This window comes from Larus michahellis, chromosome 3, assembly GCF_964199755.1.
Source record: "Larus michahellis chromosome 3, bLarMic1.1, whole genome shotgun sequence".
Lineage (NCBI taxonomy): Eukaryota > Metazoa > Chordata > Aves > Charadriiformes > Laridae > Larus > Larus michahellis.
The window spans coordinates 70,185,502-70,246,541 of record NC_133898.1 but is presented as its reverse complement, the minus strand read 5'-3'; the positions used below and the strand labels follow the sequence as shown (position 1 = coordinate 70,246,541).

At 41.6% G+C, this 61,040-nt stretch overlaps 2 protein-coding genes across 2 annotated transcripts; both read right to left on the bottom strand.

The window, feature by feature from the left end:
- Nucleotides 1-14,852: 14,852 nt before the first annotated feature.
- On the bottom strand, nt 14,853-50,432 carry STX7 (syntaxin 7). The gene is made up of 10 exons (XM_074580698.1): nt 50,287-50,432; nt 42,656-42,809; nt 26,807-26,876; nt 24,828-24,918; nt 22,904-23,041; nt 22,185-22,237; nt 21,327-21,417; nt 19,994-20,066; nt 18,920-19,002; nt 14,853-16,269 (listed from the first exon to the last, which is right to left on the bottom strand). Exons 2-10 carry the CDS (start codon nt 42,735-42,737, stop codon nt 16,177-16,179), a joined length of 774 nt encoding a protein of 257 aa, XP_074436799.1. The 5' UTR covers nt 42,738-42,809; nt 50,287-50,432; the 3' UTR covers nt 14,853-16,176.
- A 7,607-nt stretch (nt 50,433-58,039) lies between these two features.
- LOC141740539 (trace amine-associated receptor 5-like) lies at nt 58,040-59,071 on the bottom strand. Its single transcript, XM_074579364.1, has one exon. It carries the CDS (start codon nt 59,069-59,071, stop codon nt 58,040-58,042), a length of 1,032 nt encoding a protein of 343 aa, XP_074435465.1.
- Between the last annotated feature and the right edge of the window lie 1,969 nt (nt 59,072-61,040).

The following is a 61,040-nucleotide window of genomic DNA, read 5'->3' as shown; positions in this document are numbered from 1 at the left end:
ACAAAACAGAAGGAGAGCAGGAGGTGGGACTCGGTGCCTTTCGGGGAATGTGTTGTTTTGCAGAAGTTGCGAGCATCCCCATGCCCTACCCTCTGTGCTAACAGTTTGCATAGCCAGCCAAAGCTATAAATACACACAAGAAAGAAAAATGTAGCAGAAGGAGGGTGCCAAATGTACTGCATCCTTTGGACAACAACGGTAGCATCTGTCTTCCCAAGGAGTTATGAAGATTAGCTCGCATCACAGAAAAGTTTCCAGAATTTTTCAGCAGAGCAAACTATTGAGCCCAATCCTGTTTCCACTGAAGTCAGTGGTAAATTCCCAATGCAAACAGGAGAAGTATCCTTGCTTTTGAGAGGGAAAACATTCCTTGGTGGAAAAAAAACCACCCACCTCTCAGACTTTCAAGCTGAGTTTTTTTTACTCAGAACTGATGCAATGCATTTTACTGCTATCGATATATAACACACACACACCAAACACTTAACAAACACACAAGATGGCTTGTATTTAAGCAAAGAAAAAGGTTTTGTTGAAATGTGGAGTTTATATATGAAGTGTATGTGTATAAAGTGTACACAGGTTGAGGAACAAGATTGTTGCCTTCTGATTTGAAGGTAAGTTTACTCTAAGATTTCCAAAATATGATGTTTAATGTGGTCATCCTTAAAATGTCTGTATTTTTCTCCAGGATTTGTTGAGTTGCTTATCATGGTCATAGACACTTTCCAACCTAGAATAACAAGCACTATGAAGTCAAAAGGAATATGACAAAAAGCAAGGAAGTTAATATCCTTAGTATTAAGAAATGACATAATCTCTTGACATCAGTGATGTTAGCAACTTCAGGGGACACAAAGCAGACCTGAAGAAGGAACACAAAAATGCAAGACCATAACATCAAGCGTAGAAAAAAATAAAGCCACGGGTACGTGATAGAAAAAGTACCCTGGAAGCAGTGATGCTGAAAGAGACCGAGGCATCACACTTAATAATCTACTGAGCAGGAGCTCCCAGTGTGAAACGATGAGAGAGAGGAGAGCTGGCTGTGCCTCCAGGGAAGGAGGCAAGCATTGCTGGGCTCTTCCCCCTGTTCCAGGATCCACACACTGAAAATATAGTTAAGAAACTGAAAATGTACAGAAAATGACTGAAAGACTCATGGGAGGCTTCAAAAACCTGCTTCCGTTTCTTACTTCCAGGTCAAAGGTAAAAGATGAGTTGATCATGGCCTGTAAGCACCAAGAGATAAAATTAGAGTAAAAAAAGATAATCTGTAAATGAAGATATTGCCCAACTGCAACACTGAAAACAAAAGCTGTTCAAATTCAAAAGAAGAAGGACAATCATAATGAAAAGTTAAATGGGGACCATAAATGCCTGACCAGCTTCCCAAAAGATGTGGTGGGTACTCAGGCCCTGCAGTTTTCCAGGCGGGACCCGTGGTCCTATACCCAGGTATGTGCGAGCTCAACACAGAGCTGTGAATTGGGGTCAGAAATTTGTGGGCAATACTCTATGGTGATCAGATATCAGAGTCACAGTAGCGGTTCTGGCCTTCACATCTGCAGGGAATAGCAGAACACAGATTTTAAATAAAAAAAAAATCTTCATGGGAAAGCTAAATTCCAATGCTAATGGCAAGTTATCATCGTAAGAGATTTTAAATGGCTTAATACGATCTGAAGCATGGTCAGGCTGCCGCAGGTGTCCTGTTCTTGCTGTATCTGAACTGGGTAAAAAGCTTGCTCTCCCAGCCAAGTCCCAGATATTCACCATCATTTTCCTAGTCGGGAGTTACCACTTTTCCTTCTTCCTTCCCTACACTGCTTCTGCTCCTCGGTTTACCGCCCTAACCACTCCCTAACCCAGTGCTTTCCAAATGAGTGGACCCAAAATTGTGCTTTTAAAGCTTTTAAACTAGCTTAGCTCATTATAGTTTTGACAAGAAATCACTTCCCTCCCCCTCCCCCCGCCGAGGTGTGTTATACAGCCCTGCCCTGCATTTGTACGAGCAAGTCTTGTAATCTCTTTGCACCAACGCCATTCACCTTCTCAGTAACTGGCCGTGTGGAGAGGGGTCTGCATGGATGGTTTATGGCTATATGAGAATGCCATATCTGGTAAAATATTATCCCATGTTCATTTTGGTTATTTAAGAGTTACTCTAGTAGAATTATTCATACTTTTGCATTCTTGTTCTTTTATAATACGGCCACGTTGAGGTTACAGTGTCATCATTACATATTATTTTATGAATCACTGACATTTTTTCAAAGACGTTTGCAAGTTTTGCAGAAGAAACAATAAGTATGATGGAGAGTTTTCTAGACTACTTGAGAAAGTCCAGACCACAGCAGATTGCAGAGGTTTCTTCTAAAATCAGGAGAAAACCAGCTGTCAGCTGCTCCCATATGAGCACTACTGTACAGATTTGCAGCTGCCTAACACTCATAGGCACAAACATTTTCAAATTAGGACTCGCTTCACCAAAACTGCAGTCTTCCAAACAAAACTAAACAAATCATTGCTTGGAGCGCACAATACCAATCCAAAGCATGAATACATGTTATTTCAATTTTCAGCGATGACAGGTTTGTTAATATACCCATGAGACTGAAGCCCGAAACCCATACTTGTATAAGCAGCCTCTCTACATGAGAGTCTACCAGCTGAGCTCCATATCCATGAACTATTTGCAGGGACTCCTGGGTGGACCTGTATTTAACACCTGCTGATACAAATTTGGGTCCTTTTTTTCTTTATAATCCATCAGATGACTCCAGGCGTGCTAAGATGCATGGGCGTGAGGAGAGTACAAAGATCATGGAGAAGCGACTGCCTGTTTGCTGGCTTTTGTTTTAACCGAGGTTTTAATGCCTTTTGGATTAGTCACAAGTCATGGTATTAACAAAACACATAGATAATCCCATTTTGACAAAACATCGCTGGGCTGCGGGAAAAAGAAACTACCTCTTCCTGTAACCGAGTTTGCTTTGAACTTTCAGGAGCCGCAGTTCTTTAATACGAAAAGCTGACAAGTAAAAAATAATATCTTAAATATTTATTTTATTTTAGGAAAACATTTACTTTTAAATAAGGGGATCGAGACTGATTCCTGAATTTACTTTAGGTCAGGTTGTGTGGTCACCTCATGGTTGGGGTGGAGGAAAGCAGGGAAGAGGTTGCACAAGAAGACAGGGAGACCCCCCCCAGCCCTGCTGTTACTCTCCTACAGAAGCGCCAAAGCAGGGGTTGTCCTTTCCCCGCTGCCAAAGAGAAAAAGTCATAAAGATAGGAAAACCGCCCTGATCCCCATTCCTGCATGCTTGGGGGTTAGATCCGGCCAGCCTACAAGCTGTAAATCAAGAGGAGTGCCCCTTTTGCAAAGCCGGGGGGCTCCGGGGGTGCTGCAAGGCTGCTGCAGCAATCGCACGAGCAAACTATTATCAGTGCGAATAGAAGAGCGGCGGCTTCTGTGGAGTCTGGGAATATGCGTGGACAAAACAGTCGGTTCAAACCTCTCTCCCAATGCGGGGAAGGTCAGAGGCATCCCCAGACTGTATTTTTTCAAAGGATTGGTTTTGGGCTTAAATACCAGACTCTGGTTCAGAGATTTCAAGCCTGATACGGCCTGGGAAGCACCTTACAAACAGAAAATTCTTCCACAGTCCATGATTTCTTTATGATACACCATTTTGAAGACAGTGATGTTTTCATGCATCACTCTTGCTCAGAGCAGGAAAAGAAGCTTTTTTCCTCCCTTTTCTTTTGCTTCCTCTTATAGGAGAAAAATAGCCCTACTGAGATCAACGGGATACAGAAATTGCTGAGGAAGGAAAACTACAGGGAATTACATTCTCTGCTGGGAGGGGCAATTCCATTAGAGAGGTTCTCCACTTCTACTTTGGGAAGCGATCTATGATAACACAAGACAGGCCACCGAGACGGCAGTGCTGGGGAATCATTCTGGGCGCAGAGAAGCTTTTCTTCTTCAGGGACCGGTCTCAGCAGCTCTGGCAGAGGAACTCGCGCTTCCACCACCGCATTGCAGACTTCCCGTCTCTGAAGCTAAGCCCTTTAAAGACACCAATTCCCAACACCGCGCCTTCCTTTCCCAGCCAACACAGTACTAGCACTTATCAGCAAAACTTATTACCAACAGCATTTGCTTTCTGGTGGCCCCTTGCCCTGTTAGTGTTTTACAGCTCTCCTTTAAAAAAACAATACTGCCGGCAGACAATGATTTTCTCTGTCAGTATCACGCTCTGGAGCTCACGTATCTGGGCCCATAATAGTTCTGCTTTTGAAGCAGAGCTCCTGAAGGAAGCAGTGAATTCAGTACTGTCTCCCCCAAGTCCTCTGTGAAAGCTGGAGAAGGCAGTCAGGGTACACATCCATCTGTGGTCGCAACCTCAGAAGACTCATGTGATCCCAATGCTGTTGTCGACCGCTTCTTTCCAACCTCGTTGCACAGTATGTCATTTTCAGTAAGTAGTGTCATTTAATGGACTTTAAATCATAATGTCTTCCTTTTTTTTTTTTTTTGTTGAACTTCATTCATCTCTCTCTATTCCTATAAGCCTGACGTTGCAACAGCCAAACTCTCAGTTTTCCGTTAAATAGATGGTCTACGAGTAATGAACTTCGGTTCGTTGGCGCTGTACTGTAATTTCACAATGCTAAGTATAGATCAGAGTCTGACTCCTCAGCATTTTTCAGGACCTCCTGTATTATTTTAACACCATGCTCTTGTTATCCCTGGTAGGATGAGAGGTTACAGTCCAAACCCAGACTTCCCTGCAAATTGCTAGTTTGCATGCTTGCAGCCTTTTGTCAGATTTCTCTGTGAAGCACATCATCGCTACCTCGAGACATCCACAGTCACCTGTTTACTATTCTAGCACATCTTCATCTGGCCTAATGATCTAAAAAACACCCTCAAGGGTTTTCCAGGTGACACCTGCAGATCTTGGGCTGCATGTCATGAGCCTTTTTTTCGCTGCATATCACCAAACTGCGCTCTTACAGCTGGTGGAAAAATGTCATCAATAGCGTGACTGATGTGCAGGTTGTCCAGGTTGCCCTGACCCTATTTGAGGGAAAAGGCAGCCTAGGTAGGAGTGCCACAGCATCTCAGTCTTCAGACTCTACCAACAGGCTGTTGCCTGAGTTTCAAGCAGATGGTTAGGGTTTGTTGGTTTGGTTTGTTAGTTGTTTTTGGGTTTTTTTTAATAAATTATTTCCCCATCACTACCTTGGAAGCAGCACAGTTCTGAGGTGCAGTTGTGGTCTTGTCTTGGTCTTGTCTGAGATGACACTCAGGCACCAGCCCAGACTAGCCCCAGTCTTGTGCCATCCTCTTAAGTCTACTTCATCCCCTTGCCCACAGTGTCTTTAACAAAGTAAACACTCAAGGTACTTTGGCACCCATTAAAAGAAAATCAGTACTATTAGCACTGAAATGACTAATAGTCATTAAGCGCTACTCATCACAGTGGGAAGTATTCTGTAATGCATATCCACAGAAAATTTTACAACCCTGGATAAGTAGAAAAAACCAGAACTGTTTGTTAACAGCTCCTAGAAAGAGCTTGTGTTAGAGGCCGTGTCAAACCATGTTAAATTTGCATTCTTCTTTCTCATTTTGATTTACAAATCCCTTATGTTTTTGTCTGTAACGCTGAGGACTTTTTGATCAGACAAATGGTTTTCTGATAAAGCATTTGATAATGTTGAACTTTTTGCCTTCCTTAAATTTTTCTGGGCTGATTTTGTTATGGACCTCATCAGAAGATCCTCGGTGTCTCTGCATGGCAAAGCCTAACCAGGAAAGGCTGAGGACCAAGCTGAAGAAACTCCTCCCTTCTGCCTTTAGGAATGATTGCTGAAAGCCATCCCAAATTTGGGGCTCCAAAAAAAAAAAAATTTAGTTGCCAGATGAAAATACCCAAAGCGTCCTTGGCATCAAAGAGAAGCATGTCAGATAAGCATAAGATTTTACAAATCTTCAGTACCTGCAGTGGTATTTTGAACACACCTTTCAAAAAAATCAGTCTTGATCAATCTCGCCCATGTGTTCCTTTAGGATTGGAGCTGCTGCATCCAAGTGGAGAACACAGCTTGGGGCAGGGCTCTTGCTAAAAACATCCCAACAGAATAGCACAGGAGTACTGCAGATATGATTTTGGTGCAGGGGAATTGTGGTGAAAAGCACAAATGAAGAAATATGCATTGGGAACAGCCCATTTCCTTCACCAGCACCTTCCCAATAGCACAGCAGAGATGAGGAAGCACAAAAGTAATTAAGAACCAAAAATAATTAAAATGCCAATACTCTTGGACCCTTTGCAACCTTAAGGATGCTGTCAAGGCAAATATATTTATGCCTTCCTGAAATTTTGAATATGATTTAATAAAATATCTGACCTGTTAAGTGTCTTAGTTTTTGAGATTGCTATATATTTTGTCTTATAACAACTCATGCATAGCCAAGCTGAGTTATGCTCGTTTATCTCAATTTGTTGGTATTACTACGATGCCATTACTTTGGTCTTCTTGATCCTTTTACAAGCCTTCCTAATACATCCTGCCTCTGCTCCAGTCCTCCTTATGGTTTTTTTTTTTTGCTTTGCACACACCCCTCCCAGTAAACAAGAACATAACCGGGAAGTCAGGAAAAGTTCAGGGATCTGAGCACTTCCCTAGACTCATAACAAAAATGACTCCAGCAGACTACATGCAGAAAAGCTCCTGTTTTTTTCCCTCCCAACGCTGTAAAACAACAACAGCAAAGATGGTTTTTCTGGCTGTAGAGAAGGCCAGCATTAGAAGGCTATTCATAGAAGAGAAATTTCCAAAATTTGAGTCATCTGAACTGGGTGACAGTCAGCCACCATTTATTGGCCAGAACAATGTTGCATAGTGTTACTGAGTACAACCCTCTGCAGTCATGTCCAGTTTCTCAGACCTACAGTTGTTATATTTGTTTCTGCCCTTCTCTATAGCATGAACTATAGAAAGACCCTTTTCTGTCTCCCCTACCTCATCCTCTCCCCTCAAATATTTTTCTTACTTTCATTTAGTCCTGTGGTCTTTATGCAATATTTCTGGGTTTTCAGAGTTCTTCTAGTCTATGGGCATGGTTTACAAAATATCCCTTTAGCCTTTTTATGCAGAGACATGTTTGCAAATGGATGAATCACAAACCTCATACTTTTTTTTTTTTTTTGAGAAATAATTTCTGCTGAAAATGCAGACGAGTTGCAGTTTAGCTAGAGAGTTTATGGATAGCTTATGTTTGGGGGGAAGGAGAAACTTGAGGTCAAACTTCCACTGTCCCGGCAATGTTCAGAAGTAAATCCTGAGGGGAGGAGGGGAAGCAGAGGAGATGACAGGAGGGTTGACTTGCAAGGAAATGGTTGGTTCACTGGGGACTTGCCTGTTTTCAGGTGCAGATCCATCATAAAATTAGAACTGTAGGGATTAAAAAAATAAATAACATTCCCTCCAGTGTCTGCCAGAAGAAACAGAATTTTTCCCTTCACTGGGAAGGACTACGCCGAGATCAAGGGTATGACTGGTTGAGAAGTTCATGGAAGTTACTGAATCGATGATGTCAAATTGCTCCATCACTGAACCCCTTTGAAACCGGGTGAATAAAATGTTTGTTCCCAGCCTAGAACTACTGACTTGCACAGCAATCATGTAGCCAACCTAAATGACCTTATTTGCAGAAAGAAAGTCGGCACAATGGGGTAGGCAGAACCTTGAAGCAGAGCTGGTTCTGCCTGTACGGGCTGCCAGCCGAAGGCTGGAGCAAGGGAAAAGCTGCCTGTAGGAAAGGCAAGACCAGGATGAATTGTGCAAAGAGCTGCTTTTAAAAATAAAAAAATTGCCTCCTGTCTGGGTAAGTTGGCATGGGGAGCGTAGTTAGGGAAGATGTTGAAGGAGGAGAGTCCGAGCCCTGGAGAGGGACCTCAGTTTCTGAGGGCACCACTCCAAGGGTGGCAAAGCCCAGGAGGTGGACTGTAGTGCTGGTTGCCTTCTCACAGAATCACAGAATGGTAGGGTTGGAAGGGACTTCTGGAGATCATCTAGTCCAACCCCCCTGCCAGAGCAGGGTCACCTAGAGCAGGTTGCACAGGAACGCGTCCAGGCGGGTTTTGAATGTCTCCAGAGACGGAGACTCCACCACCTCTCTGGGCAGCCTGTTCCAGTGCTCTGACACCCTCAAAGTAAAGAAGTTCCTCATCATGTTTAGGTGGAACTTCCTATGCTCAAGTTTGTGCCCATTACCTCTTGTCCTGTCATAGGGCACCACTGAAAAGAGACTGGCCCCATCCTCCTGACACCCACCTTTTAAGTATTTGTAAGCATTGATAAGGTCCCCCCTCAGTCGTCTTTTTTCCAGACTGAAGAGACCCAAATCCCTCAGCCTTTCTTCATAAGAGAGGTGTTCCAGCCCCCTAATCATCTTCATAGCCCTTTGCTGTCCCCTCTCCAGCAGTTCCCTGTCCTTGAACCGGGGAGCCCAGAACTGGACACGGTACTTGTCTGTGCTGCTTTGTGCACCTCCTGAACTCTGGTTGAGAATCAGACAAAAAGCCCCTTGCAAGAAACAGTGTTTGCTTCTCCTGTCAGTCTTCTGCAGGGACAAACTGTCAGCAGTGCTTCACAGAGCCAGTTTCAAAGGGACAGGGACACTACGTGGTTAAGCAGAACGACCCAGCAGCAGCTGGCAGGGCCTCAGTCCTGGCAGACAGTCACAATCTGCCCCCAAACCAAGGCTTATGGAAATCCCATTGAAACAGCCCATCTGTAGCTGCTCGTTTAGTTTAGCGTAATGACCAACCAAGAAAATACCTTACGCATCTTACAAAATAGTATTGATTTTTTTTCCTGAATAAATCTCAAAGATCATATAATCCACTACCCTCAGTTTACCCAGCACTGAAAGCAAATCCGTATATTTCAAAATATATTTTTTGTTCCAAAATATATTTTTAACAAAACCCATACTCCTCAAAACAGATTAGGAGAAGGTGGATTTCACCCTTCATTGAAACATCCAGATACCAAAAATGTGAAAGAAACTTCCACAAAAGGAATAACAAAGAAATTCTTCACTCATCTCACGGCACCACAGACTTTAACAAGAGCCAGCCCAACGCTCATCTGCAAAGCAACTGGTAAGAGATACTCAAGTGTCTCTTGCCGGTAACCCAGCTACATTTCCTTATGGTAATTTCAGATTCTTCAGGTGTTGAAACACCTGACAATATTCCTATTTGCAACCAGACAAGCTTAAATAGCTTCCACATCCCGCCCCAGCACGCAACGGCTGACCGAGCTGCAGCAGAGCTGTTCCTCCCGCTCTGAAGCTCAGGCATCAGAGAGGGGCACGCATCTCTTCCTCTTGCAGTGGCTGGTGTTTGAGAGTATTTCATCCATTAAATGAAAAACCTGCTTTTGCCTTAAGAGTTGAAATGTAATGATGCCCCGTGCTTTTGTCTGGCCGCTCAGGTGCCAGGCTGCCCTTTGCCAGGGAAGCCACAGTGCGTCTGCAGTGGAAGAAGGATGGTGCAGAGACAGCCCCTCTCCCCCTAGAGCTTCAAGGTTTGCAATTCCCTGCTTGGGAATTTAAAAACTAGTTTATAAACTAATACAGACAAGGCAGATCAGGGACAAGTGCTCTAGTTTCCTCCTCCACTTAAAGTTCTCTTTTTATTATTTTAAATAATGATTGGCTGAAGACATCAAAACCAACGCTGACATAGGTTAAGAAAGCCTCAATGTGTTTCTGTCATCTTACAAAGACAGTTTAAATCTACTTTTTAACAGGCATTTCTAATCCTCCAAGCTTCTTCCGCCTGATTCTCCCTGCCAACACAGTGTCTAGTCGCCAAGATGGTATTTATTCTTTATCTGGCTGAAGAGGAGCGGTCAGGGAACGGCCTATCAGACAATGAGGCTTCTCGCTATTTCAGTGATGCTTTGCAGAGGAAAAGTTCTCAAACTTTTCTGAACAAAGTCTAATTCTTCCCTTGTGCTGGGCTCTGGGAACCCAATTTTGGGTTTTCAGTTCCCTCTGCAGAGAGAACATCCAGGCGTATGTGAGTGTGGGTGGGAGGGAGCAAACACGGCACAGATGGCAGGGAATATATTTATCTACCCTCTCCCTAAGTTGCTGGCTGATGTTCTCCTTTAGAGGAGAAAAGATCCTCCCCTCTTCCCCACTTACCCCCCTCAGATAAAGGTCCATCCAGTGGGCAGGGCTGGGCAGCAGCTGAAGCTCTCGCTGAGGAACTGGCTGTGGGTCTTGAGCGTGGTGAAGCTCTCCCTCCTCAGCTGCAAGCCTGGCGGTTACAGCAACAGCTCCAGTAGCTTTTCCTTCTTTGAGTAAATGCAGGAAGGTATTTTAGCATTTATACTGCCTGGATTATGCAGTTTGCCTGCTCCTTCCCACTCTTTAGTACCTCTTCAGACTTCAATCTGCATTGCCACAGACCAAACATCTTCTGCTTCAACATTAAATAAAGGGAAAACATGATCATAACTTTGTCCAGGATAAATGTTGAAGAACTTGGTTGGGGGGGTGGGGGGTAGGGGGGGTGGGTGTTAACAATGCTGCCAGCAACCTCCAGTTCCATCTTTTTTCATTTTTGCTTTTTACTCCACCTCTTGCAAGATGTATTTTAAAATACGTGACATTAATAAAAACAAAGCTGCAAACTGATTAATTTTCTTGTGCTAACAAGCCTTATAATCAAGGTTATTTTTTTTTTCTTGAATAAAAAAACCCTATTTTATCAGCAGTAGCAGAAAAGTGCTGTGTTGTGGACCGAGGCATGACTACTAACGAGCAGACACTTAGAGTGACTATTTCTTCTTCGGAACATCCCTGCAAATATCAACAAGTGTGATGAATTCCCTTACCCCAAATATCTTTCTGATATTTGGAATAGGAACAAAAAGAATCACTGCAGCTGTGTTCAAGCCTAGACATCCAAAACAGCCAATAGGAAAAGCAGAGAACCAGTTGTATAAATAGCAAATTACAACATCTTGTGGTGCTCTCATGATGTTCTGCTTGAGGGAATACAACATGCCTTTCGAAAATGAACATTTTGTTACTTTTTCTCGTTATTTCTGGGTTTGTAGAGTTCCTTACTGTTGTGCAAACACTTGGCTTCCTTTATCATTCAGTATGTTCAGGACGCACGAAGAACTAAATAAATGCCTTGTTACCTGCATTCTTAAGCTACAGAAACTTCTGCAGCTCCACGGGCACCATCAGAGACACCTAGGAGGACAAAGCTGATCGCTTTCGGATATTTATGCTTGTAACTCTATGTTGCAGTAGCATCTAGACGGGCTCTGCAGGTGGGCACCTCATCAGGGACTAATTACTTCTCACTGCACAACAGCTTTGGGTGAGAGGCTTGGACTTAATTGCACACTGAAAAGGAAAGCTGCATGCTACGCGCTTAAGCACCACTTTGCACCGTAGGTATCAGAAGAAACAGAAAGTCATCAGATGTTGATATGCAGCAGGAAGGAGATCTCTGTTCTTTCCTCTCTCACTAACCTTCTACTCCTGAAAACACCAAGTAGCTTCAACCAGAACTAAACAAAAACAAAGCAAGTCACCTCTTCTAAACGTGACACCCCGCAACAACGAACGGTCCTTGAAACATCCCAAACCAGTGATCAGCCGCAAGCGGTTTGTGATCTTTCAAACTTTACTAACAGATTATGTCATTATCTCCCTCCCCCCACCTTTTGACCCCTTACTTCCCCAGATTCAATTTTTTTTTTTCATGGTTTCAAACTACTTTTGATGCCCAAAATCTAGCCCGTACCTCCGACATCAAACATATTTGCCGACTGTATGTACACAGCGTGCGTGTGGGTGACTTAAGAAGGCTCTTTGGTATGAAGTTAGTTTGGGGATGGATATTGTATACCCTGCTGATTACCAAGAACAATTTCCAAGGGGGGAGCTGCAGGGGGACAAAAATAAATAAATAAAAAAAGCCTTTAAAAAGCTGTCTGCCCCTGTGATTTTCATCTCTTTGACAAAACAAGAAAGAAGAGAAAAGCACCCCTGGTGTGTGGTTAAGATAACTACAAAGGAACTATTCTAACCAGGTTCCTTCAGTAAAATGAAGGGTGCTTTGATTGCATTTTTTGGCCTTGCTAATCTGACAGATACTGATGGATAATTTGGAACAGCCAAAATCTTTGTTCTAAAAACATTGACTCATACATGTTACATCCAGATGTTTTACTGGGTTCTTAATAAATATCAAAGCTTTCTTTAAATACTTGGAAATTGCATTTTATACAGTTAAGAGTGTATGCATGTAGGGGAGGGAAAAGATAGAGAGGACCTCCATTTAGAGAAGCTTAAAAAGGAGTATTTATGCCCCCCAACATGGAGACTCTAAATACAATCCCCGCCCCCAACACTTTGTTTCTGCCTAATCAAGTTTGAAAATTAACAGCACCAAGATTCTTAATGAGCAATTAGGGCCTTGCAGGCTGGTCTCTCCAACAGGTACAGGAGCTCGTGTGTAAACGCTCCAGTGCTGACTCCCCCACCACCTCCTGCCTCGTGGCCGACCGGCAGCATCAGCCCAGCCTGCTGGAACCAGCCAGCCCCCATCTGGTTGCCCAGGTGGAGACACCCCCATGACTCCTGACAGCTGACCCTTCATCTCGCACAGAGGTAAAGGGCTCCAGTGTCCCCCACCTCCACTGGGATTCAAGAAAGGAAGAAATCTTCCGTCTGAGAGTGCATGGGGGAGGCACCTCCACCCCACAAGCAGTTTTTATGAGTAGATCATGACTGAAAGGAAGCAACGCACACACCGTGGCTCTTTGCCCTGGCGGTGCCCGAACCACTACCACTGGAGAGCAGCTGAACAGATAAGGCCCCTGACTCTGAAAACAGAGCGCCAACTCCATGTGGGAAATAGAGACACAGACAAATCGGACACAAAAGAGCAAGAAGAGAGGCAGCAGGTTGCAGCGGGAGTTTGGGGAACGCAATGCTGTGCAACTCGCAGAATTTCTAAGTCAATTCGACACTGTTGCCCCAGTCTGATCCTCACCAGCTCCTGAGGGATGAAGCTTTGTGTACAGGCTCTTCTGCTTTGCAGCCACTGCTGGATAAACTCAGTAAGGAGGGTATTCATTCCTTTATAAGGTAAATAGCCAATCGGTAAATATACCATTTCATCTCAAGATGAGCAATATGAGCAACTTGATAAGCCTTTTAGTAGAGGACTCTCCTAGCAGAAAAACAGACAGACAAATTGCAATGCATACCGAATGTGACAAGTATCAGGCACAGACAGAATTTCTCATCTGCCAGGAGCCAGAGCTGAAGATCTGCTGCTGAAGGGTCTGGTGAGGCAACTCCTTGAGTACTGTGTTCAGTTTTGGGCACCTCACTGCAAGAAAAACATTGGAGGAGATGGAGCATGTCCAGAGAAGGGCAATGACTCTGGTGAAGGGCCTGGAGAACAAATCTTACGAGGAGCGGCTGAGGGAGCTGGGGTTGTTTAGCCTGGAGAAAAGGAGGCTGAGGGGAGACCTTACCACTCTCTACAACTACCTGAAAGGAGGCTGTAGCAAGGTGGGGACTGGTCTCTTCTCCCAAGTAACAGGCAATAGGACAAGAGGAAATGGCCTCAAGTTGCGCCAGGGGAGGATTAGATTGGATATTTGGAAAAATTTCTTCACCAAAAGGGTTGTCAAGCATTGGAACAGGCTGCCCAGGGAAGTGATGGAGTCACCATCCCTGGAAGTATTTAAAAGACGTGTAGGTGTGGTGCTTAAGGACACAGTTTAGTGGTGGACTTGGCAGTGCTACCTTAATGGTTGGGACTCGATGATCTTAAAGGTCTTTTCCAACCTAAACAATTCTATGATTCTATGCTGCTTTTACTTCCCCAGCATGTCAGTGGAATCAGTCAATCACTGACAGAAGCAGGTATTAGGTATTGCAACAGAGAAAAGGATCTCCTGGGCAAGCAGGATTGAGCCATTCCTCTGCACTGATTTGCAATAGCGTAAAGACTTTGCTAAACATAGAGGTCAGGAAACTTCCATAGTCCATTTTAGACAGTTCACTGGTGAGAAAGCTACTCAACCAAAATGCCAACTGCTCTTCTAGTTCAGACTAGTGTAGTCTGGAAACAAAAAAAAAAGGCACAAGCATTACATGCCAGACTTACAATGGCTAGTAGTGGCCCAAAGCATATCTAATGGTTATTGGGTAAGGGTAATGGAGTCCCACAAAGGCAGCCACAGGAACACAGTAGCTGGGATCTCATCACACAAGAATCCATACTGCAACTTACATGAAAATTAAATTCCCATTTCAATCTCAGAGATGTTTTCCACATCACATAGAACATAACCATGCAGTTTCACAGGATTTATTTTTCCTTTGTTGCTTTTGGTAATTGCAAATACAGCAGCACAAGCCTCCTTTCTCACACCATGGATTCGCATCCCTCAAAAGTTTCATGCTATGCCAAAAGAGAACTGGTCTGCCCTCAGCACCCACTGTCAGCAGCCACACAGCGCTTTAAAGCAGCTTTTCCTCCTCAGATTGGGCATGCAGAATCCAGGAGTGTTTTCATCAACTATGTGAAGGGCAGCACAGGAACAGAGGTCCCTCTGGGCTGATGAGCCAGCAGAGCCAAAGTTCTCTGGAGTTGTTCAGAGAAGTTTCAATCATTTACATAAGAGCAGAGATGACAGCTGTGCTTGTAAAGACAGATTCTGAAAAAAAGGAACTACTAAAACTACTACTGCTAGGAACTACTAGAAGAACGTACTCTTTAAAAAGACCTTTATTTTGGTTGCATGGTTACAATTTTGAAGTCTATTTATGCTTACAGTTAGATTGTTCCCAAAGAATACTTCATAGCTTATGATGTAAACGGTGCATTCTCTAGCAGTCTAGTGTACAAGAACTTTATAAAATACAGATTGACTTTTTCATCTGTACACCTTTCAGATTAGTTCATCAAGATCAATTAAAAAGGCAAATAGATTAATTGGCAAAAAAGTGCTGTTACATTTTTAATATATTAGTACAAAATGGCACAAAAGGAAAAAGGTCATTTTAAAGGCTATAAGCATCAAACGTCTTAGCTTGAATCAGTTCAACCGATTTCAAGTTGATTTCAAATACCACTGTTGAACTTGGAGTTTAACTTGTAATCTTCTTTTCTTCAGCTGTATGAAACATACAACTTTGGATCTGTTCATGGAAACCGAATCACAGCAGTTTCAGAACAGTGACATTCAAGTGCAGTTAGGAGGTTGGGAATTTTTACTCTTCCCAGTAAATCTAAGAATTCACAGACTGGAGCTTATTTTCATCTAGCCAAGCTCATCAATGCACATTTCAGATGCAAAGATACCAGACGTGTGCACATAAAACACAGTATTTCTTAATGCAAGAACTGAAACAAAAAAAAAATCCACGTAATTACATCATCCACCCTACATGCCTTTAGCAGGAGGCTTCCAGGCAGAACCATACTCAACGCCAGATACAGAGATATATGAAGTATTAAAAGATTTCAGGCAAACTGAAGGCTTAATTCAAAGGCTTCAGTTTTAAAAGAGAGATCACACCAACTTCAGCAACCTACATTTCATTTTTGAATGACCCATATCAAATGGGCAGGTGGGTGGGATGGAAGGGAAAGAGACAGAAAAACATTTCTAACTTAAAAATAAATTCTGAGATGTGAATTTGTTACCTCAAGCAACAATTCAGGAGTTTGTTTTGGCAGCAACATTTAGCAATATCCCAAAATATAATTACCCACCCCTTCAAAACACATTATCAGGATTTGATTAGCCCCCCTAAACCTTAACTTAAACATAAAACCTCTTAATGGAACAGTTTACGTTGTCAACTGTTTATCTTCTGGTAAGACAGCACTCACATCCAAGAGGGCAGGCAGTTATACTGATGGTAGTATTGAGAATGTTACTTCTCAGGTTAAAACAAAAAAGTCTTATAAAAAAAACAAGCGTGATGAAGTACAGAACCATTATTTTACTCAGCTTCACAACGAGCAAACCATGACTAGGAATTTCTTTCATAATTTAAGTACCAATTACAACACTTTCTCCAGAGACTTATCTTGCAGATAACCATATGATGAGTCCAAGAAGCAATAATCCAACAGCAAGTATAATAATGAGGATGCACATCTTCTTTCGGGACTTTTGCTGCCAATAGAGAAAAAAAAAAAACAAGTTGATTGAAAACTGCACCACCAGATCAGAAGACTACTCAAATGCTTTTATGGTCCTACTGCTTGTACAATCCAACTACATTGAGTCCTTACTAACAACAGGTCATATAAAGTTGTTCAAGAAAAGAAAAAAAAAAAAGAGCTAATTTATCCGCAATTTACTTTTACAGCTATATTATTCAACAGAATTATTTCTGTGTATTTTCAGACATATATAATAAACTAATGAAAGAGAATACAGTATCGTAATGAATGGATGTAATTAGAACGCTGTGGGAAAGAAAATGTGAGAGAGTAGGTGACCACGTACAGAGGAAAATGGACAATCAATTTGCACAGTAAAGGAGATGGAAATGATTTGTTAGAAAAGATAATATTTAAAGACTATTAATGTATATACAGAAAGGGACAAAGGACTGCAATGTTAGACTTCTGGAAGACTGACTTTGGATCTATTCACAGAGTTGTTTTTGTGAAGTTTCTTAGGTACAACTTCCTCAAAAAGAAAAGAGAAAAAAGAGAAAAAAGAAAAAAAGAGAGACCTGACTAGAGATGCAGTTATATAAATGTCACTACAACAAAGTTAAGAGCATGTCCAGAACTTTCACATCTCCAATACAGTTCTGTGCCTTGCGACACCAGAGCACACAAGACTAGCAGCAGTCTGTCATCCTTTATCTGACGGTTTCCTTCACAGCAGGAAAGGAAATTACCAGTGGGTTTCACAGGCATTTGCTGATAGCCAAGGGATAACAACACTCAAATCTTGGGATTCTAGGCCACAGGTCCAGAAGCAAAGCCAGGCTTTGCTCTATTTGGCAGAGGTTCTTCAGCCTGGGTGTTTTTGTTGTTTTTATTTTCCCCCAAAAAACTACATCTCTGTCATTTCTTCATTGGAGCTGCTAGTTGTCTGCCCAGCACCACCCAGGCTACCAAATTTCTTAACTATTCTCTTCTTCTAGTTTTACTATCTCACTGCCACTTCTCCCACGGTCAGGCTAAAACTTCTTCATTTCATCATTTTAGTCGCTAGAACTCAATCTGGTTGCTAGAGGACCTTCCTTTTTTAAAATCTGTAGGCAGTTCTCTCCTTACACTCCTAGTCTCTTCCTTTTTCGTCCTGGAGGCCACCTCTTGCCAAGACTGCACTGAAGTCAAACATTTTCCCTGTAACACTACTTAAGCAAGGTAATGGACTAAAGACACGGAGATCTTATTTCCTCATACACTTGATCATCATTTCTACAAGTGCTGAAGCACCAGTGGTAAACTGGGAAAGAAAGGAGAGGAGCCTGGCTTTGCCCGAACAGTTCTGCTGCATGTATGTACCCCATGTGGCAGATAAGTGTTGCATCCCTCCTCCAACCACACACAGGAGTTGTGAGGGTACCAACCATGTGCAGTCTCATCCCTGCCGGCAGGCCTGGGCCTCTAACGCTTCCTTGAGAGGGGTCAGGGCATACAGATATAACAGTTGCCAAAACTAAAATAAGCCTGCTGAAAGTGGAAATGGTTTTTCAGCATCTTGGAACAAGGATGAGTCTTCAAACAAAAGAAGGTTCAACTCCGAAGCAAGCTACACAATCCTTTCAAACAGGCCAACTCTGCCGAGTGTCTGATCTCTGCTGCAAGACCCACTGAGCAGAAGCTTGTCAAAAGTCTCGGTAACCTTTTTTTGAAATCAGAAGATATTAAACCTTTACTCCTCAAGACAAAGCACAAAATTTTTCATTTTCAATTTCAACCAGAAAACTAACACCTTCCACAGAAAATTTTGCCTGCCTCTATTTTTTTTTTCTCTGAACTTTGTCAGTATCAAAATAGGAGCCATCAACCATATTTAACGTGCCAATTAGTGCTACCTAGAATACAGTTCAAGGATGCATCCACCCCTTTCCCTCTTCCACTTTTGAAATCAGCAGGCAATCCTTCAGACATTTTGTCATTGATTTACTGTCCTGGCTACTACTAACACACATAAGGGGATTAACAAAAAAAAAAAAAAAGGTAAAAAAAAGTTTAAGGACTAACTCTCTAACTCTGACTTAAGAGGGAAGATTTACTACTAATAAGATTATTTCTAGTAAGTTCCAAAATGTTACAAAGAAGTGGCATTTAAAGGTATTTAAACGGCTTTTCAAAACAAATTTGAGAGTTTGAAATATGTTTTTAGCATCAGGGTAGCAATTAACAGAAGCTAGATATATTCAGAAGACAGCAAAAATTTGTGCTAACTGGCAGCATCTTCAGAAGACTTCCCTACTGCTCTAGTGACCTTTAGAGGCTTGGTCTCCACACACAGGAACCTTTTATTTCTTGAGCTGCCAAAGGAGGGGTTGGTTTGTTTGGGATTATGTTTTTGTTTTCTGTTTTTAAATAAATTTATAACTCCAGGTGCTCTGAAACAGCCTGGCTAATTTTACAAGAAACCCCAAGCTTTCGGGGTCACTGACTTTTGTTTCATAGGGACCTAGAAATACCATCATAGTCTAACATAAACCTTTAAGTAAGTCTCCAAGCTTTGAGGAAACTGATAAGCAAAATCTGAACTGCTTAAGAACGCAGAAGTTAAGACTACTGGGAAAGGAGAGTTACAGGCAACTGACAGTTGGCATTGACATTACCTGGTAGTTTGCTGCTCTTGACAGCTGCTGGTTTGCTTGCTGCACATGTACATCTGCATTTTCCACATTGGCTTCTATGCTGTCTTTTTTTTAGAAGGAAAGATTTCATATTTTGGTTAGTCATATGTAGTAGCTGACCCCCAATAGCTAGCATCTTCATCAATACCCAAAGTTTTATACCTTGCATTATGGAAGCTTGATCCATCCTATACTTATTCCTGAATTCATTTCTGAACCACCAAGGCAACGAGTGGATGAATTCATGTCAGTAACAGCTCCCCTGTTACTAGAAGCAGGGCTGAACCTTTGGTACCAACTGGGGTAGAAACTTTCAGTACTTCAACTTTTTTTTTTTTTTTTAAAAAAAAAAAAACACACCCAAAAAACTTTTACTTGTCCTCCAACTTGCTACTGACTACCCTCTGCTCAGATTAAAAAATTGCTAAGGCCTATGAAGTCAGAGGAAACAGACACACAAAACACCCCAAGAGGCACGACTCTAGTGTGGTACTCTATTATACTGACACAGATTTTTATTTTTTTTTTTTCCCCTGAAAAAATATGAACAGATTATGGGCTAAGGTGATAGAAAAAGCCCTGAAAATGTATGCTGGACATAGACAACAGCATGGCTTAGCAGCAGAATCTGGAAACGTATTTTGCAATCACATTTCATTAAAAGAATAAAGCTGTCTGCATGTAGGGCAAAGCAGGAACCTTTGCTGAATCTGCACAATTATGGCATTAGTCATTACCTTAAAAATCCCCACATGAACTCCAATTTTATGTAAAAACAGTTCAAAAAACCTACTTTTAAAGACATTTTATACACATTAAAAATTACATAATGTTTTAAGCTACATTTTACATAATGTTTTAAGCTACATTTTAAACACACTTCCTTAATGTACTCCCAGTCACCTTAGCCAGTCTACCCATTATTAGGTCGCACCTGATTTGCTTTAGCATTGATACTCTCATTAGAGAAAGTTTTCCAGCAAAAGAAAGTTTACATTGCTGCTCTCCAGAGAAACAGAATAAAAAATTTTCAGGGAATATCTGAATTGGACTTACCTATCACATCACCTTGTTCATGGATCATCATTCCTAGATCTTTAAAAATTTCATTGATGTCCATAATATCTGCCTGCAAGGAAACAATCATCGCATTAATTGACATAACATATTCTAGCATCTCCGTATATTTAGATATAAATACTGCTCCTTCTCCTCCCAAGTACGTGTCCATGACTTTTTACACTATGAGATAAAAAAACACCTTAATATGTTTATTTGGAAGGATTTTTTTGGTACTGTGAGACCAAATTCATCATAATGAAACTAACTGAAGGTATGTGCACAAAGTACACTTCACATCACAAAAAGAATCCTTTATTGCTGAGAGGTTGTTTTAAAACATACTTGTATTAGTTTAACTGAAGGGAAAGGCTCATGCCAACTTCGCTTAAAAGCTATCTGTTTAAGCCAAATTAATAAAAGTGTGTGCAGAAAGTCTTTTGCTTGAGTTTGAGTACACAAATTTCATAAGTACCACCGTTTACAGAAACTACCTCTATAATGTGTCTAGGCAATTGCACCTATACTACATAATCCTATTCCCATCTGGTTATAATGAAGTGATGGATGCCATGTTACCACTGTGCATATGATCTCTTCTTAACTAATGACTGCTACATGTTTAGTTCAATTCACTGTATGTTAATGTATGGGTGGCAAGGGAGAGATTATTGAAAAAACTTATACATAGAATGGGTTTTGCCACATGCATCAGCAAGACCTCCTGACAAACTCCAGTTCCAGCATCTTTCTTGTTGATGGTAGAGATGTAGATTCCAAACCAGCTGGGAAAATGAACTTCATCTTTACAGATGTCTATTGATGTCAGTATTTCATCATATGTGATATTTTTTGTGTAGTTTACGTGTTTTTAAAGGTTTTTAGCTTAATTACAGAAGTTTGAATGAAACGGAGCATCTCCGTATTTCCAGAAATGTTCAAAAAAGCCACTTAGAAAATGAAAATGTTGAATAATACATTGGGAATACCTGGGAGAAAAGGTATAATTTTGCTTCATTTATAGTCACTGTTAAAAAAAGGTTATGTTGGAAAAAAAATGACATGTATTTTTTCTTGCAATCACACGAGCACCTTCTTATTCCATAACCGAACCACTGAAGTTAAACACAGTATCAAAACATGGCTTTCACATAGCAGATTTCTAATATATATAAAGGCAATATTTGTAGTTTTGAAGGAAAAAACCAAACCCACAAACAAAACCTAACTCCTCAAGATTAATATCTGCAGTTAATGCTCATGCCGCTATAAAATGTTTTTCTTTGAAAGCATTAAAAGCATATTCTGCTGTAAAACCACTTGTGCTTACCTCAAGCTGCCTAATGGAAGATTCCCTCTCCTCAATAAGACGGAGGTCATCTTCTGTAATTTCTTCATCCTGCAGTTGTGCTTGCGGTTGACTATCAAACAAAAAAACCCAAAACACCCAGAATTGAACAGGCACGACAGGAAATAACTCAGAAGAATAAAACGACAGTTAAGCACATAGCACATACTTTACATTCCCAGTTAACGAAACGCACGTTTTTTACCCTTACCTGTCTAGCTAACAGGGAAGTTCTAGTGCTCACACCTTTTTGGTATAGGAAACTGCTGCTGTAGCAACATTGCACATTGAGCTAGCTGATTGGAAATTCTAAGAATGAATACAATGGCAAAGTTTCTTCTGAATGATAAACTGCAGGGTTTATATCCATCTGAGGCAAAAGCAAGCTAGCCAACAAAACAGAATCTGAGACTGAGAAGCAGTTCTTGGAGAGTATGGAAGCAGTGAGAGATCACAGTAAACATTGGGCCCTTGTCACAACTTAACAGTTTTACTCTATTCACAGGTTGGACACTGCTTACCTAAGTTTGGGTCTCAGGAAGCCCAAACACAGACTTAAGGAAGCTTAACGAGATGACTAAAGCTGAAGCACCGAGAAAAAACAGGGAAATTATGTGAACTGCTCCTTTTTCTTCCCACCTATCCCGCCAAAGCCTCTTCTCTACATTTGCCTTACAGAAGAAAGCCTAACTGAACAACCTATCCCAACTCCCTCCAGAAAAAGGCAACTGATGAGAAAAAAAATTATTTTTAAAAAATTTAAATAATTGGCAGCTGGCTTCCCTGCATGCCATTTATTATTCTGAACTAGGTTAAGACTTATTAACAAATTCAGCCTACCTGTCCCACGAGACAAGCGTTCCTTCTTTGTAGCCATCTTCAGGAGCACCACCCTACGTGATCAGTGTTTAAAAATATAAATAAAACATTATGGCCCTGAAAAGAGCACTGTTAGCATTTCTATAATGAGTCAATATTACAAGGTAAGTCAACTTCAAACTGAAACATGATTTAATGTGTTCTCATCCTGATTTTGCTTTATGCATGCATAAAGCTGAAATACAAGCAAAACCATTCAGCTCAGTAACTGTCTCCTAAAATTTACAAGTACAGCAACGTGTATTTGGCACAGATTGAAAAGGCAAAATTGATACACTGACAAGGAAAAGCTCGACACCTCAAGCTTCTCAGCACTTCTGCGCTGTAATACTGCATAGAAATCTGGCAAGTGATTCTTCCCTGTAGGAAAAATCTGTTGATATCTAAAGGTCCAGCAAAAGCATTTCAAAATCTACTAAAAATTGCTTTTGCAAGATTACGGCATGAACCCAGGGGCCGTTCATACCTTTGTGTGACAAAGGCAAGGGAAAAAGTAACAGTTCTCAGGGGGGTTATCACAACTTAATTCAGCCTTTACTATAAAATAATTTAGCACACGTTCTGCAGTATTTGGAGTCAGATATGAGCCTCTGTAAATAGCACTGTGGAGACAAGTTTGACATCCAACACCACCAACATGACTGTAAACAGAGTATAATGGCACATTTTCCGATACTTACAGATACCCTTGAGCTGGCTCTTACTCTGGCTACAAAGTCTTTTTCTTTCTCAGCAGCTTGCCTTTGGAGTCTTTGAAAATTTGTTAGTGCTGTGGTGAACTCCCCCACAAGACGGTCTTTCTGTATTTTTCTTTGACGCTAAAGGAGAAAAAGTTTTACCAAGTCAAATGAGCTCTGGCTTTTCAAGGCTCTGGCATTTCCAGGCTGCTCAATACTAAGGCATATACTCTTTTTTTTATTGTTCTAAATAGATGTAAGAGAAGGCTGTCTACAAAACCATTTGCAACTGCATGAACAAACCTTCCTTCCTTCTGGGATCACGTAACTCTGTATAATTTAAGGCATTTAAAGAGGAAACCAGTGTATTTATTTTCATTTAACAGCTGGAAACAAGAACGGGGCAGGGACAAGAAATCTTCTACTTTCCTTACTATATGTTGATTATAAAACACACTATGTAAGTGTGAAATATTTTGATACCATGGATGCTAAAACCATAGTACGGTTAGTTATGCAAAGTTCAGTGAATGGGGAGGGGGAAGGGTGCAGAAAAGAAAGAACAGGGCACTTTGCATGTATTTTACATAAATGCTGGAAATACATATTGAGCTGCATCCAGAAGTGGGTTCACATCCTCCCTTAAGTGCTTAAGAACAGGTACAAAAATACCTGTTTAGTATTTTTGGTTTGGTATTTTGGGTTGGTTTTTTTTTTAAGGATGTAGGGGTGGGAAGAGGAATACTGGGCACACATGTCCTGGTTTGGGGTGGAGCACAGCCAGCTTTCTGTTCAGTGAGAGCGCCTCCACCATATTTCCCTAAATGTATACATTACATCAACCCTTCCTTTCAAATTTCTGAGAGGCTATAAATGCCATTCATCAATCTGTTATTTATACATTTCATTGGGAAGTAGCTTTGATGAAGATGTTCATGATAAAAAGGAGTAAAATGAAACAGTAAAACATCTCACCACCACCTTTTCAGCTACAAGATAAAGAAACAGAAAAAACATAAAAAAACACCCCAAACATACATTGCCTGGACTACAGGTTATATACCAAGACCAAGTTTTAACACCTCTATTAGAAGTTTACAACTTGACAGGATAAGAACACGTGGATCATGGCCTGCCATTTGAATTCAGTGTTTCAGGAGAATTCATTTTTCCTAAAGGCTTCTTGGTAACCAGCCACAGACCAGGCAAGTTGTTTGAGTGACAATAACCTGAGTTCATTTTTTCTGGGATCCTGTTGCTCTTCGTTATCTAAGCAACAGATTTTGCTAGGATAAGAAACCATAGGATGGCAGATAGGAGTGTGCTAATGGCAACAGCCATTTCACATGTTACATCCTGAGGAGATTTTACACAGACCCGGGAAAGAAGCAGTTTAAAGACTGTACAAGTTGCTTTAGTAACAGCTCCTGTACACGCCTCTTAAAGGAAAAGCCTGTGGACGAGACATAGCACATATGCTGATCTGAGTGATGTAGAACAGACCTACTGTGTACAATCAAATTATTCGGACAGTCTGGCCATTTGCCCTGCATGCGGTTTTGGCATACAATTCCTTGACCCCAGAAGCAGTCAGAGCGCCTGCGGAGTCAGACTTGGCATCACTGCAATGGATTACAAAGTCCCCAGCTACCTGAAATCACAGACACAGCTCACTGCCTTGATTCCTACAATTTCGGTCAAGCTACCTCATTCCTGATACATAAAACCAACTTTGGAACAAGTCTGGACTGCAACGAAATATTCTTATGTTGTAAGTGTCCCTGTTGTGCAAATATGTTGACTAACTAAACAGCGCTTTGAAAGCCTGGTGAGGAGCACAAAAATAGGCAAGCAGAACTGAAGTCACTCAAATCCTCTACCTGAGCCAACATGATAATCAAACAAGCCATGCTCTTTGGTTTTATACCTGTTCACTTGTTGCAGGCAGAGATCCAAACTCTTTAATGTATTTGTCAGTTTCTTTGGCAAGCTGGTTGGTGTATTGCTGCTTCTGTTGCCTAAAACCAAATGCAGAATTTAATTAGAGACCATTGGGTTATTTCGTTAGAATTTCACCGATTCTCCGAAAAGGTACAGTACTAAATGCTTCTCTAGAGTGCACGAAGCCATTTTTATTCTGTTCTTCACTGTAAAGGCATAACATCATGGATTCCAGGTGGGACAGATGCTAAAGAAGGTACGTTCCTCAGTGCGACAGCATCATTACTCACTTTTTTTTTTTTAAGGTTTCTTCTGTTTTCCCAACGTGCAGCAATAAGTTTCCTGTTATTATGAATATCTAAATATGCTTTTCATAGTCCTTTTGAGGCTATCATAGTTGGAAACACCCGGTCATTTCTGAGTTCAGAATAACTGTAGAAAAGACCAAGTTTTTTCTGTGTGGAAGAATATACCGTAGCTTGAATATAATTCTGATACCACAGCCCATGAAAGATCATTTCCTGACAGTTACTGGGAAGCTTATCCAGAGATCTACATTCTCCCACAATACAATAGCTGCTGAAGTTAGCTGAAAACTTTATTATTTACTAATAGCTTTATCAGTGCTTAAAAAACCCCAACACACCTTGTTTTCAACAGCATTGCTATTTTTGGTATTTTCTCTCTTTGCTTCGGATACTATCACATACTACTTTACCAATCGTCATATTTTTTTCCTGAAGCAACTCAAATTCTTTACCTGCTTTTGCATACTCCTCCCCAGTGTATATAAAAAGGTTTTACCTAGAAAGCTATTAGTAAGCAACCAACATCAATATTTAAAATAATCAAATAACTCTTCAGATATATACCAACGTGAAAGGAAAGGCCAAGTGTTCAGACAAGTGAAAAAAGGACAGATGAAAACTCAAGGAAGCTTACCGTATATATTACCTCCACAAAGGGACTGGAACGTGTCCTTCACAACAGTTTCTATCCTGTTTAGTTTTGTATTTATGCCTAGATCCTGCCTGGTTATTGCATAAACTGTATGTTGATCTTCGCCTATTTAGTCTCCAGTAGGATATCTTTTGCGGATTGTACCTGGCTAATGTTATAGGCCCTGAACTCGGGTTATTATAAAGCAATCTGTCTGTTCACACAAAATGAATGTGATGCCTTTGGTCCAATACACACCTCCTCCTCCTATTCAATGGTCACAGTGCGGCATTAACCGCACTGAAGCCTGGAAACTTTTTCACCCACAGGGTTAGCACAACACGTCACTTACACGCAGTTACTATGCTGAGATTAATGCGGTAATGGAAAAAATCATCCTGGTGCATTAGACTGTGCAGAAAAGTGGAGAGCAGCTGACCGTCTCTGCTAGTGGCATATTAATGGAAGTCACCTTCAGGTGACTGAACTACAGCACAGCATCTGCCCTGGAGCCTTATTTCACTTCTGCTGTGTTAGTATTTCTGGTACACCTCTACTCTATGATGTCACCCCTCACTGTAGCTTTCATCACTAAATAGACGTTCCCCTCTCTCCCTCAGTATCACATGTCCCAAAATCCCCAATATATTCATTATCTTGTGAAACTTATACAGACAGATTTGAAGAGCTGATTGGGGTGGCAGGATGCCGTGTTTGTTTTTTAAACAGTGATATTGCTTTCTGGTCCTGCCACTTTCCCTTTGCTGACATACAGCATAGGTCTCATAGATGTATTGATACTGCAGGCAACATACATGGGCAAACCAGCTGACTCTAGTTTACAGACTATCCAAGATTAATTTAAAAAAGTGGATCTCAACATTTAAATTTCAAGTATTTTTCTACACTTGCCTTTCTCGGTGAGATCTCGGCAAGATCTCTGTCTAACAAAAAGACCACCTCATCACCTACCAGGCGATTGTTTACAATGCAATGAAATAAAACGTTTTCATGTGAAGTACTCACAGCTGTTGTCTCAACTCAGGCGTGTCTTGTGGTGTTCCAAGCTGATGTAGTATTCTTTGTATTTCGGCAGCTGTTTGTGAAGAGGAAGAAAAATTTTAATGGGGCACAAACAATTCATACTTAATTTTATGCATTTTTGCTCTACAATTCTTAAGCCATAAAAGTTGACAGAAACTGATACTTAAGACTTTTTCAAGTTACTACAAAGACTCCACTTAAGAAGTCCCAGAACAACTATTGAATGGTTTTTGCCAAGTCAAAGACAAAGCCCAGGGTTTTTTATAAAGGATGGGAATGTATTCAAGTGTCTAGGTAGAAGCAGGCAATTTAAAGATCAGTTAATAGCTTCACTATAATAAGTATAAATCAGGCCTTTTAAAATTAATTTCTAAAGTAAGCAGCACAACTCTTATTCTGGTTTAATCATATCTTACACACGTAATTTTGGAAAGCCACATTAAAGACTGCCATCACATTGTCATACAAAAATATTTCAGAACCAGTGCATTAATGAAGAGACAGCAACAAAGTATTCATGGCTTACAGTACACTAAAACCAAAAGAAAAGTCAGCTGTCCGGTTTAAATTGCAGTTTTAATAGCCTTACATTTTTAAATGTGGGATACAAACCACCAGTGATTTTGAGGTGTATTTCATAAAAAATATTAGTTTTGAACTGCAAGAAGTGACACATCATCTGAGCCTTATTTTCAGCTTAATGTATTTTACTGTCACATGAGAAAGGAGAAAAACGGACAGACACTTCAAGGATATCACACTGCAAAGCTAATACCCTCAATGTGCTTTATCTCAGCTTAACACCCCCACACCTTCTAAAATGAAAGAATACATATGCAAAATGACTTTATTTTTGCTTGACCCTGACTAAGAGTAGACTTGTCTTCCCTGTATTTCTGTGGCCCTCCCCAGGCAGACTGGTATACCACACAGTCACTACAAAATACGACCGTATGATAGTACACAGGATCCCCACTTTACCAGCACACTATCCTTTTTTTTTTTTTTCCTAAATACAGTTAAAATTGCCATCTCTAAGTAATGAAGAAAACAATTTTTTTTTTTAAAGTATTTTTCCATATATCGTGGAAGAGATCTGTAACAGACAGAACTTCAGTTACAAGAAGAAAGTTACCTGTGACTTATGTTAAGCAGTTAAATAAAACTGGAAGTCCTTTGAACATTTTTAGTAATAATATTACTTCTAAGCTTTGTTTCATAACAAGGCTCCATTGAATTAGATGATATTGGACTTTCTACACCACTTTACACAGCATCCCAACGTTGACAACTGCTACAGCCAACTCCCTCGGTGCACACCGATGTGAGGAAGACATCAAAAAAAGGGGGAAGTTTTGCACAAGGTAAAAATCAAATCCTTCAAGGTAGAAGTCTTCGGGGGAAATGAGCGGAGATAAGCTACTAAAAGAATTAACTGAGGGGAACAGCCCTGTAAGATGGGTTTCACATAGCTTGTATTTTAATTGAGCTGAAAAGCAGAAAAACAGAAGTGAAAAATTTGGGAATTTTGGCAAGAGTCGCCACCTGTCGCCAAGCATCAGCCCGTCCCTGCCCGGGACAGGACCGGGAGGTCCCCGCGCTGCTCCGGCCGTACTGATAGATACCGGCTTTGGGTAATTAAGTCTTCTTTTTGTGTTCAGTGTAATGCATTGTTTTAAAACAAATAAACAAACAGATAACCGGGTGGTGTTATGTTCAACAGTGTGAAAGTTTAATATCTATAAGACTGAGCACAAATTATCCTTCATTTGTTCCAAGGCACTCTCCCTTCGGATTCCAGAGCCAAGGAACTCAGTGATTCTGTATGTACTTTTACAGGGAGAATTAAAAAAAAAAAAAAAAAAAAAGGGGGGGGGGGGGCAAACAAAACACCAAAAAAAAAAATCCACAACAACCAACCAAAGCGCAAGCGCTCTGTTGTTTTGCAGACAGAAAAAGTGCCGGTGTCTTCTACCGCCACCTAGAGATGAATTATTTAACTGTAAATAAAGAAAATACCTGTGTTTTAAATAAAGGCTCTCACTCGAAAATTTCTCTGAAACAAAGCCTATACTTAAAATATTTGCATTCCAAGTTAATTGGATATTTATCCTACTTCTAAAACTGAACACAAGTAGATAATTGAGGGGAAATTAAAAGCCAGCACTGCGTAGCTGGTCAGTTATACAATTCCAGGCAGAAGGAAGTTCATCCCAGTTCAGGTCTTGTGATTCAATAATTCAACATAAAATTAAAACATATTTTACCAAGTCGTCTGTAAATATGCATCAAAATAGCAAAGTGCTAACAGGCTCTTAAATCTCAGAAAAAATAAAATAAATCAAGGGGAAAAAAACAAACCACCAAGGACTGAACAGACAGCAATTCTTCTGGGCTTCCTGTAATTTAGCATTTTCCAACTTAACCTTTCACAATAAGGATATTATTCAGAAAAAAACCCCAGCATTTCTCTTTTCAGTTTTTTGTACATATGTACGTATGAAGTATACTGCATTGAAAAGGGAAACATTGCTTATTCAAGTAAGCAAACAGAAAAAAGGCGGAACAGTAATAATAAATTTCAGCCAACCATCTTAAGCAGCTGAAGCTGTCTGTGTAAAACCAGCCAAAAGCAAGTTGGTAGGATCAGTATAACACAGGAAGTAGAGAAGTTGACCTCCCCGAAATCTTGATTTACAGTACATACCTGCAGGTTGAGGAGTAAAAGAAATGCCCCTTTGTACTCCTTCATATTAATATAAACATGCTAGAGTGTATGGAGGCTAAAAAAAAAAAATGTATTTATAGTCTTACAATTCCTTTGGTTTGGATTGGGTTTTAACAGAATTCCTACTGTTGCTACTACTCATTCAGACATTTGATATAATATTATTCATATAGTCACGAAACCACCTAAACCACAGACAATTGTCCAGACTCGTGAACTCATACAGCTCTATTGATAAAAACAAAATTTAAAAAGGCTTTGAGACATTACCACCTGGATCACAGAGGTAAAGTGTCTTGTGTTCCCTCACGTGCATATGCTGAGATCTTACAGGTTTGATTCAAAGCAAGAACTGGCTTCAAAACTTCTTAGATAAAAGTCAATATCCCTTCCTTTCCTCAAAGGAAAAGCAGGGTAGCCTTAGACTCTCCTCCTGAAGGTTAGACTGTAGAAACACCTCTGCTGGCTCCTTCCATTGCCCCATTTGGGAAACAAGCACAGAGAGGGTCTTGGCACTGGCGGTGGAGAGCAAAGCTGCTGGAAAACCAGGATTACTTTTCGTAAAACACAGGCCCATAAGTTATTAGCTTCACTGCTGATGGTGGTATTTGTAAGGGTACTGCCTCCCTTGTTTAAGCAGATTTTTGCCCCTCTGCAGGAAGTTCAGGCTGGCACATCAAGGCACCTGGCAGCTGCTTTGGTGCCACTCAATCCATCAGCAATGCTCAAGTGTCCCGGAGAGACAAAGGCTTAGGCCCACCTCACAAAGTCCCAGCTCTGCACTGTAAACACACCGGTAATAGTCAGGGACCAAAGATCAGAGTACCGTTTTGACGGGTTCCTAGGTTACCTCACCCTTTATGGTTTTCCCTTCCCCACTTCCTGATTCTTCCAACTTCCCAAGGAGCTCCGAAAGACAGGAGTAATATGACCACCAGAAGTCCCTGCTATTCATCTGGGCATCACCAATCCTGTAACAGAGCCTGACTGGATCTTATGCATGATTTTAATCCATTTCAGTGCAAATTCTGACACTTTAACTCAGGTTCCTTGGGTACGTACAGCTAGCTGCTGGACTTTGCTCATGAGCTGCAGAAGGGCACACACCGCATGCACACGTGTTCTTCACCAAAGTCACCAGGATATGGCAACGGCCTCCGTCAGAGGTGCACAAACTCCTGCAGCCGCTTCTACACTGAAGATCAGGGTAGATGTTTGCATGTAATGCAGATCAGCAGCTCTTTCAGGGCTCGTACTGCTACCCTGAAGGAGCAACACCTTGTCAGCTGTGGGCTGGCAATGAGCCACCCCAGCAGGCAGGTCCCCCTTGGGAACTGGGCAGTGCAGGAAGCAGGGTACATGATACCACGCAAGCAAAATGCATTTTTTCCAAGCAACTGCTGTCTCCCATGCAAAAGAAAAGAATCTCACTTTTTCCACATGAAAATGAGTCTCTTCTTAGAAAGAAGCAATACTGTATTAGCAAGAAGACTGTTCACTTGCCTTTTCAACATTCCTGATCTAAATCTCATCGTACATAACTATTAGCTGATGAAAGCTGCTCAGCTACCCTCAGACCAGTCACGTGCTCAGGAACAGGTCAGACACGGTTAATGATGAGCCAGAGAAACAATTAAGACCAAACCCGAATTCCTACAGAGACAATTATTTCAGAGTCAGCCCATGTTTACTTTTAGTAAGGCAAACAGTGGTTCCATTTCTAGTCAGTGGAAGCTCCCCCTCTAGTTAAAGGGAACCAAAACAAAAAAAGACACAGAAAAAAATAGTAATAGTGTCTTATATAAAAGACACCCTTTTCTCTACATGAGTTACAGGAGTAGTGAGATTTACAGTGGAAATATTTACATCTTTTAACAGACATGTTCCCGACAGATTTGCAATATATACTATTTTTTCCATAGATAAAAACGTATTTCTCATATTGGATCACACATCACCCTTGTTTAACAGCTGGCTTTCAGCTGGCTAGGAAACAAGAAACTTCACCTCCTTTCTCCTCATCTTCCTTTGTCTTTCAGCCAGTTCTGCAAAGCTATTCCATTACCACTAGTAAATCCACGTTGACATAGCTGCTGGTTCTGCTCCTTGAACATGAAAACATTTAAGATCACACAGGAAGTTTCAAACTTAAAATAAAGATACAAATAGATAAATTAATACAATGAAGACCAACACGTAAACAACTTCTTGCCTCTAAGAACACAGAAGCAAAAAAAATTATCCCCAACTGAGGATGGTCTAACTTTGGAACGCTTACCAGTAACTCCAGCTACAGGAGAGCAGCTTTCCTAAGTTACCTACAACCAGCTGTCTTCCCATCTCAACTTCCATTCTATTTAATATTTGGAAAACAAAACTTTAAACCCTCAAGTGGCCGTGATCAAGCTTGTTGCAGCTTTACAGCTGGAAAGCGAGGTGAATCAACGCATAACCCACAGAATTCTAAAAATGACACAACATAGAAGCATGAAAGGGGGGTGGGTGGGGGAATATGTTTAATGAGCGCTGCTTATTACCCCTTTGCAGCCTGGAACCTCACTTCTTACTTGGATCATGTAAGATTGCGTTACAGCTATGCAGCAGCAGTTTCCTTCAGTGCTACAGTCCAAGCCAGACCCACCACATTGCCCAATTTCATAAAGCTGCGCTCTAATGCTTCCACAGGAAACGCGGCACCCATTGGGTGTGCATGGAAAAAACACCGGCAGCAAGAGGAACAACAAACGCGGAGTCCCTGTACTGCAGAGGGCCAGAACCAGACAAGCAGGCAGGGCGAGTACAATGAAACCTGCCTTACAGAACAGCAGGGCTGGGGACCTGTCAGAGGGAGAAGGAGCAGAACACTGTTCCAACCAGCGGCTACAGCTGCTCCTGAATATTAACTGCAATGGTGAGGGTCCCCCACATGCCACCGTCTTTTACTTAAAAAGGGATGGATAGGGTTTTAGTTGCTGCCTAAGGTTCAAAGGACTAAAACAAACAATGGGGATTTAAAGCCGTTGATTTTTTGTCACCTTCTTAGCTCCTGAGCCCATGCAGAATAAACAGAATCAGCAAAGCGTTCCTTTGTGCACACCAAATGCAAAGTCTGCTCCACGTGAGGCTCAGGCTCAGCTATGGCTTCATACGGCAAATACAGTGAATACCACACCAGCACAGTCACCATTCAGAAATGCTTCAGCAAAGACCTTACACACACTGCCACCGGTTGGGTAACTATGAAGAAATCTCCTACTTGTTCCCAGCTGAAGAAGTGAGTCAACAAACAGCACATCCAGTTACAGATTAAGTTGTGCAGAATCTAATAAACTTCAGAGTCACTTCAGAGCAGGTTACTGGAACAGAAGAATTATTTGTAAAAAATTACACCAGTTCAAACTGCTTTTGCCTAGGGACAACAGACTTCCTCAATTTATTCAAATCCAATTCAACGTGTTTTCCTTCTGCACTTCAACCGAGGGTTCGTGACTAAAGATGGACAGACGCTGCAGAAAACATTTCCAGATCAATCTTTTATAAAAGCTGTTACACATAGCAACATAACGTAGTTGCAATAAATTCAGCAAATTGAAGTTTTTTGTATGAGTGTAAGTGCCTCTTTAAGGCTACTAGTGTAGTTCACACTGACTAAAATGTTAGATAAATCACAGTGCCACAGTGCTGTGCACCTCCTAACTCTGCTTTAACCAAGAGTGACAGTTCACTAGAGGAATCAAATCCAGGGCACCAGCCAAAAGACCCCAGCTTAGTAAAAAGCACCCCCACTCCCAAGAGCGCACCTACTTGGAATCAAGTATCTAAAAACTTCAGTAATTTGGTTTTAAGTCATTTGCTTTATTCTATCTTAACTCAGTGTATAACACAGATTATTCTAAAACAGGATAATACATTGGCACGAGAAGTTCCTTCATTGCCACAGTAACTGAAGTATGTGTGGGAAGGAGTAAATAAAATGAGGATGGGGATGAAGATTGCCCTCAGAGCTCTAAGGACTAAACACTCATTGAGCATGGAAGAGTGGGAAAATGTCACGTCTTGTACCCTTTCCTGTTGGATTTTATTAGAGCTTCTAGCATTTTTAAATAGAATCATGCCCCTAGGTGACCAGGAACACCAGCAACCATGTCAGAAGTTCAGGATGCGACTTCAGCTTTTTCAGTGCTGTCGTAATTATTTCATGCTAGTGTACTACCACCTATAATGGTCTTTCAAAGACACTGTGAAGTGGGATTGAAGTGGTGCCTGTTCTTCTAATGTGGGCGTAGAGCACACTAAATACACATTGTTTAAGTGCACAATAACTGATCATGTGATCAATTAGTACAGCTTGGCCAAGGGGAAGTCATTAAATCAAGTTACAATCACTTTATATTCAAATCCTAAAATGCCTCTGGTAATTCCCTGAACCCCAAAGTATCAACATTTCTCTAAAGAATACCAGTAGCTTATTAAGTTATGAAAATGATGCATGATTCTGCAGTAAGCAGTAGCTGCACAAACACCATAAACCCACCCACCTACATGAAGAAAGCTTGTTTTTTTCAGAGGTCAGGTCATTAATGCAGGAAGCTAACTCAGGAGCTAACATGGAAGCAAACACATGCAACACATCACGGACTAGTCAACACAAGCAAGTAGCTGTTACTCTGGGGGTCACTCACAATCAACCACTGACCTGGGTTTATTCTGAGCCCTAACTGGAGCGCAGCCTCCCGCACAGCAGATTTATAGGAGATTTGATAGAGGGTTCTCTGGATAACCAAACTGCCATGCAATCTCCTCTTCTGTTCACAAGGAGGAAAATCCAACAGAATTGAACTGGAATAGGTATTTTAAGTACCCTAGAGAGGCTCTGAAATGTAACTCTCTAGAGACAGGAAGGAGCATGAGGACCCTGGCTACATCCCTTCCCCTCGGCTGTTTGCAGGCTGTTTTGCAAAAGTTATGTTGTCTAGGTGAGTCCATTTATACTTGCCGCATCAGCAAAAGCAACAGTTACAGACAAAATTGTGGATGTCTTTATTGTCATCTTGCTATTTTTAAATTGCACGTTGGTTTTACAACTGTTATTTAAACCACTTCCAAACTAAGATGGCTTAATTTACAGAGCTCTTTCATACCCACCTCACCCAGACTAGTTAACTAAGGTAATACAAAACACTAAGCCAAGGAAAAATTCTGCCTTTTCTGCACATACTAACACAAATAGCACATTGGGGTGTACACGGAAGACCCATTTTTCATTCTGTTCTGCTGCTAGCATAAATAAATCCCTCTCCGTCATGTGCAATGTCACCCACATAAGGCACTGTTTGGCATTTTCTATAGAATGAAAATATTTTTAACAAACAAAAGAAAACACAGAAAAATATTAACAAAACTCTGAAAAATCATAAACAAATCTGTGAGGCATACTACCTTAAATATATATGCTGCTTTACATAGAACAAAGCCTTTAGGAACAGCATGCAAATAATTCACGCTTGAAGTTTTCAGAAATAGTTGGTTTCTAAAAGAATTGTGGTCTTCATGACTTCACCTCATTGCAGAAAGACAGGCATTTACAAAAACCCAAAATATCTGAATTCCTCCTCCTGTTATCCTCCATATTCAAGTTATGACTTGGATATAGCAGATTCAAGTTCAATTCCTCAGCCTTGGGAAAGTCCACAAAATGTAAGGTGGAGGACCATAATGGGTGCTTAAAACACCTACGTAACCAGCCTTTTCCAGGTTTTACTGAGACTTCACCCTAAAGCCAAGAAACCTTCCTGAAAATAACAACAATAATAAATATATATATATATATTTGTTTTAACTAGTATATTCCCACAAAATCAAATTCTGGGTAACTGTTGCTAATTGGTAATTTCTGACAATATCATAGTAAGTGTCTCAACAAGCTCTACTTTAAGCCTAGCTGCTTAAAAACTACACCTGTACGGAACCACACTTTAAATATAGACAAAACAGAATTTTGTTTTCATACAGGCTCTGATTTCAACACCTCACTGATTTCATTTACTTTTCACTTGCCCATCTGTATCCTTCTTTAGCTACAGAATAATCATGTGAATCTGTTGGTGTTACAAACATAGTGTCAGACATAGTTTTTCATGAATGTTTTGGCCTGCTTTAGCTGAACCTTTCAGTTACCTCCTGAGCTTAAACCACAACAAAAAGGCACATATCAGAACTCTAATATTCTTCAGGGTTTAATTTATGGTTATGATTTCCTACAGTTACATAAGGTGAAAGGGAAAGTCACACAACTGATGAAATTCAACTCCCATTTTAACAACATCCAGTGAAAATATTGGCTTATAGAAAACTTGGGATGCAACAAAAATTGGACAAACGTGCTGTCACAGGAGAGGTACCACATGACAGAGGGATCTTTGCTGGCTGAAGCTGATCTTCTGGGAATGTGCTTTATATGAATCAATGCTTGTGCTACATAATGAACAGAAAAGAAAGTTAGCAGAAGGCAAGAATCTTTCTCATAAAGAATCTCTCAAAGCCAGGCAGACTCCCTCTAGCCCTATGTGGCTTGTGGCTACTGAGTTTTGTTTTGTTTTTTTTTTTATTATCTTGCAGTATGCAGAGCATATGTTTCTCCAGCTGGACTGATTTTCAGTGTGCATGAACAAGTCAAGTACGGTATCGCTGACCTTGCCAATACTGAGCAAGGGTAGATTATGCCACTGTAACTGACTTTGCAACTACCACTACACAAAATCCTGCCACAACCTTTATAAACTGGAGTTGGAAAGTGAGAAGTAGGGAGGGAATGTGAATGCCTCACTTCAGTTAGCATAGGTTCTGTAACTCCTTCATTACAGTTTGCAAACCAGAAATTCTCTAAAACTCAAAGATTTGGTGTACTTTATCAATGCCAGGCTTTGTTCCCAAGCAAAAGACAGCATTCTAAATTGCTTCTAAACAAACAGCTCCCAAAGCTTAAGATGCCAGTGGAGCCATGATAGTTACCTCCCTAGCCTGTATTGTTCCTGCTTTTCTTCAGAGATTGCAGTGAGTGACGTATTCCATGGCTAGAAAGAAAATACTAGGAGCAAAACAAAACAAAGGCATACAAGTCTGCTTCCTTAATGACCCACACACAGGAGACAGACTTGAGAAGAAGTATGTGGGGGGCGGAAAAACCATGTCTGGTTACCTCTTCTTGCGCAGTTCCTGTCAGAGACACGAGTCAAATCTTTCCAGCTGAGCAGAAGAGGCCTCTACTCCTCTAACCATATCCTTCCTAGTCTTATAACTGTGGAATTGTCCCTGTAGGTGAATGCAACTCCCATTTTGCCCCCTCTTGGGAACACCTTTTTAACCAAAATGCTTTTCCTCTTTCTGCTGTACAGAGAATGAATTATTTAAAATGCAGAAAACTGTCAGATTTCAAAGAACTGCTTCCCCTCATCTTCACAGTTGTAAGAAGTCTGAAATCAACATTTTAAAGCTTTTAAATTAGGCTTTTTGTCTGTTTTATTCTACTTTCATCTTTCCATTTGTTGAAAGAACAGATTTCCTGTTGTACAATTTGCTACACACTTCTCAAGAAGAGGAGAAGGAAAAAAAAAAGGAAAAAAAATAATCACAATATGGACTCAGTGCTCTCATCCTACTAGGCATATCCCAGTATGGTAAATGAACATGCCTGACAGAAATACAGATTTGTAAGCAGGCAGGACTTGGTTTGTCACAAAAATATTTTTTGCTAGCTCATCTTGTTTTTGTGCACCACGCTCATTCCTTGTCTATCCAGTTGCTGTAAATGAGTGACCAACAGGAAACACTGAAGGAAGGCATTGAGATTTTTCTCAAGTTAAGAGCAGATGCCATTAAGCTGCCACATAAGTGAAAGTGCAACCTATGAAACCCAGTTCTGGAGCTACTGCTCCTTCAGTAAACACTGATTAAAACACCTTGATAACAACAGGTTCTCCATCTCCAAAGCCCAGACAGGTTGAAGCTCTACACCCTGCATCTTTCCTTATATTCTGATCTCCATATTCCTGTTCTTCATATTCAGAAAGTTAGGGACAAACTTCAACCACTTTTAAATTCATATTTCAAAAATCCAACGCAATGCATGTCATCTAGATTTTATTATCAGATAAAAGATAGGCCTGGAATGAGAATTACAGTTACTTTGGACCAGATTCCAGACAGACTTTCAGACCTTAATCCTAAATTGTGTTCTAGTAACACAGAAATTTAGCAGCTGCCTAAGCCTAAGAGGTGACAAAGCTCATTATACACTTCTTTGGTTTTATTATTTAAATCTGAACGTTCCCTAGCTGTTCACGGATCTGCTTCTCACAACTGTTAACACAGACCCGAAACCAAACTGGTGAGACACAGCTCGCAGGCATCGCTGACCTCACCGAGGTTCGGCACACAACACCGCAGCTCATTCAAGCACATGTGATACAGGCTCCCCAGGTTTTACACACAGCACTGCTCAAAGACAGTCACATGGATTTTCTAAAAGTAGGAGTGGGTCTGAGAGCCTAACTCCCTCTCTTGCCTGAGGCCTGCCACTCTGCATCGGATATCAAGAAGAGCCTACAGTTTTGCAATTCCAGCTGCTCAGTGGAACAGTTTTAACAAAATGCACAGAGAAACGCTACACAGACTGGTTCCCTAAGTCTCAGCTCGGAGATGCCGCTGATAAAACGTGAGTTTCAGGCTGAGGAAAGTAGACTCCATTCCCTAGATGTAGCAACATCTACACATTACAATCACTTATTTCTGCAGAAATGCTGGAAATGCAAAACAGAGCATGAATCCATTTTAAAGAACAGCTGAAAGAACCTTCGTTTCACAGAACACTACGGGGTTTGGGATCCCAAACACATATAGGTGCCCTCCTGGCTTAAGTTTCCAAGAGAGCTCAGAGTGCAGACAGCAACGTATGCTGCTTTCCATTAGCTAGCTCAATTATATCTTCAAGGTCCTAAAAATGACCCACCAGTGCCCTCTCCTCCAAAGAAACTCAAACAGCCCACTACAGATAGCACTTACTGTAGTAGTTCACCAGTGGTTCAGAAAACGCAGAAGCAATTTACACCTCTTAACACATAGAATCATAGAACCGCCTAGGTTGGAGGGGACCTTTCAGATCATCTAGTCCAACCATCAACCTAACTCTGACAAAAACCATCGCTAAACCATATCTCTAAGCACTATGTCCACCTGTCTTTTAAATACCTCTAGGGATGGTGACTCAACCACTTCCCTGGACTGCCTGTTCTGATGCTTGATAACCCTTTCAGTGTAAAAATTTTTCCTGATATCCAGTCTAAACCTCCCCTGGTGCAACTTCAGGCCATTTCCTCTTGTCCTATTGCCTGTTACTTGGGAGGAGAGACCGACCTGACCGATCAGCAAGTTTGCAGATGACACGAAGCTAAGCAGGAGTGTTGATCTGCATGAGGATAGGGAGGCTCTACAGAGAGACTTGGATAGATTGGACCGATGGGCCAATGCTAACGGTATGAGCTTCAACAAGACCAAGTGCCCGGTCCTGCACTTAGGCCACAACAACCCCATGCATCGCTACAGGCTTGGGGAAGTGTGGCTGGAGAGCTGCCTGGCAGAAAAGGACCTGGGGGTTCTAACTGACAAGCGACTAAACATGAGCCAGCAGTGTGCCCAGGTGGCCAAGAGGGCCAATGCCATCCTGGCTTGTATTAGAAATAGTGTGACCAGCAGAAGTAGGGAGGTGATTGTCCCCCTGTACTCAGCACTGGTGAGGCCACACCTTGAGTATTGTGTCCAGTTCTGGGCACCTCAATACGAGAGAGATATTGAGGTGCTGGAGCGAGTGCAGAGGAGGGCAACGAAGCCGGTGAAGGGCCTCGAGAATAAATCTTATGAGGAGCGACTGAAGGAGCTGGGACTGTTTAGTTTGAGGAAGAGGAGGCTGAGGGGAGACCTCATCACTCTCTACAACTACTTGAAAGGACACTGTAGAGAGGTTGGTGCTGGTCTCTTCTCACAGGTAATTAGCAATAGAACAAGAGGCAATGGGTTCCAGCTGCAGCAGGGTAGGTTTAGGCTGGACATTAGGAAAAAATTCTTCACAGAAAGAGTGGTCAGACACTGGAATAGGCTGCCCAGGGAGGTGGTGGAGTCATCATCCCTGAATGTGTTTAAGACTCATTTAGATGTGGTGTTAAGGGATATGGTGTAAGGGAGAACTTTGTAGAGCGGAGTTGATGGTTGGACTCGATGATCCCAAGGGTCTTTTCCAACCTAAATGATTCTGTGATTCTATGACCCCCACCTCTCTACAGCCTCCTTTCAGGTAGTTGTAGAGAGCGATCTTCAACATAACAATCAACTGCATGATTGTATCAACAGATCAATAAAATCTGTTATTTAAAGTTAAAAGGGTGCTAAGCTAATGCAGCTGCTACCTGATACACATACAGAGCTTCTCTATTATCACAGAAGAATCCAAACCAAAAAGAATGCTATCTCACAACTGATTTAATTCTTGGTGTGCTAAACCAGCATAGAGATGAGCTTTGTTTGTCAATCAGTAACAGTGGACTACATGAACGAGGAAAGAAGGGAGGTAAGGATTACAAGTATTAATACAACAGCAGTGTCACGTGGATGCATAATAAAATGTGAGGTATTTAATATATGTATTTTATCTTGGATATGTATGGCATATTAAGAAGAGTTAATCAAGAACCAGATCAAATTTATTACTTGGAGAGGATGTGTAATAATTCAACCTTGAAGAAATGTTATAGTAATAATTGTTGTTCTGACCAGTGCTACTTCCTATAAAATTCTGGCGTATTATGAAAACTTGGCAGTATGGTGCTGCCTAATTCAGGAAGTTCTGTATTTCTCCCACAAGTTAAAGGGCCAGCTTCTACCTGGAAGAGCTGTCTTCCTTCCAACTAACCTGTACCTCATCTAGATCTCTGTAGTAGTATTCACAGTTTGCTAGCATGTCAGCAGAAGGGTGAATTAGTTTTGAGGGATCTCCTCACATGGTTCGGTAACCTGAAATGAAACTCTTTTTCTCTATTAATCTCACTCTGAAAACCAGAATATCTACACAACCCCAGGTTAACCAAGAAGATTTCAAATATGTTGACTCGTCTCACAAATGCTAAGCATTTCTGGACAGAAGTGCAAAATCAAGTCAATTGCTTAGAAGGAAAAACATGGATTTAGGGTTAAGATTCCTGTTTCTCTCTCTAACCAAGATCATAAATTGCAGTGTAAAAGACACCTGCTCAGCAGCTGACTAGCTTCATGGGTCCCCAAGCTTGCAGGTTTCTTCCCATTTGACCTGGAAGTCCCTGCAGCTCACACCTTCCAACAGGAAGCTGGACAGGTACTACACGTAGGAACAAAATAGCTAGAGAAGTGTATGTAAGCCCTTACAGCGCTTAGTCCAGGAAAAGTATCCAGCAGGCCCATAAGATCCAGTTGCTCATAAAATCTACCAGAGGAGAATGGACTACAAGAGTAACTGAGTGGTTACAGTTCAGTCAGATCTACAGAAGAGCGAGGGATAGAATCCATCTGCGTACCTATCAGTCCTAGAAAAGTGCTTGACTGGAGATTTTGAAGGCAAAGCTCCTGTTTCTGAAGCCATGTAGCAGTAGGGCTAAGAGAGATTTGGAGTTGGGTCTTGGAATGGCAGAAGCACCTGTCTCTTGCTCAGACTTTAGCCATCTAAATTTCAAACAGGAGAGGAGAGCAGGATTGCAGGTAACCCCTGTGTCATATCTCCGCCTGGGCAGCTTGCTTTTAGTATGTCTTGTCACAAGGGGAGGGGAGACACAGCAGAACCAAGAGAGGAGATGTAACAGGCAGGATGAGACTAAGGACTTGCTGAGTCCAGCACAAGATGGTTAACTTTGTTCAGTGACTGTCTTCACAATGCTCCAGTTTCAACCACTGTTTCCACTTTAGGTTGTCACCCGACAACCAAGAGGTCTTTTTTTTATCTTGGAGCCTTGGTGTCTGTCACAGGTTAGCAGGTGTCTCTGGAACACCAAGTTAGAAGCCATGAGACTGAGTGAATGCACTGAGTAGATTTTAGGAAATAAAGCATAAGGGCTTTTACAGAGCCAGTTTGTTAATTTAAGGTTGAGAATATACATGCCTGATGTACATAAACTTTTCAATAAAGCAAAATTGCAATTTTTCTTCCTGTCTGTTGAGATTTAAAGACATTCTTTCTGTAAGAAAATAAAAAATGTAGCTGAAAAAATACACAAAAGCCCAATCTGTGCTATTAATCTGTGCTACAAATATCAACTCCTAAAACTTGTCTTGCAAAACAAAGATCAAAGTTTTTATTAAAACTGACATACTTAGCTTATTAGAATTCATTTGAAGTTTTAGTAATAAAATACCCATTTCTGCATGCACACTACGTCCTGCACAAAATTAAGAACATGCATGCCAAAACCTAGCCATATGTTGTTCATGGCTAGCTGCCTTCTGATGAACAGTATACTTCGCGTAATTTCTGAGATCAAGTTGTATTTACTTTATTTACATGTACACACACATATTAAAAACATAATGGAAAACGGAGGGAAAGTTAAGTGGCTAGAAAAATTAGGTGGCATGAATCTAAGCACAGATATATTAAAACTTGCACAATCTTATTTACATATCTAATATGCACTTTCAAGGGCAAGCTGCAAGGCCACAGCTTCTGTCCCTGCTAAACAGTTCAAGCTTCAGCAAATATTTGATGCAATCCTTCCTCCGCAAACATCTCAATCTACCATCTTAAGGTGCCACATAACTGGCCAGGACAAAACTGGCTTATTATCAGCAGCCATCTTACTAATTATTTATTCATCTGATGAATACAGAGTGACACTATACTTCCCCAGGACAGATCACACTTAACCATAAGTATAAAGGACTGGATCTGCTGTGTGGGGTGCCACAAGCCTGTCAAACGAGCAGGTGAAGTCACAGTGATTTCCCATGAATGAACCTGAGAAACTAACCTTGAATGGAGGGCACCACCATTATTGAAGTTTTATAGAAAAACATGCATAAATGCAACTTACAGCATTGCGTGATCTTCTGGATGTTAGAAGTTATGCGTTGGGCTAGTTGATTAGGATCCCCAAAACCCGCACCGTACGACATGGCTGAGTAGATGCGCTGTCAAGATCATCCACGATGGGAACAAGTCAGACAGTCTCCACCTATTAAAGACACCTAAACCCCACCCCAGAAAACAGAATTATGTCTTTGTTATTGGTTTCCAAAGGTCTTCACCATCTTAAAGAAGAATACACAGGAAAAGATTAAAGAAAACTCCATATACTAATGTTTACCCTCTCCAAAACCACAGTATTTCAAGGCAGAATTTAAGGAAATGTTTTCTCAAAAAAGTACTAAATAAGAATATGATGTCCTTTTTGAATTTCCTACAAATAACTCTTACTATTTAGGTTCTTATTAATACACATGGCTTAAGATCTGCAATTACTCTACGGAAGCTACATTACAGAAACTACATCCTTTGTCAAACTTCTTACATATTTTCCCCACTGTAAGCAAAGAAATAGTATGCATTTTCATTTTTGCAATTCCAGAAAAAAAGCTGTACGTTTAATCCGTCAATGCCAAATCCTCTGATGAATTATGTCCCAGGAAAATTATTTCCATACCATGTATCACCCATCCAACCAATACAACCTAGCATATATAAACTCCTGGGAAAAAAACCATCAGATATCACACAAGATACCAGAATGAAGGAGGCACCTAATTCCCTCGAAAAACCCAATAATTTCTATCAACTTCAACTTTAGTTGTAATCCAGTTTCATCTGAATTCAATGAAATTTTATCCTTTTTCAGCTGCTGTGTTTCCCAATATGAACTAATTTTTCAAGAACTTGGATATACAAATGTATTTTTAGGGGCATTTTTCACGCCAAGAACTATCATATCTTACATAAAAAGGTCAAAATCTGACAATTACTCATAAATACGCTTGCCCTAAAAGCACACATACACAATTGTGCAGCACGTAACTACTAGAGATGTCTTAACCTGCTTTCCATCCATGCAGACCAAATTTCAGTACAAGCTCAGAGATGCTCTAAATCTACATTACTGAGACATAGCTTAGGATACACGTGCAAATCAAATACGGCAATGTATCTATTCTGCAGTGAGAATGCAGACTAATCAAGCATATGTGCATCCAACACAATCTCATAATTTCATCCAGGCTGTGTTTAGTCTTAACTTTATCCTTTCCACTCTCCTGCACATCAGCTTCATGGGTTCAACATTTCAACCTCACCAGTTCCCTGCACTTCTGCTGTTCAACCCAAATCATGTGCCATCCAAGCAATGTCCTTTTCTCCAGGCCTGACAGCTTCTGGTTAACAGACAGTGCTAAAACTCAATTTCAGGGAGACAGAGAAAGCACATTTAAATGTTTAAACAGAAAAGAAGGAAATGAAAAGGCCAACTGATTTGTCAAGTGTGATACCAGCTGTGCTACAGTTAGCAAACTCAAGTCTTTTACAAACCTTTTTTTAAAAAATAATTAACCGTCCTTGTTGCCAAATATTATTTTCTTTCACTTTCAGAAATGCCTGTATTAATACAGCGCAGCAACACCCTGGTTGCTTTAAAACATGACTGTTTTCATATCTCTATGATATGAAATGATCTCTAGTAGAGCTGCCAAGACATTGTGCTGGTCAGACACATCCCACCAGAACTTCACTAGGGATCTAACTGCAGACGTCAGGCTCGCCCCCGCTGCCCTGCAGGTTACATTACCGATGCCGAATGAACAAGCTGATGCTACTGTGAAGACAAACCCTGCATGATTTTGAAACGGCTGTTGCACCAGGGTCCCAAACCCTGTTTGGAGTCTTCAGGCCCTGAAGCATCTCCTGCAGTCAGGTTGTTCATTACTAGATGAGGCAAGAGGGAGTGCATTTGCTCTTTTCTATGTACTTGCCGCACAATCTCCCGCGGGTCATGCTAGCTCTCTGCAGTATTGTTTCCTGTCTTTGTCTGTATCACATGCAGATTCAAGTCATTTTGGGTCACAGACTAAAGTCTGAAGTCTGTCAGTCAGTCAGTCAGCCAGCCTAAATCCCACTTATCTGGTCCAAGGCTGGCATAACAACCCTTGATCTTTTTGGAAACTCTAGGCAATATTGCATTGAATTCGTACTGTAAGACCAAACCCCTGCATACTTTACAGCAAATAAATGGTTCTGTGCTTTAGTGTCTTGACTAAGGAAATTTTATCAATGTTGCGGAAAACACAATCATAGGCATAAAATCCAAAGAAATTACCTAAAAGAAGTTATTTTGAAAAAGACTATTTCTCATAGCTGTTGACATTGTTTTAAAAGTTATGACTATTTCTAGACATGTTAGTAGCTTGCTAACTATAACACTAGCACTGGCTAAAATACTTTTTAGTCAAATATTATATTTAATGTTAGAAATTAAACATTAATATGCAGCTGCTCAGGAGACAGCAAAAGACCAAATTACCTTGTGTAGAAAGAAAGGCTGCAGAACTAACTGAAATAGTCCTTCATGATTGTTTTCCCTTCGTATTTGTATTCACCAGACAGCTACCTGTAACACTGTTCTCAGCAACAGCATTTCAATCAAGAGATACACACAGAACATTTCGTCCAAGTCTTGACAAAAGCAGTGATTGACTTCCTTTTTTTGTCTTGAAAATTTCTACAGCTAACCATAAGTGTCTTTAAACAAGTTACACTGCACTAGACTGACAAATGTACAGATTATACAATACATAAGACTTTCAGCTTTTCAACTTTCTAGCTACAACGTTGGGCAGCCAAACACAATACATATTGAAAGCACGTTCAGATGATGGACTGCAAAGTCCACAGGATATAGTTTAGCTTTTCATCTGCACATATAGACCTCCGATTGTTGATACAATTCTTTGTATCAACACACATGTTTCAGTTGAGATTTAGAGTAAATTTGTAGGATAGCAGTGTAAATTCACAGCTGTTCTACTCCATACAAATTCTTCAACCAGCAATGCTATTCCTGAGCATGTCAATAATACGGTTTGGTGACAGGGTCAGCCATCAGCTCTCGTCACTTCCCAATCTTCCCCCAGAACTCCCCACGTCAAGAAAAACCAAACTGAATAGCCCAAAGAGAAGGAAATTTTTGTATTTGTTTATTATTATTTTTAAACAGGAAGTGTGAACTTCTTCCTCATTCTGGTTCTCACAGCAACACGGGTGTCTGAACCAAATGAACACCCTACTTCCACTCACACACCCTTCACTTGTTATCACCAAGTTACTTGAACTCCTCTGAAAAGACAGATAGCTGAGCCCTTGGGAAGTCAACAGGAGTTTTGCTAATGGTTTTGACAAGGTCAGGGTTTCAGCCACCAGGAAATAAAATAGACGTGTGCACCACACGTTTCCTTCCATACCAAGGTGATAGGAGCATTCATCAAGATTCTGAATTTCCACTGAAATTACCCCTTTTCATTTCCACAGCATTTAACTACTCTATCATGACTTATTTTGGTATTACTGCCTGCTTAACTTTTAAAATGCAAAAGTTAATAATCAGCTACAGTTGAGGGAAGTACACTTTGCATTCAAACTGGAACAGCGCTGCATCTGTGGTAGTCTTCAGTTCCTCTAAAAGTTTCAGTCGGGCGTGAGCTTTTGATTGCACCTTCTACTACTGCTCAACATCTCTGTCTTTGAATAGGAGTATATCTAGTGGCAACTCGGCTTGTCAAGATACTGAAGAAAATCAAAGAACTGAGTCTACTGGCACAAATGAAATAAAGAATCAGAACACTTCATCAACACTCGCTGAAGCAAGACCTCTCTGTACATACATGAAATTTAAAGAATTCAAAGGATTGCTATATCTTTTTTCCTAATTTCTGCATTAACTGATTCCTGCATCACACTGTCACTCCACACCCAAGCAAAAAATGAACCTTAGTATCAACTTGTTTTCTAGAAAAGTGTTTGTCAGGCATGGAAAAAAAATCCACTTTTCCCTTGGCTATTTCCAGACAGATCACTGCCAAGTGTAGAGACAAGAAAGTGGGAACTCCGCAACCAAGCAGCTTCCCAGTGCCATTCTTGAAAGCTCCATAGGGACAAAATGATGCGACATGACAAGTGCAGCACAGGTTAGATCTCAGCAGCAGTCACCTAAATAGCCTGCAGGATCCAGTCAGCTACAGTTAATAAGCACCTAATCTATTTTGTATTTTCTCATTTAGACATTCTAAGAGTTTTCTTTCTGCTATAAATCTAGCCCATATACATTTAGGAGAAGAACCTGTAAGCAATAATTTTACTGTTCAAGCAGTGCTTTAGCATCAGGACCTAGAAATGTTTACATGGATCCTCAACTTTCAGAAATCAAAAAGTACATGCTGCATTCTGTAGAACTGCTTGAAAATTTAAATTTGATCTGAATTAGGATTTTATGCCTTTAAATATCCAGAGACAAGTCATGGGGCTTTCTTGTACGTGATTATTTTTTTTTCCCTAAATAAAGGTCACAGAAACAAAGCTTCTCCCACACAACTCCTAAATGTGACTTCCTTTGTAAACTACTGCCAAAAAAAAGTGCAAAATCCTTCAAGCAGGGTGAAAACACAGGCAAAACTGAGAAACTGCTGAAAGACTTTGGAGAAAAAAAAATAAATTGCAGCCAATCACAATGTTAGCTACAGAAAATTTGTAACATGGTAACAGCCATGATTAGTAACATCTCTGCAATATAACACTGCTCAATCTATTTCACCTCAGTAGGTGTTACCACCCAAATACTGACATGAGACAAGGTGCACCTACAGGGTGACTCTGGCACTTACCTAAGGCAACCAAAAACACAATACCATCTTCAGACAGCATCTGCTGCTGACTTCAGCAGTAACTTTGCAGCAGGTAAAATTAATTTTAAACAAAATATTTAAAAAAAGCTCTCAGAATAAAGGTCGGGCCGTATGCTGCAAGATAAGTAGTCCCTGCTACAGCACCTGAGGGATTCTGACAACCGACTCAGCAACTGACTTATTAATATACAGGTGAGTGCTAAATCTGTCACTGTTTTCTCTAGTGGGGATGACAGAGTTTAAGTTTTTTCTGGATTTGTCCATTTTTTTCCCTTTAGGCTAAAATATCTAGAGACAGAGATCGTATTTTACACTTTGTGCTTTTACAGCTCCTAATGTTCTGGAACCCTGGTCCACAAAGGCAGGCTGGGGGCTTCTATAATAAAAAACAACTATGCAGTATAATAATCACGCAAACAAAATAGCAGTAAAATTAATTCCTTCCTGCCTTCTTAAAAGAAAAAAAAGGTTTCTAGATTTTCTTTTATCACCTAGTTTCAGGTCAAAGTCAAACTTAAATCCATATAGGGTAGGAAAAAACAAGCAAAGTTTATTTAAAACTTTCTTTGGTCCAATGCAGCAACACTAACATAAAAGATGTCACAAGGCAATTTTCTGTTCCACCCTGCCCAATTCCCTCAGCCTTGCCACATTAGTCATGCTGAAACATACCAAAACCAAGCTTACATCGTGTAACGGCTAGAAGTATTTTATTTTTTTTTTTTAAGAAAGGAAAAAAAAAAAAATTAGATTGTGCCACTGGTCAGTGTTTTAGTCATTCTCGCTCGAAACTATTCTGTCCAACAAAGACGCAATTTAAAGCGGTGGCATTTAGAATTGCCCAGTGTGGAAAATTAAATTATAGAAGCCTGAAATGCTATATGCATCACCAACGCTCAGCATATATGGCTAAAAAAAGAATATGCTTATCATCGTCCGATTCATCCACATCGACATTTATAAAGAACTAGGAGAAGGAAGCACATAGTTTTCACAGGCCTAATAGAACATATTAGTTCTCAGGGAAATGCCTTAAGTAAGGGAATTATGTTTCTTAGGAGCACACAAAGTGTTTAGAGGCCTGATGATGAAGCAGGAATAGGAAAATGAACACTGGGTACTGGAACTATTGGGGAGAGGAGGGAACAGGAGGGCTGAAAATGGACCCAACATGAAGTGCTGCTGGCAGACAAACAACACCTCATGGGAAAACAAAGATGGACCATCTAGCGTGCTACATGTTCACACCCAAATCTCCCTAACAGCAACTTGTTCACTTTGAACCAAATGCTCAGGATCAAGTACATCGAGGGAGAAGTTATCTTTGCAAAAAAATCTGATTGAGCTGGATGCTGAGTCTCTCTGAGGCCTACCAGGATGGTAATGACTACATAGAGTTCATGGTCTTTCCTGCCTCCCCCCTCTTCCTTCCCTTCCCCCCACACCCAAAGAGTTTCACTTCAATGTAAGCCACCAAGAACGGTGCTCCTTAATATTCTAAGACTACAAGAGGTGTCTTCATGAAGGCAACACAAATACAGTATCATAGAATCATAGAATGGTTAGAGTTGGAAGCGACCTTAAATATCACCTAGTTCCAAGCCCCCTGCCATGGGCAGGGACACCTCCCACTAGACCAGGTTGCTCAAAGCCTCATGCAGCCTGGCCTGGAACAATGCTGCCCTTTAGCATCGCATGCTTCTAATTTTAATATATTTTAACATTTTTTTTCTCCTCTCTTCCTCCTTTTCTATTAACGGCCCTTGCACAAAACCCCAGGCTCCAAGCAGAAGGGCTGAACCGCTGGCAAAGCAGACACCCAGACAATGCATGGTCAGAAGGGCTCTGCTCACCCTGCCAGCACGGCATGTTCGTCAGTGGAGGGGGTCACAACACACACAAGCACATCACTTCTGGCCATGAAGACCAGCGAGACCACGTTGGATGGGGCTTTAAGCAACCTGGTGTAGTGAGAGGTGTCCCTGCCCATGGCAGGGGGGTTGGAACTAGATGATCTTTAAGGCCCCTTCCAACCTGAACCATTCGATGATTCTATGATAAAGTATCCCGGGACTTGATCACTGAGCTTTAATTAAGATGCAGTGCCTTGCATTTCATGCCAAGCAGAGTGAAACCTTCCATTTCCTTGAACAGTTTCAAGAAGTGCCCAGTGCTGATGCCACGGCAAGGGGCTCACCAGGGGAGCAGAAACAGCGTCAGGCCAGGGGCCTGAGGTGCCAGGCGCAGGTTCCCTGTTTACAGAGGGGATTTTTGTCCTCTGCCTTCCCTCCTGCTGCCACACTTTGCTCATCGCGGATCTGGAAGGGCACGGAGCGCGTTTCCATACGGCGACGGTGACCACCCCACCCTACAACCCGACACCACCTGCAGGCCCCGAGTCTCCCCTCGGAGCACCACGGTCAGCGTCGCGCCCGCAGCCGGGTTACCAAGGGGATGTCACGGGGAGCGGTGCGGGAAAGGCGGTGGTGACACAACCGACCCCACTCCCAAACACTGTCTCCTGTCCGGCCCGCCCCACGGCCCCCTCACCCCCTTCCTGCCCGTCCCAGGCCAGGCGCCCGCGCCGGAGGCCGGCCCCGACCCCAGCCGAGGGCCCGCGGGGCGCTACGGCCCCGGCCCCGGCCCCGGCCCTGGCCCGCTGCGGCCCGGAACGCCGCCCTCTGACAGGCTCCCCCCTCCTGGCCGGACACCGCCCCGTCCGCCCCTTCCCCCGGACGGACGGCGACCACCCCTGGCGCCCCAGCCGAGCTCCCGCTGCCCTTACCCGGCCCCGGCGAACCTGCTCCCACCGGGCGCGGCGGGCGGCGGCGGCAGGACGAGGAGGAACGGTCAGGCCCCGGCCCGTCCCCGCCCCGGCCCGCCGTGACGGCGGGGGCGTAGGGAGGCGGGCCGAGTGAGCGGGGCCGGGGCGGGGCGGGGCGGGGCGGTGTGGCGGCCGGGCCGCCCCTCATGGCCGGAGGATCCCGGCTGACAGGCCCCGAGCGCTCCCAGGGGGAACGGGACAGCCCCGGCCCCTCGCCGGCAGCTCCGGATGAAGAGAGTCGAATTTAAGGAAAAGATGCTGTTGCATCAGGAATCAAGGGGAAAACATGAATAATGAAACAATATTACAGTGAAAAATATGATGTTACCACGCTAATATCCTGCTTTGAAGCACTGCCTTCAGTTTGGGTCACTTCATCTCTGAGTGGGAAATTATAGATGTATTTAAAGGTGCATTTAGATGAAGAGATGCCCGGCAATGTGCACTCGCAGCCCAGAAAGCCAACAGCATCTTGGGCTGCACCAAAAGCAGCGTGGCCAGCAGGTCGAGGGAATTGATTCTGCCCCTCTACTCGTGAGACCCCAGCTGGAGAACTGCATCCAGCTCTGGGACCCTCAGCACAAGAAGGAGATGGACCTGTTAGAGCAGGGCCAGAGGAGGGCCACAAGGATGATCAGAGGGGGCTGGAGCACCTCTCCTGTGAAGACAGACTGAGAGAGTTGCAACTGTTCAGTCTGGAGAAGGCTCTGGGGAGACTTTATAGCAGCCTTCCAGTGTCTGAAGGAGGCCTACACAAAAGCTGGAGATGGACTTTTTACAAGGGCATGTAGTGATAGGATGAGCCGTAATGGCTTCAAACTGGAACAGGGTACGTTTAGATTAGATATCATGAAGAAATTTTTCACTGAGGGTGGTGAGACACTGGAACAGGTTGCCCAGGGAAGCTGTGGATGCCCCATCCCTGGAAGTGTTCAGGGCCAGGCTGGATGGGGCTTTGAGCAGCCTGGTCTAGTGGGAGGTGTCCCTGCCCATGGCAGGGGGGTTGGAACTAGACCATCTTTAAGGTCCCTTCCAACCCAAACCATTCTACGATTCCATGATTTACAATATTTAGCTGAGAGGGGGGGCGAGTGATGCCAGGAACAACGGAAAATGAAGGGTGCACTCACATAACAGCCGTCAGTGGGCCCAGTGGGCCAGAGGAGCAGGCCACGCATGGCTACCAGGGCAGCAGTAGCAGCAGCGGCACCAGGGAGTGACGGGAGCAGAGACGTGGGCAGACCCAGTCTCCTCATGGCTCAGCTACTGGAGGAGAATCATCAGGTGAGCCTCAAGGCTGCCTGCATAGTAGCTGAGGCACTTCTGCATCCTCCCCAGTTCTTCAAAGGGAAAATTATAGGACCAGATGCTCCCCAGAGCCCTGGGGCTGGGCTCCTTCATCTGCAGGATACCCCTGTGCACATTAAATACCACAGGGCATGCAGCGCCTGGTTGCTGCAAAGGCTGTCTCCTCTGCAAAGGCCAGCCTTGGCTAAGGGAAGAGATGCAGAAGTTGGGAAGCACAAGTTCATTTCTGCTACATCATAGATCTCGGTCATCACTAAGATTTAGAAATAACTAGAGCAGTGGAAACCTTAATAACATCTTAACCAAATAAGACTAATAAGCAAGTCCAATAAACTACCAACACAATAGAGTGAAGTAAAGGCCTGGAACAGACCGACTACCCTTTACGTAGGTTCTTGATGTATCTTAAAGCATGCTGAAAGGAGAGACAACACAGCCTCTGAGACTTGTACGTAGAGTACATGTGTTTCTTATGTTAATTGATGCCTGGAAATGTCCTTTTCTCACTTTCATAAATTAAAGTTACTCAGAAAAAACATTCCGATATTCCTACTTGCTGCAGGAACACTGTATACATCTTCATTTTAGTTTTAATAAGATATTTTGATTAGAAAAATTATTTTAGCGCTGCTATATACACAGGTGTTTGTCCCCATACAGTTGACATAGCAAAGCTGATCCAAAATGATCCCACTAGATGGTGCGCTAATTAGAGTATAATACATACCCCTTCTGAATTAAGGCCTCACCTTGATCTTTATCTCCAAGTGTTTCTCATATTAACTCTGTTTATTGATCCCAGTCACTCTTGTATAAAGCTTCGGCTGAGCTCACTGTCAGTTTTTCTCCAGAAAGCAATACACCTTTTGCTATCTGTTTTCAGATATGTACTTCCAATTAAAAATTGAGAAGTGGCCCTTTGTCAGTGAGAGTACTTTATCTAGAGATCACTGCTTCGTTACTTTTCTTTGTAGCTTGGAGGTAATACACAGTTATCACTGATCACTGTTCATTCTCATGCTATGGAAAAGAGGTATCTGAACACCTTCCTAGTGATGCTGTATATTTTGTGAAGGAAATGCTGGTGCTCACCTGCTCACTTATCATGAGCACCCACCTTTTATTGTTCAATAACTAACAATCTTTGTGATACGATGCTTTAAAGTAACTGGTTGCAGCAAAGATACTGCAGCCTGGGAGGAAAAGCTGGATCATGAAACAGACTTTTCATTAAAACATTGTCCATAGTATGAAAACATTTAAATGGCCTCTTTAATATAATCATATAACATAATTAGGAAGATGCAGTTAAGAGACAAGCCAGAAAGTCCTCTTTATTGATCGGATGCTCCTAAGAGCATGGTATGTCCTCAAAAGATTTTTGTTAACTCCTATAGAAAAGCTGTTGGCTGGGAGAAGGTGCTCTGTTTCACCCTTTAGATAAAACAGGAGGATTCCTTCGGTTTCCGCATGCTTTCCTTTGCTAGCAAAGAAGAATGTTTTCAGTGATGTGTAATCCAGGGACAGAAGTTGTAAAGAAGCTGTCTCTAAGTGTTATTGTCATAGATGCTGACAGAACTACACAGTTCTGTCTCTAAACTTATTTAATTGGCTTAGTTCTAGAGCTCCCACACCTGCGTTGCCTGGGGTTTGAGTTCAGAATCACCTACTTATGGACTTTTCCTGTTGCTTTTGAAGCGTGATCAGATTTTAATTCATTAAATGAAATGGGGAAAGAAAGGGGAACATGTTGAGACCCTGCTATTCACAGGTACAGCGTACCATGGGGGATGCTCTGGAGATTCGCTAGCTGAAGATCAGAGTATGTGGCAGTTATATTCCTGTTGATGTATGTAAAACTGAGCTAAAAGGGATGCCACTTCAAACACATGCTCTTTGAGGATCCGTACTCAGTATGGCATCTGATGTTTAAAGAATTGGAAATTAAACCAAAACCAGCAGAGTGTGATTTTGAAAGGGCCTGCCTTCCTCCTAGCCCAGTATCTGAATCTTCCCCACCTTCCTGACTCCCTGTTTCTGCCTCCCACCCCCTGCTCCCTCCCTGGCACCGCACCGGCAGGCACACAAGCCCAGCAGGGTGGGTGGCACAAGCATCGGGGCCGCTGGTAACACAGGAACATGACACTCATTCCCGTGCAACTCCCCATGCCCACATGATGCATGATGAAATGAAGGGGAAGCCGCCCAACCCTAGCCTCATATTGCCAATGAGTGCCCTCTTTCCGAGGCGTGAGCAGTGCCTAAGTGGTGGGTAATTTACCTTATGGGCACATTTCATTCTCTGCTGTCACATTGTACTTGAGCAACTCTAACTTTATATAGGGAGGGCAATGCTGACAGTAGTTGGTACCGATGGCAAACCACCTGTCAGAGCTTCCCAGGCAGTTGTTACTGATGCAATCCACCAGCTGGAAGAATTCCTCTTATTGTTGTCGTCATCTCCATTTGCTAATTTAGTTAAAATATCCGGTCCAGAGCCTGAAATAAGATTAGGTTCCTATTACACCTGATGCTGTACAAAATTATGATGGATGACAGTTTCCAGCCTGAATGAGCTTATGAGTTAATTACATTGCAGAACAGCATATAAAACCTATTTGTTTAAGAAAAATGTAATGAAAAATGTATTGACCATTTGCATGTTATTTAGGCTGGTACTTGCTCTCCAGCAGCAGTAATTAACGTGATAGCGTAGAATTCTGTTCCCAATGTTGATAATGTTTCCTAAAAAAAAAAAAAAGAAGAAAATGAAGTTTACTGGCAACTAATTTTCAAATCTTTCTTTGCCTTTCTGTTTTATTTTCAAGGACTATAATATAATTTAATCTGCACTAGTGAAATAAGCTGACATTATTATTTCAAAGCCCAGTCTTTAATTAAGAAGTACCTGCAAATACATAATCTTTCTAACTTCAGCCAAACCGTTTTAAAATGATGAAGAGTTACAAGGGGCATAAAATTTAATGGTGATACTTTGTTCAGATAAAGAAATACAAATCTACAGAAGGAAATATATTAAAATAAAATGTATGGACTTTGGGGTCAGCAGCTAGCTCTGATAGGATCGAGTAGATTGTAATTTGGAAAATGAGGTCATTGTTGAGCAATTGATCTTCATCATTTTACAGCTCCTCCTCTTCATCATCATCATTTTACAATTCATAATTAACTTCATTGCTTTTTGAAACCATGGAGAAAGAAAAACACACAGAGAGATCCTGACAGAATTTGTCTGTGTAAACCAAACGGACGTCAAAGGCAAGGGGACAGAGGGGGAGTTACAAAGATGAGGAAAGCGTCACTTAACAATAGTTGTGAAATGCAGTGTCAGAAAATCAGGAAAGCAATCATGGCTGCTCCCAGAGTTTTAGCAGCTTTTCCTTGTCACTTGTTTGCTCTGCCACTGTTGCTGTACATATTGGTAGCCTAGTTCTGCTTTTCCCTCTCTCCATTGTTCCAGCCTGCTGTCTAGCCAAAAAGGAGATATAGTAACACCAGGTGTTATACAGTAGTCCTTATACTGTGACATAGACCCTTGTAACACATCAAGGGAATAATGCTGATCCACTTCCACAGGAGAAAAGAAAACTATAAAGACAGATTATGCAATGGGACTCAAAAAAGAAGTGGCCAATTGAATACATTCATGTCATATACCGTCTGTAATCTGTTGAGAAGTGGTAGAAAATATCTCAAAAACAACGAGAAACTCAGTGGAAGCTTTCCCTCTTGCTTTGACTGCAGTGAGTTCAGAGCAAAAGGTGTCAATGAAAGATGTTAAGATGCCCCTAGGACATGACGCTGTTCGAGACCTGCAGATTTCTACATAGCTAAATGTCTAAAATCTATTATATGCCTTGCTTAAACTCGATGTCCCACAGGTGGGCATCTAGTGCTGTTTTAGATGCCCAGATTTGTCCCCCCTGGTTCCCAGCTGCTGCTTCGTTGGTGCTGGATGCTAGCCCCATGTAGACATCTCAGGTTCCCTAAGACACCTTAGGTGGCACTGAACAAATGATTCATATCCTAAATATCCACTGACTACAGCCTGAGTTTAAACAGCCATTCTGGCTGGAGCTATGATCAGTGCTTAGACATTTACCATAATTAAAAACACCTACCCATGCACATTACATTTAAGAGTCTTAATCTCGAAACTCGTCCCACAGCCTAGGTCTTTCAAGAAGTACTGCAGCTTTCCTATATATTTCTATGGTAATTTGGCACCTGAATTTTTCTAAGAATCCGATTCTGCTTTTCACTCTTTAGCCTGATCCCTGGCTTTGGTATCCTTATTATAGAAAGTCTACAGCTGTATGCAATGGGGGTCAAGTTTTTACCTTCTGCTACAGCATGAGTAGACAGAGGAACAGTAGAAGAAGCCTTGGCTTCTGCCCTAAGAAACAATGAAGGTTAATATAGCAAACTGGAAGTATATCAGACGCTGGGAGAATAAAGTGAGATTAAATGACACTCCAACTCCAGACACAGGGCTTCGTAAATGTCTCAGCTTAAAAACACCAACATTTTATGGTCACTTGCTGAAAATAATACATAAACCCTCTTTCTTTTCACCTTCCTCCAGACATGTGCGTTAGATTTAAATATTTTGAATACTGGTATTTTTTCCTGACTGGGGTCTTAAGATTATGGACAAAACCAAAAAAGGGTTTGAGGTAAAGAGATGTCAGAACAGATTACAACATCCCAAAGCTGCATCTCATTTGTATTAGTAGAGGAAGCTGTTCTTGCCATGCAAAACCATAACGAGATAAAAAGGAAGGAAAAGAGTTTTACCATTTAGTTTATCGCATACATTAAAATATGCATCTGCTACAATAATCACTGTATTGCATTGTTTTCCTACAGAATATCTGCTGTGCAATTCCTTCCTTCTGTTCTTACACATGTAGGGCCTGATTCATTTGCCTACTGCATTTAGTGAAAAATGGACCACTCTTCTCAGTAGGCTGTAGGGCATCTGCTGGTTTCTTACTATTAGTTACATGCTTTCTGTAGCTGCTCATTCTTTTAGTGTTTGTCACTCAGAAAATACACAGCTGGCTATAGGGCAGAATGACTTCTTTTAGAAGGCACTAAATTTTGAACAACCTTCAAACCTAATAGTAGTTTTACATACCATTAGCAGAAGACAAAATTACTAGAGTTGTTATTTAACTGCTTGTTAATTTTTTATACAAGAGTTACTACTGCTTACTACAATTTAGGGTTTTTTTCTGATAAAATGTTCATACCAGTGAGATAGAAAATAACTTCCTTACAAACAGTACAAAGTTTTACCATGCAGCTTGCTGCTGAACTGAGATCTCGATTTATCAGCATCTACAGTTTTAAAATGGGCTTCATGAACGCACATAAACAGAGCTGAAGAAAACTGAGAACCTACACTGACATTTTTTGCTCAGCCCAAGGATGTAAGCATATGTTATGTTTGTAAGCAGATCTACTCATTTCTTTGGAAACAAGCAAACAAAAGAGTATGTGGCATCCTAGGATTGTCAGGGAAAGAAATTAAAAGAAGAAAACATAAACCAGCATAACACCTATTGGTATCTGGAGCTGGAGTACCCAGTGCAGTTCCTGTCCTCTCTCTTCCCCCTTCTTCTACTCCCCTTATGCAGTAGGAGTAGAAAAGATACAGAGCAAGGCAAAAAGGGTGTACAGAGGTGTGGAGCAGCCACCTTGCACAAATGGTAAAACAGACAAAGGTTCCACAGATTTCAATAGACACTGCTGAGGAATTCAGGCTTGTGTCACCCGTATGTAGCCTTCGTCTCAGGGGCGTGTCCCTGTGGGCTAGAAAAAGAATGTAAAAAATATCAGTATAATCTTACTTTCCCACCTACTGTTGGCCACTAGCTTAGGTAGACATTTGTTCTTACCTGTAGTTGCATCCTTATGCCTTTTTGTGTTTAAAAACTGACATACACCCTATGTAACTTTGTAAATCAACATCTCTTGCTTTGTGTAAAAATAAGACAAATAAGACAATTGCCTGAGAAGAAAGTCTCTTCAGAAACAGGCAGCAACTATTTAAGGATGCCCGAGGAATAGTATTGACAGGAATAGTATGAAGAGGAATAGTATCCTCTTTATATCTGATTACAGCCAATTTTCAAATGCTTGTTGGCATCAAATAACAAACACAAGACTTTAATTAGGCATGTGTGCTGGGACAATTGTTGTGGAAGGTGAGTCACGGAATGGCATGTCTATTTAAACCTGGGATCTGCCCAAGCCATCTGTTTTAAGAAAAATAGAAAATAAGGAGAGAAATACTAGCTAAGTAGATGTTGAAGAATATCCATGAGAAATGTTGTGATATAGCTTACAGTATTTTCTACAGTGCGCATGGAGGTTCTCGTCATTCCTGGTACAAGTCTGCTGTAGATGTCTTGGAACAAAAGATCCCATGAGTTAAGACTAGTTTCACAGCTTTCCTGAACCAACGGTAGGAAAATACATAGATCAAGGGATTGCAGGCAGAATTGAAGTAAGCGAACCAAATTAGGATATCAAACAAAACTGGGGGGGTAATGAAATTCAGAAGACTGTCTACCATAGTGTCAATAGTAAAGGGCAGCCAGCACAGGAGATAGACTCCTACAGCTATGCCAAGGGTCTTTGCTGCTTTCCTTTCTCTTATGGATGCTCCTATGTGTAGCTGAGACCCAATGCTCCTATTCATGTTGTTTATCAGCCTGGCTTGCTTATTAGCCACAGTAAATATTTTTACATACAAAACTATCATTATGAGGCAAGGGAAGAAGAATACTGGGAAGTTCAACCACCCCCAGAGCCTGTTGAACAGCAGCTGACAGCTACCAACACAGGGCACGTCTTGCAAAAAACGGCCCAGTCCTTCTTCAATCGCTTTAGCGTAGAGGAAGACAGAAGTATAAGCCATAGGGACTGACCACCCCACCCCAATGTAAATGCAGGCCACTCTTACGGTGAACTTGGTGGGATAGAGCAAAGGGTCACAGATGGCACAATGCCGATCAATGGAAATGAAACACAGATGAAATATGGAGGTCAAGCAAAAGAGCGTGTCCAGAAAGGTGTGCAGCCTACAGAAGTCCTCTCCGAAATACCAGCAGCTCTCTACAGACCGGATGGTGCTAAAAGGCAGCACGGTCAGCCCCAGGAGGAGGTCGGCAAGGGCGAGGGAGAGAAGCAGGAGGTTGGTGGGGGTGTGCAGCACTTTGAAATGGGAAATTACGATGACGACAAGCAGGTTCCCCAGCACCGTGATCAGCGTGCCCAAGGCACAGGCCAGATAAACGGCCAGCTGGATCCTGAAGGGGTGTAAGGTCCTGTGGCAGGAGTCGTTTGCCTCGTAGCACAAGGTGACGAGCATCCCCTCCTCAGCAGCAGTGCCCTGGGCTGAGCTCATGCCAACCTGCCCAGCTCCCACTGCCTCCCCTGGCTCTGCCACAAACCTGGAAAAGGATTCACCTTCCAGCAGAAGTGCCAAATGACTAACCTAAAAAAAAAGTAATAAAAAGGCAGGTTAGAGGAGAGATGTCTTTTAACCAAATACTTTTATTAAAGCCATTGGGGAGTTTCCATTTTTCAAGTGAAAAAATGAGCCTGTTTTATCTGTTCAGACCAGTGTGTTCAATTTTTGTAGCATCCTTTTTTTATATTTTGGTTTTCTTTCAGCCAACACCACGAGTAGTGCAGGAAATGCAGCAAATCCAGATATGTGTGGGCAAGCGGTAAATAAAGAGAAGGTCTGCCTTAGAAGGAAAACCAGTGCTGAGTAACAGGCACTGTAAGCCAAAGCTCCTTAAGGGATTTGAAAGCTGACTCAAGTATAATGGTACACTAGTTCTCTTGAACTTCCCTGGAAATGAAGTTCCAATTTAGTTATGATTCTTTTTATTAAGTGGAAGCTGTGAAGTGATTATTATGAAACAATATCTGATGCCCCCTCAGGGCAAGTTGCTCATTTTATAGTGTTCTGGCTATGGGGATATATACAGATATCCATTTTGTTGATGACATAAATATTCAGCAAGGCAAACAGACGTATTTGTATATGCTCTAAAGGTTTCTACTGCTTTTTTCTTATGAAATTGCTATTTAAGTTTTAAGTTATTTAATTTTTAATTGGAACTGTAAGAAATATATTAATGGATTATAATGGGTTATTCCACTAGTCTTTGATAAATCAGACAACTGAATGGTACAATAATTTACAGTAGGACAGCTACAGTTAAATACATGACATTTTTCTATGTGTATTCTTTTTCTTGAAATGACTTGTATGATAGCTGGAAATTATTCCTACCTTTCCCATCCTTCCCTGCAGCAACAAAACATAATAGCAAATCTCTTAATTGTGTTTCCTTAAACTTTTAAATCAGGAATACTTACAGTGAAATACCTCTTTTCATAGAATGGGAGCTGTACTGCAGTGCACCGAAATCCTTTTCTAAGTACATATCTATTGCCTGAGTGGAAAGCAGGAGACGTTATATAAACCAGATGGAGAGACAGTCCCTATGGATGACTAATGTACCTTAGAGGCGTAGAGGGACTGTTGTGTATTTGGACAAATGTGCCATTTTCTAAGAAGTTTAAATGCACACATACCCAGCTGCTGAAGATTTATATCAGAGTTTGTCTGTGGATTTTCTTTCTTCAGGTATTCCTGTAAGAAGATGCAGCTAATGCCAGCTCATCCTGTGGCATCAATGACCCTCATCTCATGGAGGCCTCCTGGACAATTTTGTGATATTTCTTTGATGCAGTGGAATGGTCTGTATTAACGTGGATATTATAAGGACAAATATCACTCAGGAAAGTCCTGGATTTTTGATCCTAAACAGGATACATGGTTTTAAAAAAAGCTTCTCACTTCTCAGTGAAAGTTTTCCCAGTGCTCATATCCTCCACTCTTGTCTCCTGCTCAGTCAGGGCAAACATATACCAGCTCCTAAAGGGACTCCGATGGTACGTCTCTCAGAGCTTGGCTTCTTCCCTGCTCTGCAATCAGTTTTTTACAAGCTCTCCAATGTGACTGCTGTCCTTCATCTTCCCTACTTTGAGTTTCTTCAGTTAAGAAGTTGCCTGCTGCCCAGCTCCCCTCCCTCTTCATCTTTTTGAGACGCTCTGTGACAAAAGCTGCTGACACCCAGCAGAGACACTGTTAGGATAAGGCTGAGGCAAGTTTTTAGACTGAGTTTTTAATACAAGAAAGCTAAAGTCGGCATCAGTTTCCATACCATTCTGGTTTATGTCAGGACATGAGTAGCAGCTGTTACTATAGGGATTTAAAAACTCCTACAAAGCAAGAATATTTTTTTCCAGTTACGCTTCAACAACAATTCAAGGCGACATTTCCACACTATTGAAAA

Coding starts and splice junctions, on each gene's coding strand:
- LOC141740539 (XM_074579364.1), bottom strand. CDS start 59,071: ATGAGCTCAGCCCAGGGCACTGCTGCTGAGGAGGGGATGCTCGTCACC.
- STX7 (XM_074580698.1), bottom strand. CDS start 42,737: ATGTCGTACGGTGCGGGTTTTGGGGATCCTAATCAACTAGCCCAACGC. Junction 24,919..26,806: donor CCTGAGTTGAGACAACAGCT/GTGAGTACTTCA, acceptor ATTTGGTTTTAG/GCAACAGAAGCAGCAATACA. Junction 19,003..19,993: donor TGAACAAGGTGATGTGATAG/GTAAGTCCAATT, acceptor TCTAAAAAAAAG/ACAGCATAGAAGCCAATGTG.